Below are 72089 nucleotides of genomic sequence, written 5' to 3'. Positions count from 1 at the left end.
CATATGGGTTTAAACTTTGAAGGCAAAATTTCATTAAAAACAATAAATAGGAAAATAAAATTAGGAAAGGTTACAATATGGGTGTAAATGAATTTTAATGATCTCAATGATGAAGAATTCATGAATAAAAATATTAAATAACACAACATAATTTGAATGCACAACATTATTTGAAATCCTTTCAACTATAGCCATTACCAACACTATATAAAATTGGGCAAATGAATTTAGAAAGCCCCAAACAACTACTGCAAAAGGAATAAGCAATGTATATCCATGCAAGAGGGGAAAGAAATAAAAGGCCAAGTATAAAAGGAAAATTTAAGTGGGCATCTCATTTTGGCTACAATTTGCAAAAGCTTCAAGTGAGGGTGACAATTTATGAACAATGTTCTGACATATAAGCCTATTGTCTTGATTAGTCGTAAGATCTTGAAAAAGAATTTGTATTTTGGATGTAGATTTGTTAAGATCAAGAAAAATTTTCCTCTTTTAGATGTAGAGTTGTTAGGTTCATTTATCAAATTAGAGATTTAACCTAATATGTATATTTTAAAAACATAATGAATAATTTTTGCTATAGTAATTTAATATTTCTAAGACTATTCATCTTGATATTTGTGACTTATAAAATTTTATTTATCACCTTTACCACACTTTTGAAAATTTACATTCAACATCTGTTATAATAATTTAATGTTTTACCAAAAAAATATTTTAAAAAATGTTTTATAAATTAAACAAAATAAAATGAAGACATCATTAAATGTTGAATGCTAATTTGAATCATAAATAATTTATGTATTAGCTACTTTAAATCTAGATATTCAATTGTATAGAACAAATTAGAATTACATCTTAAATATAATCTGATGGGATGCAACTAAGCTAAACATTTTTTTCTTTCAAATTGACATAATGATTACTTGAGAAAGTTCAAATCAGAACTTTAATTTGAAAAAAAAAATTAAAATAAAGAAACAATGGTGCTCTATGAAGGCTAACAGCTATCTAAGCAGTAAAGAATGTAGGTGTAATTAAAAAATTATCCACTTGCAATTTAAATTTATTTTAGCCACCTAATATTGGATGAATTCAATGCATTGTTATCTCCACCATATCATGTGAATGCCCTGCTAATTGAAGCCTTTGATTCCAGAATCACAACCAAAATAATCACATTTATTTATGAATAAAATAAACAAGAATTTCTAGATAGCTTGTCCATGCTTCACAAGTTGCTTCTCTACATGAAAAGAAATTACTTTCTAGCAATGATCTATGGGTAGATCAATATGTTGGGGAAATAAATTGATTTGCAATTCTCTAATATGCTAATGAGTTAATAATATTCATTTGCCTCCTCCATTTCTAAAACAAAGCACTATTTGGATCCTACAAAATATGGAGTGAGCCCTTATCTCTTTGATGGTGTCTTTGATGAGGCCCCTTTTTAGAAAACATAGACATTCAATATAACAATATTATTCTCTAAAATTCAATATTGCAATACTAGGCTTGTCTATTCTATTTATAAGAGAATCTATAATAAATGTACTGAAGACTTTTAATTATTAATGAATTTAGATTCCATGGATGGTTGTAGATGGCTATGCATGGTTATGGACAAATTTAGATAGCTGAAGTCAATTTTGTTACTTTTAGTTGCAGAGGTCCCCACCATGCATATTTAATTTATGCTAACACTGGCAAAGAAAAGAAATCGATAGAAGAGAAAAATATATATGCATTTTAATGAACTCATACCTAGTCTATTGATTAAAATACATAGTAAATGTTAGAGTTTCTAGTGGTTCCAAGCTCACCACAAACTTCTCATTGAACTAGTGTTTGGACCTTGGCTAGCAAAAAAACTCACACATGAAAGTGGTTTTAGGATATGTCAAACCTCTCAGCAAGTAGTTTTAGAATTACCCCAAACTAAGCACAGATTATTTAGAACCCAATAACATGGGGAAACCAACATCACTCTAGACTTCTCCCTTATTATACCTATATCAAAACTGATTACTAAATCTATACGAAGAGAAATTTATCTACCAAGATACATGGACACCTATCAGTTGTACTCACCAATTCTATATGAATCCTTTTCATATACATGACACATTAATATATTTTTAGAGTGTGGGGAATAAGCTACAATAAACCACTTATTAATGTCAATAGGCATTCTAAAATGGCAAAATGGGTTTAGGATGGTGTGAGTGTAATAATGTGACTTTTATTTTTCTCGGTTAAGTTTGACAACCATTTACACGTCAAAATTTTAGATTTTACTATACAATATACTTTTCAAGCCACATAAAATATTTGTTGAAATTATAATCTTTGGAGATAAATCATCAATTATTTTTAGAAATTAAATAAAAAGCTTAATTTAGTGCAAAGAATATAGAGATAATGGAAATATAAATAGTTATGGGTCTAGCAAATTAAAATTTAATAAATTTGTAGCAGATATCTATCACCATTTCTTTAGATAGATTTATTTAAGATATCTATAATCATTTAAAATTAAATATCAGTTCATTCATTGTGAGAAGATATAATGTCATTTTCCTTGATTCATTGAAAAAATATTCATACAAAAAATATATTAGTAATCTAATTATAGTAATATATATTATTGAATAATAGACATAATCATAACGATTTTCTAGAGTAAGTGATTGTTTATTTATTGAAAATTTGATACGAAACCCAACACAAATATTTGGCCTTCCTTTTATTACATTACATTTAAGTTAGCAATCCTACTTTTTGTATGTGCAATTATGGGTTGATAAAAGGTTTCATTTTCTAGAAATCAAAAAGTTTACATAAAACAAAATAAATATCATAATGGTAAATTGTAAATAATACAAAACATTTAAATTGAACACATCATTTAAATTGAGCATGTTGTGTGCACATTTAATTATAAGATAAGGTAAAAATGCATATCCTATAACCAACTACAAGTACCTTGCTTCCATCCGTAATTAAAACTGAAATATATATCACCTACTATGGTTTGTAATTGCAAATTATTATTAATATTTTCTATGCATTATCAGTAAAAAAAATCACCTTACTTTTCTTCTCACGTGGAATAAAAAATTAGGACAAAAAGAGACTAAACAAAACAAACAAAATTGAAATATATTTGGGTAAAAGCACAAAGCTATGTCACCCTTTTGTAAAGGAAAAGGCTAACAAAAGTATAGTTGTTCACATTGAATGACATAAAATTGGTACTATTACTTTGAATTTGAAAATGAAGTAAACTAATAAAATGTGAAGAAATGGATGAAGTTTAGGATTATAACTTTTATTAACCATATGGAATTAGAATTGAAATATTTTCCTAATTTTTATAGATAATTTTTTAGCTATTGAAAAATGTTTAAAATTAGGGGTCTAGTTCAACCACAAGACTATATTAAAAATAAAATTATTTACCTTTGATCTTAGACTATGTTGTAGATAACATATATAGCTAGAACAATCAAAAATAAAAATCATCTTTAGATCTATATTTCCTCTTTTATAATGATTTAAATTTCGTCTCCCACCACATTTTTCTAAACTAATCTATTCTAACGAAAACAAAAATTATACATACTAGAAGAGGACTCTCTCCTCTAGAACGTCATATAATTTTTAAATTTTTTTTTAAATGATTTAATATTTTTTTTTTCTCAAATTTGATAATTTTTTTAAGTGTTAAAATACATGGTTATAGAATATTTAATTATAATATAATATAACTAATTAAAACAATATAAAATATATATGAGAATAGTCTTGACTCTGAGCTCTACAAAATGGTGTTTACATGTTATTAAAAAAATCGTAAAAAATAGTATGGCTTATTGAAATGCCACTTTTCCAAAATAATTTATTTTTATTTAGTAATTGGATAAAAACTAGTATAAAACATGAATTTAATAGACATTTCCAATTGGAAAACTATCTCAGACCATATATAAATTAGTTAGAATGAATTTATCTATATCATATGTTTGAAAAAGAAAAAAAAATAGAAAACCTCAAATTTAGTTATTTTGATAAGTTGGCCTGAAAGATGATGCAGCTTTGTACTTTTACCTGTTATCATTATCTATTAAAATAAACTTTGAGCATACCAAAAGCATCATAAATGAAAATGAAAAACCACTAGGAGGGAATAAAGTCAGGCATAATATAATGAATACAAAAATGTATAAAAGTATCATGAATTAAAAAACAATAAGATGGTTAGAAACATCATGAATTAAGATATAATTAGGTGGTCATAAACATCTTTAAACAATTTTTAAAATTTCAACTGCCCTAATACTACAATCAATTGTTAAATGTAATAGTATGACTTAGCATGGACACCATTCTCTACAAATCAAAATGAGCTTCTAAATGAAGTGTTCATTATAGAAAAGTAAGTTTTTGGACTTCAGAGCAATCTAACAATTATGGTCAGACTATATGAAGTTTAGTTTTCTATCAAAAAAGCACAACGTATAGAATGCTATGGCTTTGTTGGATTGATTTATGGATTTTGCTTCACACATGAATCATCAAATTAGAAGAAAGAAGTATATGTGATAAAACAGAAAATAGATCCATTCAAAATATTTGCTGTCAATGGTATGATTTTTGTGTTCAAACTAAGAATTTACCAATCTCATTTTTAGAACAATTTACTAATCTCATTTTTAGGACAAGTAAGTTATCATAAGATTCCTAGGAGTGTTGAAGTACAAAAAAGTAACTTCAAATAAAGTTATAGAACAAGTTTGTTCAAATAATTTTCTGAACAAGTAAGTATTTAAACTTGTTAGGAGACTTTATTTGCTCTTGATTTTTCTTACTCTACTAATTATAAAAACATAAACAAACATTTTATATTTTCTTATCCATTCTTTGATGAAATTTGACCTTAATTTTAACAAACTTAAAATGCTTTTAGTAAAGAAATTATCTCTTAGACATTTAAATTAAAATAAATCCAAACAAAACATACAACCATGGAACATAATTATTTTTATTTATCACTTATTAAATAGAAAATAAATAAACTCTAGAGACATATTATAATTCTTTTTGAGTTTCAAAACAACAATACAAACATGGCTTGACATTAGGAATCCCTAAACATATTCCTTCAACAATATTTTTTTTAAAAAAAATGGAAAGATCCCCTCTTTCCTCTACTTTAACAACATATTAATACACATTTCACTCAAACAATGGAATCCTACCCTTTGAAGCTCTTGTAAGCTCTTGTAAGAAAGAGTAGTGTTTTGCAAAAAGTAACAGCTAGGCAAGTAGTAAATAATTATCCTCATGGAATTTATATTTTATTTCAATGAACTACGGGAGAGGCACCATTAGTTGCGAGAGCTAAGTTTATCAACACATAATCACAGAACAAAATGTCATAGGATTTTCATTTTTTTTTTAAATGTAAAATGACCACTTAACTAACTTTAACTAAGGTTTGAGGCTACCACTCATTAGTAATTTGTTGAAATAATCAATTTAATTCAAAGTGTCCTAAAAATGAGATTTTAGAGGTTTTGACCAAAACTTACTAATATAAATATTGATAAATGATTGTTTAAATGTCATTTCTTATGAAAATATATTCAAATACAAATGTAACTTATTAAATACTTAAAGAATCGCTAAAAAAAATTGATATCATTTCTTTTAGTTATTTTAAAATCTTATATAAAACAACAAGAAACCAATTATTGGTCATATTTAACAAAATTTATGTTCAAATGATAATATATTATAGCTTTAAATTAAATTAAAAAATAAACTATTCTTTTTAAACCTATTTAAATTCTAATCTATTTATTTCACTTCCATTTACAACTCACTAACTATGTTCTCCCAAATAATCACACAAAGTCTAATTTAATACATGTTACCCTCTAAATTTTACCCACCATTTAAACTAAAAGAATAATCAACAACCCTATAGTTGTACACTTTATGATCTATGATGATAAATTTGTTTCAATTCTACACAACTATCCCCTAAAAATGAATAATACAATATTGATTATGAAAATATAAACACGTGTTGATTAAATATACTCACATGACTACTCTCTCCTTTCTCTTTCCAGAACTCTCCCCTCAGCTTCGTGATGTTCATGCTAGGGTTTACATTTGTATGGTTGAGACACATAATCTCTTCTACTTTTGACATGAAGAAACTTTGGAGATTATAATATGCTAGCAAGCCTCTAGTAGCCATGGTTGGGAATCAAAACATAGACAAATCATTGTTGGGCATTATTGGAAATCTTCCTCATCTTCTCACTCTCATCCTCTACATCTTCTTCTTCTTTGAGGCCTTCATGGGTGAATCAAGGCTCGATGATGTTGAGATAATTGAGGGCTTCTTGAGCTCATCAAGGCATTGGAGGAGAGCCAACTACGTCTAATTTCTTGGCTCATGGCTTCCACCACTTCTAGGGCAAAATAATGATAATTTGGAGACAAGAAGATTCATGTTAATTTGCGCAGAATTCCTTGCCATAAATGTCACTACTTCAAGGATGGTCTGCTCATTAACCCCTTTCACACTTGCTTTGGTATTCCACATCATAATTGAGCTCTGATGTTTTTGGCCTAAAATGCTTGTTACTATGTGGATGCCACTTGCTTTGAAGAGCTTTCTTGCCTACAACCACCCTTGTGACCATCACCTAAAAGCTTACAACCCTAAATCAGAGCTTATATTTTTTAGGCATATTATATCTCCTAGTGTAAGTTTCCAAGTAAAGATTCACTATGAAAAATCAACTATTGTAGTCATTGATTATTAATCTCGTATCATAAACAATTATTAAACTGCTGAAAACAAATTCCCAACTAATATCGAAAAATAATACAACTGCAACTTCACTTATAAAATAAGGAAAGCAATGCGTAACACAATGAACACAATATTTTTGGACAAATTGTCCCTGGAAAAACCCCTAAGGGAAAACCAGTTCTACAGATGAGGAATTATATTAAACTTCAGCAAATCAAGAGATACAAAATTCCTTGCTTCTCATTGGCAGATCTCTGACAACCTCCTAATTTCTCCCGCTGATATTCCTCACTGCTATCCCCACGCCAACACTGCGCCCTTGCTAATAGTGGAAGAATGTTTGCTAACACTACAAATGTTTCTCCCAAAATTCTTACCCAAATGACCCAATGACCCCTTTTTATACTACTCCTATTGGTAAACCAACGACCAAGATTAAATCAAACCAACAACTGAGATTAAGAAAACTCGACATCCAATAATAGAATTGGTTGCAAGGTGTCCAAAAGGGAATCTCTAAAATTAGTAAATAATAACCATTTACTAATTCTTGGCAAGTGGACAAACAGCTGTCCAAACCATGCATAAATACTACTGCTATTCATAGATAAGGACAAACAATTGTCCAAGCTACCCATAAATACTACTGCTATTTTCGGGTCAAAAATAATAGTTGTCCAACTAACAGTAATTAACACTCCCTCTTAGCGAGAAAGTTGTTCTGCATGACACCCATCTTATCTCTGAAGAAGATAAATTTGGCCTTTCCCAAAGCCTTCGTCAGAATGTCTGCTACCTACTCATCTGTAGGTATGTATTGTAGTCAAACAACTCCCCTTTGTACACAATCTCTGATGAAGTGATATTTGATATCTATATGTTTAGACCTATCATGAAACACTAGATTCTTAGACAACTTGATGCAACTCTGATTGTCACAATGTATCATAGTAGTCTCAACCTTCTGACCAAACAAGGCTACTAGTAACTTTCGAAGCCATATAGCTTCACATGTCACCATGCTAGTTGCTATGTATTCTGCTTCTGCTGAACTTAGAGCCATAGACTTCTGCTTCCTGCTGAACCAAGATACAACTCCTGATCCCAAGCTGAAACAACACCCTAAAGTGCTCCTTTTGTCTATTGTACTTCCTGCCCAATCTACATCAGTATAGCCTATCAACCTAATACCTTCACCTCGAACATATCTGATCCCATACTTGACTGTACCATGCAAGTAACGTAGCACATGCTTAGCCATTATCCAATGCATTCTCTTTGGTTCAACCATGAACTGACTAAGAGAGTTTACTGCAAATGGTATATTTGGTCTAGTGTTGACCAAATACATAAGCGAACCAATCAACTTTCTATATAAAGTGGGATCTACATCTTTCTCCTTAGTTGTATCTACCTTCCTCCAATTCGTGATCATGGGTGTAGACATGGCTTTGCAATCCTCCATCCCGATTTTTTTCAAGATTTTAATGCAATATTTTCCTTGACCAAGGAAAATCTCCCCATCTGTCTGCCACACTTCCATGCCTAGAAAGTAGTGCATAAGTCCTAAATCCTTCATCTCAAACTCTTCTGCAAGGTTCCTCTTGCAATCCACTATGAGCCCTAGTGAACCTGTAAGAAATAGATCATCCACATAAAGAACAAGAATGAGAATCTTACCCCCAACCATCATGTAGTAGAGGTTAGCATCTGCTTCACTCTTCATAAAGCCCATTTTTTGTAAGTATGTATCAATGAGCTCATACCACGCTCTAGGAGCCTGCTTTAGTCTGTATAATGCTTTCTTCAATCTGCACATGTGGGTCTCTTTATTGTGTGCTACAAATCCTTCTGGTTGTTCTATGTATACCTCCTCCTTCAACTCACCATTGAGAATGTTGTCTTGACATCCATTTGATGCATTTTCCATCCCATCTGTGCTGCAAGTGAGATTATAGCTCGTATAGAAGTATACCTGGGAACTGGAGAAAATGTCTCCTCGTAGTCTATTCCCTCCTTCTGAGAGAACCCCTTTGCCACAAACCTAGCCTTGTATTTTTTGATGCTACCATCTGCACCGTGCTTTATCTTATAGATCCAGCGTGATCCAACTATAGCCCTATCTATTGGTCTAGGTACTACCTCCCACACATCATTTTGCATTATTGAAGAATATTCCTCAACCATAGCATCTTGCCATACCTGATGTTTTGCAGCTTCCTGATAGCTAGAAGACTCACTATCTACCAACTGACTAACTAATGCCACATAGTCATTGAACTTGGTTGGTTGTCTTCGCTATCTAGTACTCTTCCTAGGAGCTCCCACAAACTCTTGAGTATCCCTTTGTGTATCTAGAACCAGATGGTTCCTACTGCCAATTGTAGAGGATGAAATGTCAACCTCTAATTCTTCTAGATGCATTTCGTGTTGCACCTATTGCTCCATACTCTATGAATCTTCACTAACTAAGTCTATACTCGTACTGGTAACTGTACTTTAGCTTGGCTGCTCACTCTGATCATCTGTTGGCAAATCTCTAGATCTCTTGAATGCCTTGTCCTCCATGAACTTGACATCCCGTCTGACAATAATTCTTTTAGTTTCGAGAATGAAAATCTTGTATGCCTTTGAGGTCTCACTGTACCCAACAAAGTACACCCTCTTTGTAGTCTGATCTAACTTTGTACGTGTATCTCCAAGAATATGACAATATGCCAAACTCCTGAATATCCTAAGGTGACTAACATCTAGCTTCTTCGCTGTGAAAGCCTCCTCTGGTGTCATCTTCCCTAGCACCTTGTGTGGAACTCTATTCTAAATGTAGACTGTTGTATTACATGCCTCTACCCATAAGTAACGGGGCATGTCCTGGTCATGTAGCATAGCTCTTGCTGCCTCCGATATAGAATGGTTCTTCGTCTCATCAACTCCATTCTGCTTTGGATTGTAAGGAACAATCGATTCTCTCTTGATTCCGTCTCTGGTGCAGAACTCCTAGAAGACATTTCCTTTGTACTCGCCTCCATTGTCTGACCAAAGAATCTTTATCTTTTTTCCTGTCGAGTTCTCCACAAGAGCCTTAAACTCTTGGAATCGACTAAAAACCTCATCCTTAGTCTTCAAGAAGTATATCCAGGTCTTTCTAGAGAAATCATCAATAAAAGTAACATAGTACTCATATCCTTTGAGAGATTTAATCGACATTGGTCCACAAACATCTGAATGTACTAGATCAAGAACACCCTTAGATCTCATGTCACTCCTTGGAAAAGATGCTTTCGCAAACTTCCCCAACACACATCCCTTACATACATCATCATGCTCTATGCTCACCTCTGGAACACCTGTCACGATCTCACGAAGCAATCTAAGTGCTCCATGATGAATATGGCCCATCCTCCTATGCCATAGCTCTCCAAGATCTCTAGGATTATTGTTGCTCATAAGTGCCTTAGGAGTATCAAAATGCAATCTATAAAGGCAACCACTCCTAACTCCAATAGTTATGGGTGATTTCCAATCCTTGTGCTTAATCAACACATGTGTCCCTCTAAAGAGTATATTATACCTCCTATCCTGAAGAACAGATACAGAAATCAAATTCATACCTAAGCCTGGCACATATAACACATCGTGAAGTGGAATTATCTTTCCATTCTCCCTCTAAAACTAAACAGTCCCTTTCCCAACAGGGTTGAGTTTGGACAAGTTTCCCATAGAAATATGGATGTTGGTGTCCTCCTCCTTGTAACTGGAGAAGTACTCTCTAACTCCTGTCATATGAAATGATGCCCCACTATCTATATACCAAACACACTATGAGGTTGAGCTAACTATACAAGCTATGAGTGCAAACTCATCCTCCATTCTACTAGAGAGTTCTTCTACACTTGCTGGAGCTACCACCTACTTCTTACCCTTCTTCCTCTCTGCGCAATCACTGACATAGTGGCCAAACTCGTGACATCCAAAGCACTTGACCTTAGAAAGGTCCTTCTTCTTCTTTTCACTTTGTGAATTTGATCCTTTGCTAGATCCCTTCTTTGCTTTCCCTTTACCCGCCAGGGCAACGTTCTCTTGTTCCACCTCATTTTTCTGACTCTTGTTGGCCCCATTGACAATACTTAGTCTAAACTCCTCCGAAGTGAAATTAGTCCATAGTCGATCCCAACTCGGTAAAGTATCTCGTCCACTAACAACTTGGAAAAAGACACTCCATTGTTTAGTAAACCCATTTAGGGCTATTCTGACTACCTCATCATCACTAGGGCTATCTCCAACAGCTGCTAACTCATCCTTGATAAGTCTGAGCCTGGTGAGGTAACTTGTGACGTCTTCTCCCTGATTCATCTGGGTATTCTTTAGCTTCTTTCTGAGAATCAACTTCCTGTTGGTGGTAGCATTCTAGTATAGATTTAGAATTGCGTCCCACATCTTCTTTGCAATATCTAGCTCTGAGATATGTGGAACAATATGATCCTTGACACCATCAAGGATAATCCTCCTCGCTTTGGCATCGTCCTTCCTATATGCTGCAAGCTATGTTGCATCTATTGGTATAGGTACACCACTGGTAGCATAATCCTTGATACCATTCTCTTCCAACAATAAAGAAATTCTGGCCTTTTAGACACTAAAATTTGAGGTACCATCCAATCTATCTTGATCTCTTAAACCAGCTGAAACCATCTCAAGGGTTTAGAGCAATAATAAATCTAAAGGGATCAAAATTTCTTTCCTAGGGAAAAACTCTTCTACCCTTAACAATGCTCTGATACCATGTGAAAAATCTACTATTGCAGTCACTAATTATTAATCTCCTATCATAAACGATTATTAAACTGCTAAAAAAAATTCCCAACTAATATCGAAAAATAACACAACTGCAACTTCACTTATAAAATACAAAAAGAAATGCACAACATAATGAACACAATATTTTCGGACAAATTGTCCATGGAAAAACCCCTAAGGGAAAACCAGTTCTACAGATGAGGAATTATATTAAACTTCAGCAAATCAAGAGATACAAAATTCCTTGCCTCTCACTGGCAAAACTCTGACAACCTCCTAATTTCTCATGCTGATATTCCTCACTGCTATCCCCACGGTAACACTGCGCCCTTGCTAACACTGCAAGACTGTTTGCTAACACTGCAAACATTTCTCCCAAACTTCTTATCCAAATGACCCAATGATCCCTTTTTATACTACTCCTGTTGGTAAACCAACGACCGAGATTAAATCAAACCAACGGCTGAGATTAAGACAACTGGACAACCAATAATAGAATTGGTTGCAAGGTGTCCAAAAGGGAATCTCTAAAATTAGTAAATAATAACCATTTACTAATTCTTGGCAAGTGGACAAACAGCTGTCCAAACCACCCATAAATACTACTGCTATTCATAGATAAGGATGAACAACTGTCCAAGCTACCCATAAATACTACTGCTATTTCTGGGTTAGAAATAATAGCTATCCAACTAACAATAATTAACATTCACTACTTTTGGAAGATTTTCTACTGCCAAATTGCAATTTCGATATCCATTTCTGGTAGGCAGATTTTAACATTTAAGTTGTGAGGTTTAGGTTCATAAAATTTTGTCTATTTGTGTGTATTTCTCTCTGTATGTCTTCTATACCCTTGCTAGGTATGTTTCATTTAAAAGTGATCTTATGATTTTTCGTTTCTCAAAGAGCACAAATTACATAAATTGTTGTGGTGATATATTTTGTAAATTGATGATGCTTGCTTGGTAGACATCAATATAGTAGTAGTTTGATTAATATAGGCAATAGTTAGTTTGTATTTTGCAACATAAAAAAATAATAGCAATCATTGAGAATATTAATGCAATGAGTTTTTTTTTTGGTGTAGACAGAGATAATATTCATGTCACAATAAATTTCCTGTTTTGTTTATTGTCTCAAATACACAACTTTGAAACTTAATGGTGTGTATATATCATTCATTTTGGATGCCATTTAGGGATGTTCTCATATTCTCCAAAAGAGGGTAAGTAGTAGCATTTTTCAATACAAGATTTTGGTGGAAAAATATTATTTTTTAGGGAATTAAATGAGAATCTATGGTACAATTTTTATATAGGCTCATGGATTGGCTGTCAATGCCGATTTCCACAAATGGAAAGGATAGTTAGACATATTTGAGAGCTTGAGACAACTATGTGAACTTTGACAATTGCTCCTCATGGGAAATGTGTAGTTCAAGAGGAAGATTTCTCATCAAATTTTCTCAACCCCATGTTAAACACCTAGATGCATAGAATGCTCTCATTGTAAAGCGATATGCATGAATTTGTAATTGATGTAATTTTGATTCTTCTTCATTTTTAGAAACAAATTCATTTTTCCTACCATGGGGAGATTCACAAAAAGATTGAGTGTCATCAAAATGACTTTCATTGAGACTATGTTTTATATTCTTATTATTAGATGTAAAGACATAATTTAACTCATTGGCACTACTATTACTAGTTATAGTTATAGATCATTAGATGCTTTCAGCTTCTTCAGCCACTCGATTTATTCTGACTTTGTTTAGGGATATGCATATAAGGTCCTGACTAACAAGTTTTTTTTTTGAAGAGAATGGATCTACCTCTTGGTACATAAACTTCTTGGTTGCACTATTCCTTTTATGATAAATAGATTTAGTCCTCAAAAAATCTTCTCTATGGGAAAATTTCATTTGACTATTTGCCTTTCATTTTAGATTATTTGTTAGAAGTTTATTGGGGGTGAAATCAGCCTCAACTTCTTCATGTTCATTGTATCCAGGATTTGCTTCCACATTTAGTTCTAGAAATTGATTTATGAAATGTAGCTTCTTTTGTACTTGAAATCTTATTTTTAGTAAATTGTCTCCATCTCCCTTAACATTATGCAGTGATGCTTAATTATCTCTAGAGTGTCGTGGTGCTATGAGTTCCAAAAAATATTCAACTACTAACTTCTATTTGGTGGAAAGATGTTTTAGATATGTGGATAAATACATTTTATTTTTAGGTTATTTGTTAGAGCTCTCTTTATAGTAATAGTGAACAAGATCTAGCAATAGTGAACAAGAAGAAAAAATGAAGAGAAGATCAAGGGGTTTTATGGGTATTTGAAAAGATTCTCCTTCATTTTTCATTTGTTTTGGTTGGGTTAGAAGACAAACATGTTTGGCTGAAATAGATGTGTATATTCACTAGTGAGTATTAGATGTTTGTCATGGAAGCATGAATTTTCTTGCAACATGTATTTGTATATTATGTTTTAATTTCCTTGCAGTATGAATTTGAATGGATGGAAAGTGAAGATAGTTCAGGGTCAATGTTGAACTCATGGCGGTAAGAGTTCCATTAAGTTTCAAAGGTGTGTATTCACATCATATTTGTACAAGAATTAATTTTTCTAATTCATGCATCTACATACTACAAATGGTGACTCTTCTGTATTATCAAAAGATTTTTTTAGTATTTTAAATGTATTTTCATATTATGCTTTAATTTGCTTGCAGTATGAATTTGAATGGATGGAAACTAAACATAGTTTGGGGTCAATGCTAAACTCATGGCGGTAAGAGTTCCATTAAGTTTCAAAGGTGCATATTCGCACCATATTTGTACAAGAATTAAGTTTTCCCATTTGTGCATCTAGGTACTAAAAATTGTGACTTTTCAACATTATCAAAAGATGTGTTTAGTATTTTAAATGTATTTTCATATTATGCATTAATTTCCTTGTAGTATGAATTTGAATGGATGGAAAGTGAAGATAGTTTAGGGTCAATGCTAAACTCATGGTAGTAAGAGTTCCATTAATTTTCAAAGGTGTGTATTCACACCATATTTATACAAGAATGAAGTTTTCCCATTTGTGCATTTAGGTACTACAAACTTTGACTCTTCAACATTATCAAAAGATCTATTTAGTATTTTAAATGTATTTGCATATTATGGTTTGATTTCCTTGCAGTATGAATTTGGATGGATGGAAAGTGGAGATAGTTTGGGGTCAATGTTGAACATATGGTGGTAAGAGTTCCATTAAGTTTTAAAGGTGTGTATTCACACCATATTTGTACAAGAATTAAGTTTTCCCATTTGTACATTTAGTTACTACAAACTATGACTCTTCAGCATTATCAAAAGATGTGTTTAGCATTTTAAAGGTATATATTGACACCATATCTATGAAGGAATACAGTTTTCTAATTTGTGCAATTCTCCTTTATTTCTAGTCTCTATAGAATCTTTAGTATATTCTTTTATTCTTCCTTGTTTTGTCCAAAAATTTTTCCCATATATTCAACAAACTTTGAGGTTAAAAAAACATATATCAAATGCTAAAAATGCCATCATATGTGTTTTCATGCACTCCTTCTTCAAGCAATTTTTCAACTTTTACTATTACTATGTAACAATTGAAATGGTATGAAGGTACCTTATTGTTGTTTCATCATATTTGGTATTGACTCTTTGGTTATTTGTTGACAAAAAAAATTGATGCAATTCAATTATTTATGTTGGCTTGTTATGTCATGTATCATGATGCAATTCAATTATTTTCTCTTCATCATTGAGAAGGTTTATTGCTATGATACGGATAGAAGATATTGAGTTTCCATAAGTGGATCCAACTATGACAATTCACTCCACTCTAGTTTTTATTTCACTTGCAAAGATTCTTCATTCAGTGAGAGATAAATTGTATGGACATTTTTGGTGTTATTTTTGTTTCAAACCAAAGCAAGTAAAATTGAGCATTCTCTAAAATTTTCAGTTTGAAATGAGAGGTAGCCTTAATAGAAAACTAATCATTGAGTGTATAATAATTCATTTTCAAAGTCTTTGTTAATACATTCATCTACTGTCATGTGCTATTGCAAAAGTTTTACTTCACTTTACTTGTGCTTGCATCTCCAATCTTGTTAATATGCACAATTAAATAATTTGATAGTATCATACTTCACCATTGGTCCATGTTAAATTTCAAATCTAAATATCATTTGTATCTTTGATTTGTGAATGTTTTGCATTTTTTTGTGTATAGGAAATGAAAGTGAGTTGCACAAATGGAGGATGAAGTTGCTATTGATTTTAGGTGAGGTTACTTTACACCTCACTAAGGCAATGATCCATTCCTTCCCATTATTGAATTTATATTTTGTTTATTTATTTATAAGTTTAATTGTTGTAATTAAATTTAGATCAATGATCCTTTCTTCCCGTTATTGAATTTATATTCTGTTTATTGTTTTCTAAGTTTAATTCTACAATTAAATTTAGGTAAAATATTTGCATAATGCATGAATATATAGAAGCATTCATATATCCGTATAGTTGCATCTATTTTCATTAATGTATATACTAAACTACAATTCTAGACCAATTACTCTATTTATTAAATTTTAGGCAAACAAAAATAGTCACATTTAATTTTTTTAATAAATATAGTCAATATAATTTGTTAATGCATATTTATGCCCAAACATATGGATGCATATATATGTATGTATATACATTTGAGTGCATTCATCATTATATTTATATAATATAATTCTAATAAAGCATCATCATATATGAAGTTCTCCAAAACACTTCACAATGACTGGTAAATCCTATTAGATCGATTAGACATTTTTTCTCAAGTAACATCATAGTTCCAACACATTTGCACTAACAAAATTTACACATCATAATTCATAATTTGGTTTTAGATTACATCAAGCTATGAAGTTAGCCAAAATACTTCATAACATATATATGACATATGTATATCCAATTTCAAGGATCCTGTATATGGTGTGATCAATCATGTACCTAACTTCCATCTAAAAATTAAAAAAAATTTACATCATAAGTTATAATTTGGTCTCAAGTTACATCAATCTATGAATTTAACCAAAACACTTCATAGCATATAGTATATCCAAGTCTCAAGTTACATCAATTTATGAAGTTAGACAAAATACTTCATAACATATGATATATCTAGCATGTGTATGGTTTGATCAATCATGTACCTAACTTACATCCAAATGACAAAATTTTCGCAATGTAAGTTGTCATCTGGTCTCAAACTACATGAATATATGTAGTTAACCAAAATACTACATAGCATATGGTATATCTAGTCTCGAGTAGTTCAATATATGAATTTAACCAAAATACTTCACAGCATATGAAATTTCCAGTCTCAAGTAGCTTGCATATGGTGTGATCCATCATGTACGTAACTTCCATCCCAAAAAATCTGGTTTCAAGGAACTTTTACTCCAAAAATATGATTTGATGATTCATGTACCTATAAAAAATCCTAAAACAAATCAATTTCAATGAACTTTTAGTCCAAAAATATGGTTTGATGAATCATGCACCTACCAAAAATCCCCCCCTGAAAAATAATATTTTCAAGGAACTTATACCTCCTAAAGTAGTATTTTGCATACAATCATATTAGCTTTTATGCAAAAATAAACCATCCATTGGTATGGTTGTAATATTAGAACTTAAGCCTCCATTAGATATGCTTGTATTGTTTGAACTAGATCCTCCTTTTCCTTGCTCCATGGAAGGTGTTATGGGAAGTTATAGTTGGCTTGTAGAAATCTAATTATTGTTTTGACAATTGGCAATAGATAAATAAGAAGGAATGTAAATGTTCATTATATCTCTCAAAATTGAATCTTCTAAAAGAGGATTTAAGGGTTTGCTTAAAGGCCTCTATCTTACCAACTCCTTTTTTACTTTCTCAATTTTCCTCATTCTTTTCACTTGTCCCTTTTTTTTGTTCTTTCTCTTTCCTCTATATCATTCAAATTTGTTCTTTATTTTGCTTCTTCATTGTATTTTCTAGTTTCTTTTGTTCTTTCAACTCTCTTTGGATAGCTCTATTTGCTATTCTCTCATCTACTTGTTCCTTTTTTTGGCCTTCAATTTTTTTACAAGCTCTTTCTTTTTGGCTTCCTTTTCAATGTAAATTTGCATGAACTCATCTCCTATGAGTATTTGGGACTGTCGATTGAGCCTAATTGCACCACCACTCTCATGAGAATATTTTTCATTCATCCTTGCATTTGGTAACTTTAGGAAAGATGATAATATTGGCATCTGGTTACCTTCTAGTTGGTTAGTTTTATTTCTAATGTTTTCACTCATTATGTCATCATTGCCATAATTCTCTCTTGATTGATTATCTTCATCCTCTACACCCAACTCTATTGTTGCATAGTAATGAATTAATGTGTTTGGAGGAGATGGAGGAGGGGACGATATTAACAATCCTACATCCTCATTATCTAAGTCCAAGTTAACACAAAGGTTTCTAGCACCTTTTTATGATGTAATAAGGTATACTCACTTTAGTAGGATTACTTAGTTCTAATGTATCTTGCATAGTATGCACTATATGATGTCCATCTTTAGTAGAAGAAAATATATGCTATGCTTGTTCAATAGTTAAGGAATCATGATGTCCTTGTTCAACAATAGTAGAATCTTGTTGTAGTTGCATTTCAATTGTAGCATTTCTCTTTGAATTCATTCTAATATTTCTTAAATATCAGAGTCACTAACTCCTACAAATCTTAGAATACTTTCAAGGGTAATTGCTTCATCTTCATTCTCAACACTCGTCTAAAATGCTTTGATAGGATTCATGTTATTCATAGGTGATGTTTGGTTTAATGGCCAAATACCAGCTCTCTTGAATCTAGCCTTGATATTTTCTAGAGTGAGGGCTTTTTTGAATGCTTTGATGCATAGGGTATCTAATTCAGACTTATTTATTTCTAATCCATGGTGCTTTACCACCCATTGTGATCTCTCTCTTTTGAGATAGTTCTTAAAAGGAGAAAAAAAACTTACATCCAAAGGTTGGAGCTTGTGGCTTGTGTGACTAGACAATGTAAGAAGATCAATTCCTAGTGGAAAGTGCCACATGGCTCCCATGACGATCAATATAGGAACTATTCCTCAATTGGCTCCACTAGGTAAAAATTTGGCAAAGTGATGTAGCCAATTAAGGAATAGTTCCTTCGTCATCCATGCATGGGGTTGAGTAGCCATACAAGCCCCTAGTTCACACCCTATAATATAATTTTTTATTTTCCTTTGACCTTTAAAGAGTTAGAATCTTGGAACACTTTGCTCAGAAATATTAACACAACATAATATGGTGATCGATTCTCTACTTTTTGACAATACATAATGCACACTCCTTGAGCCCATTTTGGCTATTACCTTCATCCCATAGGTTTTCCAAGTTGAAACCCTCTTTCACCATAGTTCCAAATTTGGTGGAGCTATATTGTCTATCTTTGTAAACTTTTTCCAAGTTTTCATAAAATGTTGTTGCTATGGATGGTCTAAGCATGGTAGCTTTGTCTTTATCTATACCTTTTGCACTTCTTAATGCCAACTCAAGATGCCTTCTTTTAAACCCTCTCCACCATCACTTACTAGAAAAACCATTGTTGAAGGGGTTTGGCCTAGTCCCACAAATGTGAGCAACATGTTCTTTCAATTGTGATATTTCAAGACCATACCCATCTCTGTCATTTCTTAACACCATTGCACTATCTCCATTTCTTCTTCACTTGATAATATAGTGGGTGGACCTCTTGTTGTTGTATTTGTGATACCTTGAAACCAATATGACAAGGTTGTAAAAGGAATACTCCATTTCTCAGCAGTAGCTCGGATGGAATACTCATAATCTTGAATGTCTTTGATTACATTGTCCATGTTTGATTTTGACCAATTTTTTCTTAGTGGTGCATTTTTAGGTGTTCTAGACATAGGTGGTGTACTAGAAACTATTTGACATCCAAAATATCTATTGGATTTGGATTTGGTATTTTAAGATGATATGGTATGTCATTTCTCTCTCTAGTATTGCTTTCATTTTCTAGATTGCATTGAAGCATAACCCCTCTTTTGTGCATTAGTAGTAGCCTCATTCTTTGAACTTCATTCTTCTTAGAAGCTCTCATGGTGAAATATATGTAGTTTGTGTGACATTTATGTTAGATAACTACTTTCTTTCAATAGATTATTGCAATCTATTTTGACAAATATTGCAAATGGTGTTAACAAAAGAGGGAATTTCCCTGTGTAATGATATAATGAAAAAAAAATTGATTGACAAGTGTGAATACTTTTGTCAATATTTTTTTTGGCTAACTATTCTTTTTACAAATCAACGTTAAATAGACTACATTTCTATGTAACAAAAAACAAATTTAAAAGATTGTATTTCTACTCTTAAATAAATGCAAAAAGAGAGGTGTCTCAAGATATCTAAATATGAGCCTTATGCCTTAAAATCCATATGTCTCTATCTATTTACCACAAGTTGGTCAATATAGATTTATATAGTTTCAATTTGAACTTCCTTGTTTTCAAAATAGATTTATATAGTTTCCTTGTTTTCAATATAGAATTCCTTATTTTCCATGTTTGGAATGGTGTATTATAGATTAATACAGTTTTAGATTTTTTCATCAGTATGTTATTTTTGAATATCCTTTTTTTTCCACGTTTACAATGATGTATTTGTATCTTTTTTATTGATATTCTTGTAAGAAAGAATTTAGACTTATATTAATTAAGATTTTTAATTGTAAAATCTTAAAACATAGATTAATGTAGTTCTTCTAAGATTCAAACAAAGGCAAGGTAAATATTTTGAAAAAGCGTTTAAACATAGATTTATAAAATTTTAGATACAAATTCTTTCATCCAAACAACAAATATCTAGATTTAAACATATCAAATAGAAATGAAAATAAATAAAAAATTATGCACCTAATGGTTATCTTGTGGTTGTCTAATTAATGGGAAGTTGATGAGAGAAGCAACAATTATGGTTGATTCCAAATACAATATGAGTAGTTATAGTACAACCAAAAATTATAGTTGATTCCAAATACAATCTAAGTAGTAAAAAATTCATTCTATAGTGAAAAGTTGTTCTTTCATCAAAAATTAAATAGAAAGATTCAAACAAAGGAAATATAAATGGAAATGAATCAAAATTTATGCACTTGAATATGCTTAGTCTGGTTAATGAGAGGAATTGCAGTTATGGTTGATTCTAGATAAAATTTAAGCAATGAAAAAAGAGACAACTCTTTTCATTTTATAGATTATGTTAACACTTAATTTAACCATGATTAAATTTCAATTTCAATTTCAATTCATCAACCTTTTTTAATAGCTAAATTTGATAGGATGGTTTTTATTGCCATGGATTGTGCTTTCTTGCCCCTAAGTTTAATTGGATAAATTTTGTTGCCATGATTTGACTGTTGGAGTAGGATAAATTAAATTTTTTGTAATTTATTGGCTTATTTATGGTGAGCCTTACAAGTTTTCTATTTTTGTAGGTGATATGTCAAATAAGCTAATAAATGCATTGACAAAGGAGCAAACTGAAATGAAAAGTTTAATTAGATTACTGATATTACATTTGATGGTGATCTTGTAGTTGTACAACACTACATATTATTTTAAAAAGAAGATTTTTTTATATCTATGAAGTACCTAATAAATGTACACTATTGAGTTATATTCAAAAAATGAAAATTTGTATAGATTTAAAAAGTGCCCAGTAGTTGTACACTTAGTGATGGTATTTACAGAATAAGCATTTTTAATTATTACAAATTGTAATATTTGTCAATCAAAATCAAATATTAATTGTAACAGATTGGATCATAAATTTATATATTTATTTCTAATTGTGAGATGCAATAGATCTATTTAATTTTCCAATGCACTTATTTATTTATGATAGATTCATTATTTTAAAACTCGGACACTTATTGTAGTCAACTTATTTCTATTAATCAGACAAAAATAAATTGCATAACATTCGATGATACATCTATAAATTTTATTTTTTATTTAAAGATTACAAACACTAGTGTACAATTATTAGTTCCATGTATCACATGTCTTGTAATATTTCTGTTAATAGATGAAATCTATGTAATCAATATTTAATATTAATTGGCTCTATTTATAGCATTAATATTAACAATTTCTATAACTACTATTGGACCCGCTCAACTATTGGTGCCGCTTCGAGAATATTTTGAATGGCCTATGAATTGAAGACTTACATTCTAAGCTCGCAACAATAATAAATGACTTATTTTGCAGAAAGAAGATCATTTTTTTGGCCATCCGTTATTGGCGGTACATTGTACTGGAGGAATAATTTGATCTTTACTTCTCTCAATAAATTCATTCAAAAGGCCCAATAGTTGAAGCGTTCTATTCCATACTCGGAATGAGTTATTGAGATGTGCAGCTTGTGCTAAAACTGCTGCTGGTTTAATGTAATTGTAACTGTAATAAACGCATATATTTTCCTGTGCATTTTTGCATTCTCTGATAAGTTGTTCAATCTCGGATTCAGTTGCACAGAATAGAACAGTTCTTGCATCTATTCAAATACACAATGCATAATGATCTCAAGCATTGGATTTTGCAGGTAAGTTTAGTTGGTGAAAATTGCATTAAAATTTCTCGAAAGGAAGACCATTGGAGATATCTAAGAGAATACTTTAGTGTTAGTATGAACGGGCTTCATAACCTTGTGTTTCATCGAATTTCCAAAACAATCTGCTGCTCCAACAGGCTTCATGACCCCTCTGGGAAACCAGGAACGTTTTAAGTGCTATGGCTTACAATTAGAACAAGGAGATTATACTTCAATACAAGATTAATTATATATTCATACTGTCAGGCCTGTGCTCACGAGTCTCAGATTATCTTGTTAGTTTTGTTAGCTTGGACAGCTGTTTGTCCATATGCTATTATTTAGTATCTAATTGTTTTTGCTAACAAATTGGTTAGAGCAAGGACAATTATTTATTAAATAATTGACTTATTTTAGAAGCAACTAGAAACCAATTTTGTTAGGGTTGGTAAGTTGTTTTATATCTCCACCGTCGATTGTAAATCAATCTTAGCCATTGGTTTACCAACGAGAGTAGTATAAAAGGGGGTCTAGGGGGCATTTGGAGTACAAGAAGTTTGGAGAAACGTTTGCAGTGTTAGCAAGGGCGCAGTGTTACCGCAGGAATAGCAGTTGGGAATATCAGCGGGATAAATTAGGAGGTTTTCAAAATTCTGCCAGTGAGAGGCAAAGAATTTTGTATCTCTTGATTTGTTGAAGTTTACTATAATTTCTCATCTGTAGAACTAGTTTTCTCTTAGGGGCTTTTCCAGGGACAATTTGTTTGAAAATATTGTGTTCATTGTGTTGCGCATTTCTTTCCATATTTTATAAGTGAAGTTGCAGTTGTGTTAATTTTTTATATTACCTGGAAATTTATTTTTAGCAGTTTAATAATCGTTTATGATAGGATATTAATAATCAGTGACTACAATAGTTAAATTTTTCACATGGTATCAGAGCATTGTTAAGGGTAGAAGAGTTTTGCCCTAGGAAAGAAATTTTGATCTCTTTAGATTTATTATTGCTTTAAACCCATGAGATGGCTTCAGCTGGTTTGACAGATCAGGATAGATTAGATGGTGCCTCAAATTTTGGTGTCTAGAAGGCCAAAATTTCTTTATTGTTGGAAGAGAATGGTATCAAGGATTATGCTACCAATGTTGTACCTGTACCAATGGATGCAACACAGCTTGCAGCATATAGGAAGGACGATGCCAAGGTGAGAAGGATAATCCTTGATGGTGTCAAAGATCATATTGTTTCATATATCTCGAAACTAGATACAACAAAGAAGATGTGGGACGCCATTCTGAATCTATACCAGAATGCTACCACCAACAAGAAGTTGATTCTTAGAGAGAAGCTAAAGAATACCTCTATGAATCAGGGAGAAGACGTCACAAGTTACCTCACCAGACTCAGACTTATCAAGGATGAGTTAGCAGTTGTTGGAGATAGCCCTAGTGACGACGAGCTAGTGAGAATAGCCCTAGATGGGTTTACTAAAAAATGGAGTGTCTTTGTTCAAGTTGTAAGTGGAAAAGATACTTTACCGAGTTGGGATCGACTATGGACTGATTTCACTCAGGAGGAGTTTAAACTAAGTCTTGTCAATGGGGCCAACAAGAGTCAAAAAAATGAGGTGGAACAAGAGAACATTGCCCTAGCAGGTAAAGGGAAAGCAAAGAAGGGATCTAGCAAAAGATCAAATTCACAAAGTGAAAAGAAGAGGAAGGACCTTTCTAAGGTCAAGTGCTTTGGATGTCACGAGTTTGGCCACTATGTCAGTGATTGCCCAGAGAGGAAGAAGGGTAAGAAGCAGGTGGCAGCTTCAGCAAGTGCGAAAAAACTCTCTAGTAGAATGGAAGATGAGTTTGCACTCATAGCTTGTATGGTTAGCTCAACCTCATAGTGTGTTTGGTATATAGATAGTGGGGCATCATTTCATATGATAGGAGTTAGAGAGTACTTCTCCAATTACAAGGAGGAGTACACCAACATCCAGATTTCTATAAGAAACTTGTCCAAACTCAACCCTGTTGGGAAAGGGACTATTCAGTTTCAGAGGGAGAATGGAAAGATAATTCCACTTCATGATGTGTTATATGTGCCAAGCTTAGGTATGAATTTGATTTTTGTATCTGTTCGTCAGGATAGGGGGTATAATGTACTCTTTAGAGGGACAAATGTTTTGATTAAGCACAAGGATTGGGAATCACTCATAACTATTGGAGTTAGGAGTGGTCGCCTTTATAGATTGCAGTTTGATACTCCTAAGGCACTTATGAGTAATAGTAATCTTAGAGATCTTGGAGAGCTATGGCATAGGAGGATGGGCCATATTCATCATGGAGCACTTAGATTGCTTCGTGAGACAATGACATGTGTTCTAGAGGTGAGCAAATAGCATGACGATGTATGTAACGGATGTGTGTTGGGGAAGTTTGCGAAAGCATCTTTTCCAAGGAGTGACACTAGATCTAAGGGTGTTCTTGATCTAGTACATTCAGATGTTTGTGGACCGAGGTCGAAAAAATCTCTCAGAGGATATGAGTACTATGTTACTTTTATTGATAATTTCTCTAGAAAGACCTGGATATACTTCTTGAAGACTAAAGATGAGGTTTTCAATCGATTCCAATAGTTCAAGGCTCTTGTGGAGAATTCGACAAGAAAGAAGATAAAGGTTCTTTGGTCAGACAATGGAGGCGAGTACAAAGGAAATGTCTTCCATGAGTTCTGTACCAGAGAAGGAATCAAGAGAGAATGAACTGGTCCTTACAATCCACAGCAGAATGGAGTTACTGAGAGGAAGAACTGTTCTATATCAGAGGTAGCAAGAGTTATGCTACATGACTAGGACATACCCTGTTACTTATGGGCAGAGGTGTGTAATATAGCAGTCTACATTCAGAATAGAGTTCCACACAAGGTGCTAGGGAAGATAACACTAGAGGAGGCTTTCACAAGAAAGAAGCCAGATGTTAGTCACTTCAGGATATTCGAGAGTTTGGCATATTGCCATATTCCTGGGGATACACGTACAAAGTTAGATTAGACTACAGAGAGGGGGTACTTTGTTGGGTACAGTGATACCTCAAAGGCATACATGATTTTAATTCCAGGGACTAAAAGAATTATTGTCAGACGGGATGTCAAGTTCATGGAGGACAAGGCATTCAGGAGATCCAAAGATTTGCTAGCAGATGATCAAAGTGAGCACCCAACAAAAGCTCCAAGACCAAGTCCAGAGCAACAAAGCTCAAGTACAGTTACTAGTACGAGTGTAGACTCAGTTAGAGAAGATTCATAGAGTATGAAGCAATAGGTGCAACAAAAAATGCATCTAGAAGACTTAAAGTTTGACATTTCATCCTCTACTATTGGCAGCAGGAACTATTAGATTTTAGATACACAAAGGGATACTCAAGAGTTTGTGGGAGGTCCTAGGAAGAGTACTAGATAGTGAAGACAACCAGCCAAGTTCAATGACTATGTGGCATTAGTTAGTCAGTTGGTAGATAGTGAGCCTTCTAGCTATCAAGAAGCTGGAAAACATCAGGTATGGCGAGATGCTATGTTGAGAAATATTCTTCAATAATGCAGAATGATGTGTGGAAGGTAGTACCTAGACCAACAGATAGGGTTGTAGTTGGATCACGCTGGATCTATAAGATAAAACACGGTGTAGATGGTAGCATCGAGAAATACAAGGCGAGGTTCGTAGCAAAGGGTTTCTCTCAGGAGGGAATAGACTATGAGGAGACATTTGCTCCTGTTGCCAGGTATACTTCTATGCGAGCTGTAATCTCACTTGCAGCACAGATGGGATGGAAAATCCATCAAATGGATGTCAAGACAACATTCCTCAATGGTGAGTTGAAGGAGGAGGTATACATAGAACAACCAGAAGGCTTCGTAGCACATAGCAAAGAGACCCACGTGTGCAGATTGAAGAAAGCATTATACGGACTCAAACAAGCTCCTAGAGCATGGTATGAGCGCATTGATACATACTTGCAGAAAATGGGCTTTGTGAAGAGTGAAGCAGATGCTAACCTCTACTACTTGATGGTTGGGGGTGAGATTCTCATTCTTGTTATTTATGTGGACAACCTATTTCTTATAGGTTCACTAGGGGTCATAGTGGATTGCAAGAGGAACCTTGCAGAAGAGTTCGAGATGAAGGATTTAGGACTTATGCACTAATTTCTAGGCATGGAAGTGTGGCAAACATATGGGGAGATTTTCCTTGGTCAAGGGAAATATTGCATTGAAATCTTGAAGAAATTCAGGATGGAGGATTGCAAAGCCATGTCTACACCCATGATCATGAATTGGAGGAAGGTAGAAACATCTAAGGAGAAGGATGTAGATCCCACTTTATATAGATAGTTGATTGGTTCACTTATGTATTTGGCCAACACTAGGCCAGATATAGCATTTGCAGTAAACTCTCTTAGTCAGTTCATGGTTGAACCAAAGAGAATGCATTGGATAATGGCTAAGCATGTGCTACGTTACTTGTGTGGTACAGTCGAGTATGGGATCAGATATGTTCGAGGTGAAGGTATCAGGTTGATAGGATTTATTGACACAGATTGGGCAGGAAGTACAATAGACAAAAGGAGCACTTCAGGGTGTTGCTTCAATTTGGGATCAGGAGTTGTATCTTTGTTCAGCAGGAAGCAAAAGCCAGTGGCTCTAAGTTTAGTAGAAGCAGAATACATAGCAGCTAGCATGGTGACATGTGAAGCTATATGGCTTTGAAAGTTGTTAGTAATTGTGTTTCGTCAAAAGGTTGAGACTACTGTGATACATTGTTATAATCAGAGTTGCATCAAGTTGTCTGAGAATCTAGTGTTTCATGATAGGTCTAAACATATAAATATCAGATATCACTTCATCAAAGATTGTGTACAAAGGGGAGATGTTCAGCTACAATACATACCTACAGAGGAGCAGGTAGCAGACATTCTGACTAAGGCATTGGGGAAGGTAAAATTTATCTTCTTTAGAGATAAGTTAGGTGTCCTGCAGAATAGCTTCCTTGCTAAGAGGGAGTGTTAGTTTTGTTAGCTTGGACAGCTGTTTGTCCATTTGCTATTATTTAGTATCTAATTTTTTTTTGCTAACAAATTGGTTAGAGCAAGGACAATTATTTATAAAATAATTGACTTCTTTTAGAAGCAACTAGAAACCAATTTTGTTAGGGTTGGTAAGTTGTTTTATATCTCCATTGTCGATTGTAAATCAATCTCGGCCGTTGGTTTACCAATGAGAGTAGTATAAAAGGGGGTCTAGCGGGCATTTGGAGTATGTGAAGTTTGGAGAAACGTTTGCAGTGTTAGCAAACAGTCTTGCAATGTTAGCAAGGGTGCAGTGTTAGCACGGGAATAGCAGTTGGGAATATCAGCGGGATAAATTAGGAGGTTGTCAGAATTCTACCAGTGAGAGGCAAGGAATTTTGTATCTCTTGATTTGCTGAAGTTTAATATAATTTCTCATCTGTAGAACTGATTTTCCCTTAGGGGCTTTTCCAGGGACAATTTGTCCGAAAATATTGTGTTCATTGTGTTGCGCATTTTTTTTCATATTTTATAAGTGAAGTTGCAGTTGTGTTATTTTTCAATATTAGCTGAGAATTTATTTTCAGCAGTTTAATAATCGTTTATAATAAGAGATTAATAATCAATGACTGCAATAGTTAAATTTTCCACATATCTAAAGAAACATATCAACGAATTATAAATCAAGTTGTTTTGTATCAGCATTTTAGATTATATTGTATGATCTATTATCATAAAAGATCACCCACACCAAAACTTATACACAATATAATATAACATCAAATTTAAAGACAATTACGTATAGAAATTATACGTACCTTGCTGTATGGAGTCCAATCCCGCTTGTAGACCAGTTAGATCAGGAAGAGGAAGATTTGAAGGCAGATGTCTCGTCACAATCTTCTGACACAATATGTCCTTTGACATTTCCCCGGGCCAGTTATCAATACCCTCAAAAAAATCTATCTCAAACAAAAACCAATTATATAATCAAAGCAAGCAACGTCACCACGTAATTTCCCACAGGCCAATTATCAATACCCTCAAACAAATCTATCTCAAACAAAAACCAATTATATCATCAAAGCAAGCAACGTCACCACGTAATTTCCAAGGCAATCCGCACTGAAGATTTCTCCATGGATAGAGAAAACCAAGGGTATATTGCTACAAAGTATTTGGATGGTGGGGAACGCTCTCGCCTTTTCATGGAGATTCTGGTCATCTACTGCACAAACAATTTGTTATATAATTTTGTTAATCTTTTCTCATTATTCCTTTCTCAATCTTGTCTTTCGTGGAGGATTCTGGTCGGTGAACAGCATGAATCAGTTGATGCCGCATTTCATTAAAAAAAATGAATGGGTACAGTCAGCCATGGTCCATAGCTTTAATAATATTAATATTGTATATTATGAAAATTTGTAACTAATAACTTAGTGGGAAATAATTTTGTATATTTATTGTTCGTAATATTAAAAAATCATAGAGTTAATTGTATGTAGGGAAATAGTAATTTAGGTAGCCCCAGTGACTGCAATTCAGACTAGAAATTTTGAAGATGTTCTGAAAGAGTTATGAGGAGTTGGTGGTTTTTTATTTTGTGATTTTTGTGGGAATCTTAACCTTTAATATTTAGCAGCTATTTAGTTGAAAAACCTTTCAACAATAAAGGAATGTGAAGAAATGTAATGAATAATATTCTTGACGGTTTTAGTTTCTACAATTTTACACTTTATAGACTAGCATTTCATAGTCTACTACTTTATAAATAATTATTTTTTCAAGAATATTAGCATAGTAAACTCAAATACTATTTCATAAGCAATATATTATTATTCTATTGTTTCTTGTATCATTCTCTTTTTGTTTTGAAGTTTTCATTTTTCACTTATCTTATTTCCTTCCTTACAATTTTCTTATGTCGCTTTTTCTCAACCACAAACAATAATTAAATCCCCAAAACAAATAATTTTACGGTTACAACATTTTGTAATATTAAAATGTTGCACATACATTCTCATACATGTCTCTCAAAATCTTTCGTCGGTTACATAACTATAACAATGTATCACCCTTAAAGAAAATTCAAGTATAAGAGTACCCAATGTAATTCAATAAATATTAAATCTATTATCCTATGGTGACATCAAGTTAAATCAAAATATCTACAAGTAAATTTGTAAGAGCATGTAACATCCTTGACACTAGAGATAGAAAGCCTACAAAATAATAGGTAGAATCTTAATAATAACAAATTTTATTCTATTTCGCTACCCTTAATCTTAATCACAAACCTTAAAGATGTCCCTAGATCGAGTTATGTATATGTTGACACCATTACAATATTATTATCATTATACTTTCTTCAACATGTAGGTCAGATGGAGATAATTCTCACATACCTACATTATAGAGGTTTTATCCATTTGAGTAGTGTTTGGTGAAACATACATTATACCCATCTCAAATAATCACACAAAGAGTTGCATTATACTCCATCATGTCAGCCAAATGGGAATGTACCCATCTATGATACTAATACTAGAAGTTTGTGCTCTTCCCTTCATAAGAAAATTTATTTGTATTTCTATTCATTATTTTAATAAATAAATTATCATCTACAAATTATCCTTTCTTTGAAATATCAATTATTAAATAAATAGATGAACTATCATCTACACCAAATAAGAGTTCACCATATATATAAATAAATAAATATTTTTTTTTTTAAAAATATTAGATATTATTCTATTAAGATATATAAGTAAAATTTTATTTAATATTATATAATGTTCTATTAAGATATATAAATAAAAATTTATTTAATGTTAGATAATTATCTATTAAAATGAAATAAAATAACAAAGAAATGAAAGAATGCATATATATATAACATATAATTACCTTTATATTACCTTTTTATGTATTTCACCTTGACTTCTCTTAAATATTTTATGTTGTTCTAATTCTTAGAAATCGTTTACTTTTACTCCTCATAGAGATTTTCTTTTAAGTTTCATTTCTCTCTTGACTTATTACCTAGATTAAATATTTCATTGTTTATAGGCTCAGTCATCAAAAGTCACGTAGTACATTTAAGTGTTTTCTTTTTTTTTTTAATTTTTTTTTTTTGAGTGGCCACTTTGATTAATGATAAATCTTAGTATTTATTATTTTTTTTTTTGAGTGACCACTTCCATCAATAATAGATTTTAGTGAATTTTTTTATGTTGATATTTATTTATAGAATAATGGTATGTGTGTTTATGATATATTTAACAAGTGTCACATGGTGGCTTAGTACTTGTGTTAAGTATTATAATAGAAATAATTATTTAAGTATGTAGTTAATTATAGTTTTGATTATTCATATAAATTTACTTTTAACATAGTTAATAAATATATTTTAAGAAACAAAATAGTTATGAAGTAGTTTAAAAATATATAAATTATTATAATTTGCAGTTAGTTTCAATTGTGATTAATAAATTATGATTAAGGTAGAATTTGATTTTTATAGTTGAAATAAAAGTGTGATGATTATATTGATGCCAACAGTTGTAGAATAGTTGTAATTTTAAGAGTCATTATGTTTTTGTTTTTAAATTAGTTGTACAATAAAACATTTTTCTTAATTGATTATTTGTTTATTATATAAAATTTGGATCTATAAAATTGGATCTAATTATTTTTAATCTTGAATTATTTTTTTTAACTATGTAAAATAAAAGATTTATGAGTGTAGGTTTTGATTAATTTAGATTATAAGAAATAAAGAACCTATAAAAGAGGAGAAAAAAATTAGTAAAAAAATTATTGTACATCTTTGGAAAAAATCATGTATAAGACCTCAAATATTGTATCCAATCAATGTGTAGATAAATAATTTTGCAAATAAAAATAATAATCACCAGATAAGACTATCAATCTATGATAGAGGGCCACACCACCCTACCAACTCATAACCAAGAGTGCAACAATATGGAGACCAAAAAAAATGCTTCACAAGAAATTTTATTATACTTGAAGATCCTTACAACACCCACAAGATGATATGATTTCTTCCACATAAGAGAAATCCTAAATAAGAGTCTTCACACCTTCTAGCTTTTACTTCTCCAACTTCTGCTTAAGCTTCCACTCCTCAAGCTACTCCTTGAGCTTTCACCTTCTTCTCGAGCTTCTACTCCTCAAGCTTCCCCTTGAGCTTGATTAGAAATGCTCATATGCCTTGCTTAAATAGGCACTTACCACCCTATGCATGACTTATCCACAACCTTCTAGAATTCTTCCTACACAATATCCACAACCTTCTAAAACTTCCATAACCTTCTAGAATTACAACTAAGCACCACCATGTGGCCCAATTAGAAAATTACATTTCCTTTATGGATCACAACAAATATTAAATGCAAGATTTAAGAAACTTTCCACAAGCTTCTAAGATGCCACCTACACACCTCGATTAATGTAATGACAACTATTTTTTTTTTTTTCTATTTATGCCACCTATGTACCTCGAAAATAAAAATCCTCTTTTCCTTTCTTTTCTCCTTTTTATTTTTTTATTATTTCTCTTTTAATTTTCGTCACTTTTCTCTCTCCTCCAGATTTTTTTTTTTTTTTTAAAATTTTAAATTTTACATTCAACATGTCTCCCCTTTATTTTGGATGCAAGATGCTCCTACATCAGACTCCCCAGGTCTGAAAAGATGTTCTAATAGCTGGAAGAACATCTTTCGGGATTCAGCACATAAATCCCAAACTGGTTCTTCACATATATGTCCTCCAAATCTTCAACTTGCACACTCTTTCCCTTGTTTTTCTTCTTCTCCTTTACATCCACCACAGGTGTTCTATACATTTGCTTCCCATGCTGATTTTCAATCTTCTCAAAATTTGCCAACTCAACTCGACTGCCAACACTCAAGTTTCTCCTACCGAGCGCTTCATTCTGCAAAGGAATCAAAGAAAACTTCCTACCACCTTTCTCAATAGTAAACACATTCCTAACACAATCATGCATAGCCCTGCAATCATACTGCCAAGGTCTACCAAGTAACACATGACAACTGTTCATATCCACAATATCACACAATACTTGATCCTTATACTGCCCAATCTGAAAATCAACAAGACATTGTTCTCTCACTTCCAAAGCATGCTTACCTTGCAACCAGCCAATCCTATAAGGACAAGGATGTCTCAATCTCTTCAAACCAAGTTTTTGAACCATCTCCTCAGCAACAAGGTTATCAGTACTACCACTATCTATAATCACCTTGCAAACTTTCCCACCAGACTTACAGCAAGTTTTGAACAAACTAGTCCTCTGACAAGAATCCAATGTCTTCTTACCCATTAGTACTCGTCGAGCCAACAAACTTTCTCCTTCCTTGGGCTGATTTTCCTGGACTTCAACCTCATTCGCAATAGTAGCTGTCCTACCAATAGAACATTCAAAAGATCTATGCCCTTCTTGACCACACTTGAAACAATTACCTCGGAATACACCTCCACCTGTCCTTCTTCTTTGTTCAATAGGTTTTGGTTCACCTTCTGCTTTTGGTTTAGCTTGTACCGAACTATCTTGCTTCTCCTTCCCTCGAGAACTACCTTGATTCTTCCTCTTTAGCTTTTCCTCTGCTCTCAAAGCATACTAATAAGCATCCTCCACTGTGGAAATATTTAGCATACCAACCTCATCCTGAATATTGAATCTCAAACCATTAATATACCGTGCTACCTTCTCCTTTGACAATTCTCTATGCCCAGACTGAATAGTCAACTTGTAGAACTCCTCAATGTAATCCTTCACAGTCATATCCTTCTGTTTCAGATTCTGCAACCTCTTAAACAATTCAAGTTCATAATCAGTTGGAATGAACTTTGCCTTTAACTTAGTCACCATCAATTTCCATCTAGTGATCTTCATTTCACCTTCCTCTTCTCTGTCTCTTTGCAGTTCCTTCCACCAAAGAGCAGCATGTCCCTTCAACTTAGTTTGTGCCAACCTTACTCTCAATGGATCTTCAATACCCTCAAGCTCAAAGTAGTCCTCTAATTCACCAATCCAATCAATCAGGTCTTCAGGATTCAAAGTACCTGAAAAATTAGAAACCTCCATCTTATGCTTCAGCTTCAACTGAGATCCAGGTCGAGCAAACTGAGTAGTCCTAATTCCAATAGGTCTCTCCTCATGATCACTTCTATCCTCACTAGAAGCTTCAAAGTCTTCAGCAACTTCGTCATATCTGTCTTCAGTACCCACATGCTTAGGTACATCACCCAAAGCACTCACAATTTCAGCAATCATGTCACTCTTTATCAATGCAATCTCTGATTTGACCTCTGCTCTTATCTTCTCTAAGATTCTTTCTTCCATCGCTTCACTAAGGTCATCATTTTCCTTGGGGTCCAATCTTCTTGGAGGCATCTTCCAAAAATTTAGCAAACCCTAAACAAATCCACCAATCTAAAAGATCAATCAGCCACAAGATCAACCTTCTTTGCAAATCCTGGTGTAAACTGCCTCACGTTCGGCGATTTGTCCACACACTCAGGAACTCCCGCTCTGATACCACTTGATAGAGGGCCACACCACCCTACCAACTCATAACCAAGAGTGCAACAATATGGAGACCAAAAAAAATGCTTCACAAGAAATTTTATTATACTTGAAGATCCTTACAACACCCACAAGATGATATGATTTCTTCCACATAAGAGAAATCCTAAATAAGAGTCTTCACACCTTCTAGCTTTTACTTCTCCAACTTCTCCTTAAGCTTCCACTCCTCAAGCTACTCCTTGAGCTTTCACCTTCTTCTCGAGCTTCTACTCCTCAAGCTTCCCCTTGAGCTTGATTAGAAATGCTCATATGCCTTGCTTAAATAGGCACTTACCACCCTATGCATGACTTATCCACAACCTTCTAGAATTCTTCCTACACAATATCCACAACCTTCTAAAACTTCCATAACCTTCTAGAATTACAACTAAGCACCACCATGTGGCCGGATTAGAAAATTACATTTCTTTTATGGATCACAACAAATATTAAATGCAAGATTTAAGAAACTTTCCACAAGCTTCTAAGATGCCACCTACACACCTCGATTAATGTAATGACAACTATTTTTTTTTTTTTTTCTATTTATGCCACCTATGCACCTCGAAAATAAAAATCCTCTTTTCCTTTCTTTTCTCCTTTTTATTTTTTTATTATTTCTCTTTTAATTTTCGTCACTTTTCTCTCTCCTCCAGATTTTTTTTTTTTTTTTTTTTTTTTTTAAATTTTTTTTTTTGAAATTTTAAATTTTACATTCAACATGTCTCCCCTTTATTTTGGATGCAAGATGCTCCTGCATCAATCTATAAAGTGATACCATCCTTAGCCTACCCGCAAGTATTAATAATATAATTATTTGAAACTTTTTTGCTTATCAAATATTGAAAAATAACTATAGTTATGTTCATATGAAATAGTGATATTAATATTTTGAAACCATTATTATTATTTAATTGATCAATTTGATTAGTATTATTATTAATGATATTTACATATTTATTTATAAAATTCAACTATTAAAATTTATTAATGTATTTGATAAAAAATCAAATACATATATTTATATTTAGAATAATATATATTTTAAATGTATTTTTCTTAATCATAAGTCAATATAAGATTCTCACAGGACATTGAATTTTAATCTTAGATTCCAGTACTAAACATTTAGCACAGGACATTGAATTTTAATCTTAGATTCCAGTGCTAAACATTTAGCAAAGAAATATATGAGTTGAAAATCTCAAACTTAGAATTTTAGAATTTTATTAAGACAGTTACGTGGGTAAATGCGAAACCTAAAAGTTCAGACGCACTAAGGATATAGAGACGTATTTGAAAGGAGTTGGTGCTCGTTGTTTTATCTTTCTTTCCTTCTTCTTTTTGAGTAGCAGCGTGCTTCCCTGCATCATCAATTTGAGTACCAAGTTGCACCCTCAAAGCCGACACCATCATCCATTTGTCTTAAATGACAAGACTGCTACTAAAAAAGAAAATGATAAATTAGTCATCAAATGAACATTGGCAAGGTTTTTAAATTAAACGTGCACTACTGATACTTTGTATGACGTATTGGGAAGCATTCCTCTCTAGTGTGACCCTTGAACAGATTTTTTATCTATAAAAGGGAGAAAAACGATGACTGAATCATTCCAATCTCTAAAACTCCAATTACAAAAAATGGAAGCCCATCTCCACCTTTATGAGATGATGCTTTCTGCTGCAAAGCCCATGGTTCTCAAAGCTGTTGTCTTGCTCAACATCCCCCAAATCATAGCTACACACGGGAAACAAAATCCTCTCTCTGTGGATGAAATTGCTGAACACATTTCTGCTTTCACAGAGAATAATGTTCCACAGAAGGAATACTTGTTTAGGATTTTGAGATTGCTGGCTTCTTGTGGGATTTTCACTGAAGATGTGGATGACCAAACCAAGCAAATGAAATATTGCATGAACATTGTTTCTGAATCGCTAGTGAAGGATGAAAATAGGGATTCATGTGTGCCATTTCTGATGTTGGCAGCAGAGAAAGTGTACTTAGATACTCACCACCATTTTCATGACGCTGTCTTGGAAGGGCGTCATCCCTTCGTGAAAGTCTATGGCATGAGCCTCTGGGATTATGTGAGCTCAAATGTTGAAGTCAATGAACTTTTTAATGAGGGCATGGCTTGCCATACAAAAGATTGCTAGTTTTGGTAGCTTGGACAGCTGTTTATCCATATGCTATTATTTGGTATATAATTGTTTTCGCTAACAAATTGGTTAGAGTAAGGACAGTTATTTATTAAATAATTGACTTCTTTTAAAAGCAACTAGAAACACATTTTTTTAGGGTTGGTAAGTTGTTTTTTTCTTTTTTCTTTATGGAGGGTTCAGACCTGTGAGGCAACCCAACGAGGCATGAAGCCTGCGAGCTACCAACCAGCGAAGGCCACCATTAACTTTTAGGTACCTAATACGGTCCCACATGTGCCTGAATATTAAACACCTCTTCAGGTAAGAGCCAAGGACTGAGGAGCATACACACTGTCAAATTCGCCAGGGGCATGATCCCAGCCTCATCCCTTATGATGTCTATGGGCCTTGCACTCGGCAAGACTTGATCCCTGGTGGGCTCTTTGTGAGCCATTCAACTTCACCAATAGACCAAGGGCCCGTTGACAGGTAAGTTTTTTTATATCTCAGCCGTCAATTGTAAATTGATCTTGGCCATTGGCTTACCAACGAGAGTAGTATAAAAGGGAGTCTAGGAGGCATTTGGAGAATAAGAAGTTTGGAGAAACATTTGCAATGCTAGCAAATGAGTTTGTAAGTTTGCAGTGTTAGCAAGGGTGTAGTGTTAGCATGGGAATAGCAGTGGGAGAAATAATAACGTTGTTGGAGTTCTGCCAGTGAGAGGGAATGAATTTTGTATCTCTTGATTCGCTAAAGTTTAATACAATTCCTCATCTGTAGAACTAGTTTTCTGTTAGGGGAGTTTTTCCAGGGACAATTTGTCCAAAAATATTATGTTCATTGTGTATTTCTTTCCATACTTTGATTGGTGAAATTTCAGTTGTGTTATTTTTTGATATTAAGCTATGAATTTATTTTTGGTAGTTTAATAATCGTTTATGATAGGAGATTAATAATCAGTGATAGAAATAGTTAATTATTCACATGGTATCAGAGTATTGTTAACAGTAGAAGAATTTTTCCCTAGGAAAGAAATTTTGATCTCTTTAGATTTATTATTGCTTTAATCCCTTGAGATGGCTTTAGCTGGTTTGAGAGATCAGGATAGATTGGATGGTGCCTCAGATTTGGTGTTTGGAAGGCCATAATTTCTTTATTGTTGGAAGAGAATTGTATAAAGAATTATGCTACTAGTGATGTACCTATACCAACTGATGCAACACATCCTACAACATATAAGAAGGATGATACCAAGGCAAGGAGGATTATCCTTGATGGCATTAAAGATCATATTGTTCCATAGATTTCAAAGCTAAATAAGGAAAAGAAGATGTGGGATGCTATTATGAATTTGTACCTAAATGCTACCACCAACAGGCAGTTGATTCTTAGAGAGAAGCTAAAGAATACCTAGATGAATGAGGGAGAAGATGTCACAAGTTACCTCACTAGGCTTAGACTTGTCAACGACGAGTTAGCAGCTGTTAGAGATAGCCCTAGTGATGACGAGCTAATGAGAATAGCCCTAAATGGGTTTACTAGACAATGGAGTGTCTTTGTTCAAGTTGTTAGTGGACAAGATACTTTACCAAGTTGGGATCAACTATGAACTAATTTCACTCAGGAGGGGTTTAGACTAAGTCTTGTCAATGGGGTCAACAAGAGTCAGAACAATGAGGTGGAACAAGAGAATGTAGCCCTAGCGAGTAAAGGAAAAGCAAAGAAGGGATCTAGCAAAGGATCGAATTTACAAAGCGAGAAGAAGAAGAAGGACCTTTCTAAGGTCAAGTGCTTTGGATGTCATGAGTTTGGCCACTATATCAGTGATTGCCCAGAGAGGAAGAAGGGTAAGAAGGAGGTGGCAGCTTCAGCAAGTGTAAAAGAACTCTCTAGTAAAATGGAAGATGAATTTGCACTAATATCTTGTATGGTTACCTCATAGTGTGTTTGGTATATAGATAGTGGGGTGTCATTTCATATGACATGAGTTGGAGAGTACTTCTTTAGTTACAAGGAGGAGGACACCAACATCTAGATTTCTATGGGAAACTTGTCCAAACTCAACCTAGTTGGGAAAGGGACTATTTAGTTTTAGAGGCAGAACAGAAAGATAATTTCACTTCATGATGTGTTGTATGTGCTAGACTTAGGTATGAATTTGATTTATGTATATGTTCTTCAGGATAGAAGGTATAATTTATTCTTTAGAGGGACAAATGTGTTGATTAAGAACAAGGATTGAAAATCATCCATAACTATTGGAGTTAGGAGTGATTGCCTTTATAGATTGCAGTTTGATACTCCTAAGGCACTCATGAGCAGCACTAATCCTAGAGATCTTGGAGAGCTATGGCATAGGAGCATGTGCCATATTCATCATGGAGCAAATAGTTTTCTTTGTGAGATGGTGATAGGTGTTTTAGAGGTGAGTGCAAAGCATGATGATGTATGTAAGGGATGTGTGTTTGGGAAGTTCACGAAAGCATCTCTTTCAAGAAGTGACACTAGATCTGAGGGTGTTCTTGATCTAGTACATTCAGATGTTTGTGGATCGATGTCAACGAAATCTCTTAGAGGATATGAGTACTATGTTAATTTTATTGATCATTTCCTTAGAAAGACTTGGATATACTTATTCAAGACTAAGGATGAGGTTTTCAGTTAATTCCAAGAGTTCAAGGCTCTTGTGGAGAATTAGATAGGAAGGAAGATAAAGGTTTTTTGGTCAGAAAATGGAGGTGAGTATAAAGGAAAGTCTTCTAGGAGTTATGTACGAGAGAAAGAATCAAGAGAGAATGGACTATTCCTTACAATCCACATTAGAATGAAGTTGCTAAGAGGAAGAACCATTCTATATTGGAGTTAGCAAGAGCTATACTACATGACTGGGACATGCCCCGTTACTTATGGGAAGAGGCGTGTAATACAACAATCTACATCCAGAATAGAGTTTCACACAAGGTGCTAGGGAAGATGACACCAGAGGAGGCTTTCATAAGGAAGAAGCCACATGTTGGTAATAGAAGAGGAGAAGGCTAGAAGAAGACATGATTCTCAAAAAGATGAAGAAGCAATAGAGGATTTAGAGGTAGGGGTATCTTTGGAAGAGGAAAAGGTCCAAGTAGGCCAGAAGAAGCTTAATCTACTGATAAAAATCAAGGAAACTAGAATAAGGGCACATTTCAGAGGGGAGAATACAGAGGAAAAGGACCACCTAGAGGAAGGTTTGAGTCCCAAGGTAGAGGTAATTTAGTCTTCATTGGCAGATGCTATAATTGCAACTGAGTGGACCACACCATGGGTAGATGTCCTAAAAAAGGTTCTACCTCATCCATGGGAGAGAGGCAAACTTGAATAGTGCAGGAAGAAGACACTGAAAGTGTCACTTAACCAATCTCTAAGGTAGGGCCAGAGTTATATGAAGATAACCTCATGTTGAGGAGGACATTTTTGAATGTTCCTAATGTCGTAGAACCACCCCAAAGGAAGAGTTAGTTTAAAAGAACTTGCAGGTCACATGGGAAGATCTGTAATGTGATAGTAGACTCTGGTTCCACAAAGAACATAGTGTCAATAGAGATGGTGGACAAGATAAAACTTATGAGCATACCTCACAGTACACCATACAAGGTGTCATGGTTAAGCAAGGGACAATAGATAGTGGTGGATGAACAAGCTTTGGTGGAGTTTGAAATAGGGGAATAGAAAGACAAAGTAAGATGTGATATAATACCTATGGATTCCTATCACCTCCTATTAGTATGTCCATGGAAATTTGATTTCAAGGCTATTCATGATGGGGAAAAGAATAATTATATAATCACTAAGCAAGGCAAGAAATATCAAATTGATCATTTGGCAGATGTAATATCCCCTTTTGAGACATTGCTTATTTTTCCTCAAATTTATATTATAGACTTTATAAAATAAATTTCTTGTCCCTTTTCCCATGTTAATACTTCTCTTATATACAATATCAAGGGAAAATATGTGTCTTTTTATATATTATATACTCATAATATAAGGTTATTATTTTATATGATATTATTAATATTAATTTATCACACAAACTTCAATTTTTACATATTGAACAGTATGTAATAACTCATAAATTATATGCTTAATATATATATATATATATATATATATATATATATATATCTATATAATATCAATTACTATTTTATTATTGTATAGTAAAATAGTTGCTATATATTATATTATTATTATTTCAATATGTATATGCCTATTATATATAAAATATATTATAATTAAATTTATTATTATTCTCTCTCTCTCTCTCTCTCTCTCTCTCTCTCTCTCTCTATATATATATATATATATATATATATATATATATATTAGATTTAAATTTATCCAAAAGATTAATGTTATTTATCTTATTTATTATAAATAATATTTATATTATAAAATGGAAGATAATAATATTATTTTAATAATGTAGTATTGATAATTAATCCTTATTTCCTATTAAACCTTATTTTGAAATTGGGAACATTATAGTCCTCCCCTCTAAAATTTGCTTGTCCTCAAGCAATTGATTTGATCCTCATTAATTCATAGTCTAAATTCATTCTCTTTCCTGCATATGTGGTACACACTTGCAAAGTAAACATATACAAAGTAGAGACATTAATTCATGAAGATGCAATGCAAGCATGAGGTAGACAGATGAATGCATGAAGACAACAAGAAGACACAAAGCAAACACATTGATGCATGAAGACACGAGGTAGACACATAGTATACATGTTAAAATCTTGCTTAGAAATTGAAATATGAAAAGGTAAGGAAATGTTTTACCACTTTGATCATGAATTTCGTGCTCCTTTCCCTTGTCTCGAAATCAAAAGCTCTTGAAGATGCATATTTTAAACAATTTTTCTATAGCTAGTACTATAATATAGGGTGTATAATTCCATAGTGGATTGTAGATTTACTACTGCTCGAGTTTGGACATGCTCAATTTGGGGCTCCCTCATATTTTTGGTCCATATTGGGATTCTCTTGCCCCAATGTGACATATTTACTCCCCCTATACACACTCCCTACCCACTAGGAACATGTTTAATTCAATTATGGATGAAAGGTCTACTGCTACTCGAGTTTGGACACACTCAGCATGGGGCTCCCTCAAATCTTAAAATCCATATTGGGATTCTCTTGCCCCAATGCAACCGATTTACTCCTCCCCCTTTGCACACTCCCTATCCATTATGAATTTAAAGATTTTGAATAATGTTCAATCTAAAAGCCATAAATTAAAAAATAAAAATATATATATTTTTTTTTTTCCAATCCAATTTACTTATACTTTTGTCATTCAATTTAAACAAAACATTAGTTTAGATATGTCTCAAAATATATTATATTCATAAATATATAATTGTCTACAATCATGATGTACAATATCCCAATTTTGTTGTTTTAATCATTAATAGCATTATCCATTAATTATTGTACATCCAAAATAAAAATATGATTCAAACTTAATAAAATTAATATATTTGTTTCAAATAAATTACTAACACATAACATAATATAGAAAAAACAAAATTTAAAATAAAAAATCATTATATATATACTTACCTCACTAAATCATGGACATACCTTCCTTGTTAGTTGAATGTCTTTCATTAAGAGGGGCCATGGTTCTTTTCTCTTATTTGACTTCCTATCACCCTCTTTAATGTTACCTTATAAATGGTGGCAAAAGTGGTATCCTCATGGGGATCTGGGAGCCTCTTCCTATCATGCGATGCCACACCCATACATGGAATGACCATTATGAGGTGAGTAATTTAATGATTTATTTCCACCTTTGTTAGCCACCCATGTATTTATATAATATTACTAGCATAATAGGGTTTTAACCTCTTAAACCTTTTCATTTCTTTATTACTTCGAGCAAAGGCCTTATTGGTTCAAAGATTAGTAAGTGCTATTTGAAAGATATCTTCTGTCCCAGGTGGTGGTCTCCTCTCCCATACTTGCTATAGTGGAGGTCCACAATATCTTTCCTTTTATATTAATGGATCAAAATTCCCTTTTTAATATGTTTTTTTTAATATCTTCTCGGTTACAGCCTTTTCCTTGTCGCCTATCAATCAGTGATATTCAGGATGTGCGATTGAGTATTATTTTCCCTTTAATAACATAAGTTCTAATCTTTTCTTTTTTCAAACTCCATATGATGCTAGGTGGAACCAAAGGTGTCAGCTTATGAAAGTCATATCTGCCTTTTGATATATGTTACAACTGCAGCTTTTGTACATTTAATGGGTCAAGCCAATCCATGTTGGTATGCCCATTTTATTCAATGCTCTTTTTCTCTATTCATTTTCAGCTCCTTATTATATGTAAACCACTCATTGTATGTGCACTCTATGTGATCGTGTGATCATACTGCATGACATGGCCTATGGCCCAATCAGGTAGCTGAATTTCCTTTTGATCTTTGTGTGATCTTTATTGGCGTTATTCCACCTCTGACCGATGATCTTTGGTTATAAACCTCCAAATGATTGCTATATAACTGTCAATGTTGGATATGATGTAATACTAGTGCGGTTTGTTGACTGCTGTATGAGATTGGTATTTAAGATCTGCCTTTTTTGTCTGTAGATTCCTGCTTTGAGAGCTGCATATACCATATTCATATATATCTAATGTTATATTCCAGATATATGTTCTTCTAAGACTGATTATTCATATTCTTGTCTCCCCAAAATTTGCATTCTTCATATTTTCTAATCTTGGTCTGCACATTATTATCGCATAATGATACATGTCAATCCTTCACATCTATTTTTGCTCTTACTATGCTCTTCATCTGCTTTAAATTGAATGATAGTTTGTTGAGAGTCTTCCCTTTCAACCACCATTTTTTCAGATAAGTTTGTATTGCAAGCAAGATTTATAGAGAACGATTTACAAATTGTCCATTTCAATTAAATTTAGTGTGGATGAGTAATGAAAAATCATCTATTTTATAAACTTGCGATTTCATCTATTATCTGCGAAAGTGTAGATTGGTATTTTTTAGTGTATTGGTCTATTTTTGTTGTCACTTCTTGTATGCCCATCATTACAAGTTATTGTTTGATATATATATATATATATATTCTTCCAAATGGATGAGACAATTTCCATCTTATACCTCATGCTGCTCGTAATAGATCACGTCTGACCAACCAAGCCTTGTAGGATTCGAATGTAATTAACTTCATCAATCTTTACCGATATATCATTGTCTCAGATACAATTCAGATGGGCTTATACAATAGTTTCTTTGCATAACAATACGCTCCTTCATATGGACTATGTGCTCTCTATATAGACTAAGAACTGCAATAAATTTGTTCATCTTTTGTTTCAATTTTTGTAAGCATTTGTATGAATTGACAATTCTTTTCTTTTTCTCAAATCTATGGAAATAATTACTATTTTGTGATTCTCCATTACTCACATGTCTTTGGTTTGAAAAGAAGCTTTCATAACTCTTCATTTTCTTGTGTATTTCATAGGGTGGCAAGATCATGCTCTGATACCAATTGTAATGTCCCCATGCAGGACATTGCTTATTTTTCTTCAAATTTTACATATTAAAGAGTATGTAATAACTCATAAATTATATACTTAATATATATATAATATCAATTACTATTTTATTATTGTATAGTAAAATAGTTGTTATATATTATGTTATTATTAATTCAATATGTATATGCCTATTATATATAAAATATATTATAATTAAACTTAATATATATATATATATATATATATATGATTTAAATATATTCAAAAGATTAATATTATTTCTCTTATTTATTATAAATAATATTATATTATAAAATAGAAGATAATAATATTATTTTAATAATGTAGTATTGATTATTAATCATTATTTTCTATTAAAACCTATTCTGAAATTGGGAACATCACAGTAGAATCTAGTGACGCGAATCATGTGGGATCTAGTGTGATTCTCTTAAGTAAAAAAGGAGATCCTTAATGTCATGAAGAAGAAGAAAGAAGTTTGTTGTGCAATGATAGTAAAGCCTAGAGAAGAGGCTAAGGAGAAGGTCAAGATGCCTCAAGAAGTGCAATAATTGTTGGAAAAGTATCATGAGGTAGGAGATAATGGACTACTAAATGTCTTACCACCTATAAGGGATGTGAGTCATCAGATAGACCTAATACAAGGATCCAATCTAATTAATAAGGCAATTTATAAGATGAAGATGACTCCTAGTCAAAATGCAAAAATTGCCAAACAAATACAAGATTTGCTAGAGAAAGACCTTATAAGAAAGAGCTTAAGTCCTTGTGCTATTCCCACTATACTTGCACCTAAGAAGGATAGAAAATGGACAATGTGTATTGACTCTAGGGATATCAACAAGATAACAATCATACATATATTCTCTATGCCCTAGATTGAGGATTTGTTGGATAATTTGGGAGGTTCTTGCAACATCTCTAAGGTGGATTTGAACTCAAGTTATCATCAAATACGAGTTAGGCCTGGTGATGAATGGAAGACATCCTTCAAGACAAATGAAGGGTTGTATGAGTGGATTTTAATTTATTTTTGGCTTGAACAATGCCCCTAACACATTCATGAGACTCATGAATGAAGTGCTATTAGATTTCATAGGTAGTTTTGTAATTATTTATCTACTTGATATTTTGATTTTTAGCAAGTCTAAGGAGGAGGACATGAAGCACTTGGAGATGGTCTTGAGGAGGATATACCAAGAAAGGTTGATGATTAACCAGGATGAATATGATTTTTTTAAAATTGAACTAGTCTAGATCTTGGATTTGTTGTTTCTAATGGATCTTTAAAGATGAATACTAATAAGGTCAAGACTATATTGGAATGGCCACCACCTAGACCCATAGGATATGTAAGGAGTTTCCATGGACTATCATCTTATTATACAAAATTTGTGAGGAATTTCAATCATTAGTGTGGAACAATCTCAAACACAATTTAAGGGAGAATTAAGTGTTAGTTCACGTGGAAAAAGGCAATAGGTAAGAGTCTTGACATGCCAAAGAAAAAGATAGAGGAACTACCTACTCTTAGGTAATTTCAATCATTTATTTGTGGTGGAGTATGATGAAAACAAACTAGAAATTGGGGTAGTATTCAGTCAAGAGGGACATCCTATAGCATTCTTCTTAGAGAAGCTGAATGAAGTCAAGAAAATGTACTACACCTATGATTTGGAGTTATAAGCCATGGTCCAAGAATTTTTAAAAAGTGGAGATATTATCTCTTACCAAAGGAATTTGTAGTCTACATAGACAATCATGCTATTATCTTCTTGAATGAACAAGAAAAGTTGAACCAAAGACACTTAAAATGGGTAAAGTATCTACAAGCATATACATTTGACATAAAACACAAGAAATGAATGAGAAAAAAAATAGATGTACTAAGTAGGAGAGTATTAGCTATTCAGGAAATATAGTTGCAAAGTGTGGGAATGAATGACCTTAAAGACCTCTATAAGGAAGACAAAGACTTCAAAGAGGTATATGAAATATGTGAGAAGTTCAAACATGGCTTTAAGGTGGTATTTACTAATTACATGTTGCAAGAAGGACTATTGTTCAAGGGACACTTGTTACGTATACCCTAAATCTCCATGAGGGAGAATATAATCAAGGAGAAACACCAAGGCAGTTTGGGAGGTCACTTTTGAGTGACAAGACACTTGAGCAGGTGAGTAGGCACTACTATTGGCCTAAATTATATATAGAAATGAGGAAATGTGTTGAGCACTGTCAAGTATGCCAAAGAGCCAAGGGACATAGTAGTAATACTTATTTGTATCGGCCCCTATCCATACCATAGAGAACTTGGGAGTGCCTAAGCATGGATTTTATTTTGGAACTACCTAAAACACCAAGGGGACATGATAGTGTGTTTGTAGTGGTGGACAGATCCAACAAGATGGCACACTTTATTCCTTGAAAGAAAATTAATGATGTTTCACACATTGCAGGACTTTTCTTCAGAGATATAGTGAGTGATAGGGATAGTAAATTTGTGGGCCCCTTTTGGAGAACCCTTTAGAAAATGTTGGGGAAAAATTTTTCTTTCTCTTCAGCCTATTATCCCTAGTTAGATGGCTGAATTGAGGTGGTGAATAGGTCCATAGATAACCTATTATAGTTTGGTAAAACTTTTCCTACATCCACACTCGTAGCAAAGAATAACTATATTATTGAAATATTTGATATAATACACTACATGACTACACAAGTCAAATTTATAGAAAGTTCATCAAATACGAAGAGACAATAAGGAGAAGAAACAATTGTGGTCATTGGGCTTCATATCTTGACATATGACAACAATAGATAACATATTAAATATGAAATCCTCTCATGACTAGTATTTCTTGATAGGTCAACAAGCTAAGGTTGAATTTTTTTCAATCAGAACGTCAACTTTTATAGCTTGAAATTTAAATTACTATGTAGCCATAGAAAATTGTGCTATCTAGAAGCTCAAAGATAAACAAATACTCATTTTTATAGGAGACAAGATTTATGAGTAAAATAAAAAAGTGATTTTATATCATTAGAAGGATCTTTCCTATTCACATATATGTAATGACAAAAGAAAATTGTATTTAAGAATTATAATAGAATTCTCTAATTAGTTAAAAATTTAATAGATTTAAGAAGAGGCCTGACTACAATATGAAAGCATCACCATTCTTGGGGTCACAAAGTTTGGTACTGCCTTGGAAGAGTAATCCCATGCACACAAAGGGATAATTAAGAAATGATGGGATTAAAGAAAAAGTTTGTAAAATGTGGATATCATTAACAATATGTTGACAATATGTCACCATGTCATTTCTTTACACCAATGGAAGTGGGAGAAGCTCACATGTAATAGTTGGGGAATACTCTATATTAGACTTATCCATTGGGAAAATAATTAACAATGGACCCAAATGTACCTAATTCCTTTAGAGGAAGGTTTAGTAAAGAGACTTTATCATAAAGGACAGGAAAACACAAAATCAATTTGGAAATGTTAGAAGTTATCATGATGTATAGTAAAGGTCCCACGACAACAGATATGAGCCATATTACAAAGAGTTTTTGAAGTCTTGACAGATGTCAACACAACCAAGAAACAATTTTCCCCACAGATTTTTCAAATGCCAACTATCCAACAAGATATGCAAGGATCTTTTAATTTGACATGCTATCTTTTCTATTTAGAATTATAAAGAATATAGTTATAAATAATATTAAACATTAAAGCCCATGAAGTGAAGGGGGGAGGGGAAAAAAAATAAAATCCTTCTCTAGGAATAAGTTAATAATAATTCTGAAAAGTGCAACCAGACCATGAGGGGTGAAAAAGACTATTTATAGGAAAAAGTTTCTCAATATTGAGGGTTCTTCTTTTTCTAAAGGAGGCAGACTGTGAGTTGCACATGAGTGGAAGTAGAATGTATAGGCAACGAGCAATTTTTTATGGTGATTAGAGATGTCCTTTTTAATTTATTTTTCTTCTCTTTATTTTGTGCAAGTATTTTGATTGTCAGTAGCACTCAGAAATTTTTTTTTTTTTGGGTTGAATTAGGGTTCTATCATTTCAAAGATTATGTGCTTCAGATTGTTCTCATTGTTGGTTTAGGTGTGAATTGAGACTAGGTAATGGAATCAAATTCTGCTACTGTATTCATTTATTGCAAGCATTGTTCCATTTTGTTTAATCTTTATGTTTCTTTTAGGGTGCATATATAGGTGGGAAGATTGTATGCTTCCATCGCTATATGCTGATTCTTTTCTTTCTATTTTAGTTTTAATAATTTTCCCCCTATTCAAGAATAGTGTAGGTAGCCTTCACTTTTAGGTTACAAGCATTCCTCAAATTCCATTCTTTGTATATCAAATTTGGGGAGCTATACCCAACAAAATTTAGAGGATGCTTGCATAATCCCATTGCAACGTGATCCAACTATTAGTTTTATTTTGTCTTCAAGTTTGGGGTTTCTTTGAGTCATTTTGCAAGCTTTTTATGTAAAAACAAATTTGTTTAGGAACAAATTTTTGATGACTCTACTGGGAACCAAAAATAAAGATTAGTGTCTAAATATTTGTTTCCTCAGTTTTTATGATTATCTCTATGTAGAGACCATGCCAAATATAAAATCCATGAGAAGGCCAAAGCCAAATCCTTCTCTCATGGAACTTTATTTGATGGATGATAAAGTATTGTGTGAGTTTGTAGATGGCTACAAAGAAAGGATCTCTTGGGCTATTAGGAGTAACATAAGCATGGAAGAGGATTCTACATCTTGACTTTTGTGGAAAGTTTCTATGTGAGATTTCACAAATTAATAAACTTACAAGAATGTGTAAAAAGGGCAATAAAACTGAAAGAAGAGTTGATGGTTGATGACAAAAAATGTGCAGTCATTACTATCTCTCACATCTACTTAGCCTTTGATGATCAAAACCACCCCCAAGAAGCTTTGGATAAAAAGGACATAAGTTTTCCTAAAACTTTATTGTCTTCTAATATAGAAAATTCTAGAAAGAATGATAGTTGTTTCATTTTGTAGAATTTTAATGGTGAAGAATTTTAGAACACTCAATCAGGAGCTGAAACTTTGTTCTATGTTGGAAGTGTAAATAAAGAGGGTTCTCAAGACATGAATATTCATGACCAACCCAATGAGGAATATTTTCATTTTTGGAATGAGTCTTTCAAATGGAAAACATCTCCTGATCAAGTTTTTCTGCATGTAGAAATTCTAAAATTAACTTTCATCTTGTATCAACCATAGTGCAAATGTTGAAAAATTATTTGCCTTTAGAAGAGGAAGAAATTTTGTCTAGATTTCTATCATCTCTTGAATCAAATGAATTCCTACAAAATGTTTCAGTTATAGAATCATCCATGATTTATAATCTCAATCAGTAGCAAAAAGAAGGTCAAGAAACAACTCATCAAGAAGAGTTGAATGTGTGAAAAGAACCTCATTTTGTGGAGAGATGATGAGTAAGCAATGATAACGAAGTAAATACTTGTGATTTTAAGACTTCATTTTCATTAGTTGAATTTTTTTATTCCATTTCAAACATGGAAGTTTATCCTACAAAGCTTGGCACTATGATTATTGAAAGAAGTTTTGGAAAGCCATTACACTTAAATGAGAATAATTCAGGTTGTAATGTGCATAAAGAAACTATGAATTCTTTTTTTTTTTTTTTCATGTCAAAGCAAGAATGTGGCTGATTTAAGTAGAGAATCAGTTAAAAAATTGCAATGGTGAGATTAATTGGAGTAGCATGAATTTATTATACACTCCTGTTGAATATCTTGAGGTTTTTGAAATTTGGGATAACCCTCTCTTCATTCCTTGTGATCTATGTGATAGTAATGAAGAAGAAGGAGATCATGTCAACAATTATAACACTATAAACATACATCAGAAAAGCAAGGAAGCTACAACCAATCCAAAACATGACAACTAGTTAGAAGCTCCTTCAACAAATAATCCATGGCTTCTTGAGGTAATTGAAGATGACATAGTGGGTGATGTTCAAATGATCAGTAAGGTGCAGAATGAAGACAACATATGCACAGTTGAGATAAATGATGCCTTAAGCTTGTTGCTTTCAATTTTGAAATACCAAGATCTTGATGTATTCTTTGTTAAGTCCAATGTTATTTATGATATGATAATTGGTGAACCGAAAATTAGAGTTTATGCATTTGATGAAAAGGTTGAGTTTGAGTCTTTCTTGTTTGATCTCAATCCAACTGAACAGAAGTGGTCTCAGCCCCAAATGTTGGAGACATTCTATTTTAAAAGTGTAGTTGTTGATGAACTTAAGAGAGACAGAATTTCAGTAGGCCTTTCTCTAGGACTTAGTTTAAATTCTTTTATGAAACTCTTCCCCAATGCCTACCTCGGCTATGGTTTACCTTGTTGTTCTCAAAGGAAAGATACAACTACTTGTGATATAAACTTCTTCACTCAAAATGATTATGAGATATTGTAGCCTAAAACTTGTGATGAGTCATGGTTGTTCAAATATGAATATCACTTCACCAAGTTCTTGCATAGGATTAATCAGAATTCTTAGCACTTGTATCCGACCAAGAAAAGATGGTATGGAGATTCGACATTCAAACTCAACTAGCTAACTCAAAATGGCTCTCATTGCTAGAAGCCCCTCTTTTCTTGTCATGTCTTTTGACTCTGCTACCCAATGGACTAGGAACTAGTCTTTTGACCAAAAATCTTGCATTCTTCATGTACTTTTCAGCACATACTCCCTAGTCAGAGCCAATGTAAGTTGCCCAATTTTTAAGCTTGGAAATCTAGCCTTCACAATGACCCTCCCTTGGAATCTCTATCTTCTCCTATGATTTATGTTGAAAATGTTGTGTGAAGGTATGTTGTGTAAGGCAAGTTTCAAATGAAGTTTCATTCACAATAAATCCAAATTCTCAGGCACATAAGTTAGAAACCCTCCTTTGTAACTTTGGAACCATATTGAACATGTTTCAAGTGGTTCAAGTGGTTAAAATGGTTAAAATGGTTAAAATGGTTCTCTTGCCCAATTGGTTAAATTAAGGAGTTCATGAGTGCAGTTCAAACTTAAGATGTAGACCCAAAGTTCATCTTCAATTTTCTCAAGTTAGAAGTTCAAGGGGCAGGTTTAAGAACACAAAGGGTTCATAAGTTCCTCAAGTTCAATTGATTCAAAAGTTTGAGGTTTGAAAGCTTAAAATGCATGGTTCAATTTCAAATTTCACCAGCTTAGTACAAAGGTTGACTCACTCCAAGTTTAAGTTCAATGTAAGCAAATCTAAAGTGCAGATTTAAAGCTTTTGGTTATGATCAATTAGATATTTCAAATGTGCACTTTGTGGCCCTAATCCTCAAAGTTAGGAAGTTTCAAATTGGTTTGATACATGTATGATTAAGGGTGAATACATCAATTGGGGAAATTAGCTTGCTTCTTTTCTAGACTGCATTATTAGGAATTCATTAACCACAAAGAGAAAAGGATCATAACAAATACCAATCATTTGATTTTCAGGAAAGTATGAGCTCAAATTGTCAGTAGTGGATAGAAAAATGCATTCATAGATGTGCACAATGAAATCAAATTTTTGGCACATACAAATGATGATTCCTTGTTTCCATGGGCCTCTATCAAATATAAATGTTTCAAAAGAGACCAATAGTAGATTGAGTTCATTGGCTAGTCACCTAGATTTGAAGATGTGATTGTTTTTCCTCTTAAAAACTAAGAAGAAGGTACATGCTTATGAAGATAAAACTAAGTGGTAATTGAAGCCAAAGTCTCACTCTTAAATCAACTTGTAATTATTTTTGAGCATTCTCCTTTCCTTACATGGGCATATACCCATTGAGCATCATAAAAGAAGCAAAGAACTAAATCAATTATATTCAATTCATTTTCAACATGAAGTGACAATGAAAGATTCCAAGTATAGGGCATCAATGGAAGTAGTTTGACCCTCATGAATGGCATAAAGGTTGGCATTGAAAAATCACATGAACTATTTGACATATTGCCTACTTGAGCATGGTATGCAAAGGCATTGTTTCAAGTCACAAAGTTTGTGAGCATAGTGTCAACACACTAATAAAACCAAAGTAAAAATCATGCAAATAAAATAATGTTCGAGTACCTCCAAATAGAGAACTTGAATCCCATAGATAGAAAATATTGAGCATTGGGGCTCATATTAAGAAAAGCATGGTTCATTAGATTGTGTGCAAGGTGTTTAGAGATGACATGTGAGTTGGAAAATAGGAATCCTAATGCCATTACCTTGATGAAACCCAAGTTTTGATTGAAGGATAAAGATCATGGACATGGAAACATAATTGATAAGCTCACAGGAACCTATAGTGAATATGGAGAAGCTTGATTCTATAAGGAATTAGGTCTATGATGTCATATCAGATATAAAAAATCACCTGTAGATTGCTTGATCAAATACCCAAGCTCCATTAGGACAACTAGGCACTCTCTTTGCATTTACATTAGAAGTTAAACTATCCCATCATTGAGTAAGAGAAAGCTACAATCACTCCTTCATCTTAAGAAGAGGCCCAATTGTAATATGAAAGCATCACCAATCTTCAGGTCACAAAGTTTGGTACTGCCTTGGAATAGTAATCCTACACACACAAAGAGATAGTTAAGATATGATGGGATTAGAGAAAAAGTTTGTAAAATTCAGAGATCATTAAATATTTGTTGACAATATGTTGCCATGTCATTTCTTTACACTAATGAAATTGGGAGAATCTCACATGTAATAGTTGGGGAATACTCCATATTGGACTTATCTGCAAGGAGAATAATCAACAACAAATCCAAATGTACTTGATTCCTTTAGAGGAAGGTTTAGTAAAGAGACTTAATCATAAAGGAGATAAAAACATAAAATCAATTTGGAAATGTTAGAAGTATCATGCTCTTTAGTAAAGCTCCTATGACAATAGATATGAGCCATATTACAAAGAGTTTTTGAAGTCTTGATAGATGTCAACACAACCAAGACATAGTTTTCCCAATAAATTTTTCAAATGCCAACTATCCAAGGAGATATGCATGGAGCTTTTAATTCAACATCCTATCTTTTATATTTATAATTATAAAGAATATAGTTATAAATAATATTAAACATGAAAGCCCAAAGTGAGCGGGGAGGCAAAAAAAAAAAAAAAAAAACCTTCTCTAGGAATCGGTTGAAAAAAATGAAAAATGCCATTACAATGTGAGGGGTGATAGAGACTATTTATTGAAAAAAGTTTCTCGATATTGATGGTTCTTCTTTTTCCAAAGGACGCAGACTATGAGTTGCTTGTGAGGGAAAGGTAGAATGTATAGGCAGGGGGCAATTTTTGATGGTGATCAAAGATGTCCTTTTTAATTTAGTTTTCTTTTGTAGTTTTCTGCAAGTTTTTTGATTGTTAGTAGTATTTAGAAATACTATTATTTTTGGATTGAATGAGGATTCTATCTCAAACATTATGTGCTTTAGATTGTTATCATTCTTTCTTTAGGTGTGAATCAAGATTGAGTAATGGAATTAAATTCTACTATTGTATTCATTTATTCCAGGGGTTGTTCCTTTTTGTTTAATCATTCTCTTTCTTTCAGGGTGCATGTATGGGTGGGAAGATTGTATGCTTCTATCACTATATGTTGAGTTTTTTCTTTCTTTTTCAGTTGTAATAATTTGCCCTCGATCTAAGAATAGTGCAGGTAACCTTCCCTTTCAAGTTAAAAGCATTCCTTAAATTCCATTCTTTGTATATCAAAATTGGGGAGTTGTACCCTGCAAAATTTAGAGGACACTTGCATTATTGCATTTCAATGCAATCCAACTATTAGTTCTATTTTCTCGTCAAGTTTGGGGCATCTTTGAGTCCTTTTGCGGGCTTTTTGTTTTAAGACAAATCTGTTTACCAACACACATTATTTAGAAATGAATAACATGGGGAAAACATCATCATTTTAGGCTTGTCCCTTTTTGTATCTACATCAAGACTGATTACTAAATCTATATAAAGAGAAATTTATCTACCAAGATACATGGGCACCTATATTTTGTATTCACCAATTTTATAAGAAATTATATATTTCAGATACATGACACATCAATATATCTTTAGAATGTAGAGATAAAGTTATAACACACCAATTATAATAAATCAGATATAATACTAGTTTTTCCATTTAACAAAGATCACTTATAATCAAATTTTTAATATATTTAAAGATAAAAGGCATTCTTAACTTTATCATTAAGATATCATACAATGATTTTCCTCAATTTAAACAACCAATGACATAATAATATTCTACCACCTCACCATGAATATACTCTTCAACTGGACTTCAAAACTGAATTTTAAAGAAATCTGATATAATTGATCGTATGAACTCTTTGAGAAAAGGATTACTTAGACAACTACCCATGTTGTGTATGGAGTACTCCAATGTCACTGGTAGCCCAGATGACAATTCAGTTCACACTAATGAAATCAGGAAGATAGAAGTTTTGAAGACAGATGTCTCGCCAGAGTCTTTTAACGATTTATGTCTTTTGTCGTTTCCCACAGTCCATATATTAACACCCTCCAATTCATCGTTGACCATTAATGTCAGAATAAGAAGTCTAATAACAAACTTTCTCGAGCAAAACCATCTATCTATATAATCAAAGCAAGCAAAGACAACACGTACTTCCCAATTGAGCAAGCAATCCACGTTGATAGAAAAACAAGTGGATGCAACTGCATATTAGCTGGATGGTGGTGAATGCTCTTGTCATTTTTCAGAGGTTCTGGTTATTTGCCACGGAATAAGTTTAATTCTCAATCTTGTCTTTTATGAAAGATTTTGGCCACTCAACATTCCTAGAAAAACTTAATGCGACATTTCACAACATAAATGATATTTGTTACAAGAATGAGTTTTATCTATCTAAGGTCTTATATCAAAACCTCTTAGCACCCAATAGACATTTCAAGGGGTCAGAAATTATATTTTAAAAATTAGATCAATTTAACTATTTAACACTTTTAATCTAGAAAAGGAACCCTACTAAATGATATTTAAAAAATACAATCTAAGATAATCATTATCAATCACAAGGTTAACTTTCATTTTATAACCATAGCTAAATGTGCTACTATGAAACTCAAGAAAGGAAAACCCCTAGTTTGTAAAAGTCATCCTCAAATTACTGATCAATATTTAAAGCACATAAGGAACACATTAAAAGAGACCCTAAAATTGTTAAGGTCAAATTATCTAGATTATCGATGGGGTAAAAGAAATAAAAAATTTGAACTTTCCCTCTTTTTTCATAGGTGTTAAATGAATAACAATGTTAATAGAATATTCTAAAACAAGTAGGCCAATAATATTATGAGAAATCCCACCCTAGGGTGCAATGGGTAGTGGAAGTCATGTTTAGTGGGTCATTTTATAAATTGTATAAAGTCATAAGACATTTAATGATATGCATATGTCTATTTACTTTGTATCATTTAGAGAAGTTATGGATTCAAACATGTCAAACCAGTAGAGATGCTTGATTGAACAACAGTGGATGCCCCAATTCCTGTTACAAGATTGTGTTAGATAGAACCCATGTAAGCATTTACTCTTGGACAATTATTCTTAGTCGTTCATGTAGGGGTAATGTTAGATAAACACTTTATGGCCCCAACCTCTACACAATATGTTGATTTCATAGGCTTTGTGGAACTCAATCAAATAGAAATCTTCTCCACACAATGGCATGCCCTTTCTACCACCTCAGCTTTATTTGAGTATCTTTCTTCTCTCTTCTTCCTTTCTTTGAAATTTAAAATAATAAACAAGTATTAAGTTTGAAACAACATAATTTTGCACAAGAATCATTTGAGTGCACCAACATGAGACCTTGGACTTACGATCATGCCCACAATATAGTACGTTGTTGTATTTGTTAGAAAATTCCAATAAGAATTTCTATCACGAACCAAGCCATACCCACATTGGAATTAAATTGAAATCGAGAAAACATCACTCCAATCACCATTAATTTTATGAAATGAACCAACTTTTCTTAAGAATTCTAGAATATTAGCTATATTTTTTGAGAGAATATGTGCCTCAAATTTTCTAGTATGAAATATACCCATCTCAAAACTTGGAACTATAATCATAGATTTTTTTGTTAGATTATATTTGCTTCAATAGTTATTACTATGCCCACCATTTTGACTTAGTGATTTGTTAGGAGACTTGATTTGCTCTTACTTTTTTCTTGCTCTACTAATTATAAAAATGTAAAAAATCAATTTATATTTTCTTTAGATCTATTGTTTGATGAACTTTAATCTTAAAGTAAAAAGAAAAAAACTAATATGCTTTTAGTATGTAATTATTGCTTAGATATTTAGGTCTGTTTGGCTGCGGGAATAAGAATATGGGAATAGGAATACATATTCTGGAATTGTTATTCTAGAATAAAAAATAAGAATACATATTCCTATTCTTGTTTGGTTCAGTCAAAACTCAATGGGAAATTCATGTACCCAAAATTTTATGTTTTCTAAAAAAATAAAACTAGAATAGAAATACGTATTTCAATTCCACCTATTTAGGTGGAGTTGAAAATGCTCATTTTTTGACAAAAATTAGAATACGTATTCCTATTCACAATCCCGATTTGGTGTACCCAAACAAAGAATTAAAACTTTTAAGAATTTACATATGCCTATTCCACTCATATTCCCTGAGAATTTAATTTAAAATAAATCCAAACAAAACATACATCCAGAAGTATTTTGATTTATCACTTATTAAATGGAAAATAAGTGAATTCTTGAGACATGTTATAATTCTTTTTGACTTTCGAAACAACAATACGAACATGGCTTGACGTTCGGAATCCTTGAACATATTCCTCCAACAATATTTAACAAATTAAAAAATGGAAAGATCCATTCTTTCTTCCACTCTGACCAACCATATCAATAAAAATTTCACTCCAGCAATGGAAGCCCATCTTTCGGAGTTATTGTATTCTGTGAATCAATTTTTAATTAATACCACAAGCACGATGTCATCAGCCTTTCAAAATCAAGAAAGAATATTGCTCTACGAAGAGTAACAGCTAGTTAGGCAAGCAATAAATAATTAGCTTCCTGTAATTTATATTTTATTTCAACCAACTATACTGAGAATTATTTGATGCATAGTTACCTCTAGAGAATCATATGAATGGCCTATAGATTGAAGCCTTACATTCTAAGGTCACAACAGTAATAAATGACTTGTTTTGGACAAAAATGGTCATTCTTTTTCCATCTGTTGTTGGCAGTTCATTTGAAGATTAATGTTGCTGTTCGGTAAAACTAAAATAAGCATGCAGCTTCAGCATTGATTGACTCCACTTCAAACTCCAGCTCCACCGCTTCATGTCCGCCATTTCACAAATGATTTCTAGTTTACTTTAGTTCAAGAGTAGTGTTTAAGCAAGATGCGTGCTTTCCATATGGCATGCATTAGATTATAATTTTTTTGATGGATAGTTTACTTTCTTGGGATAATAGTGTTCAGCAGTTTGAACTGCAGTAGTTTATTATTTTTTAATAAATCATGCTATTCTTGCATATGTTATGCTGCACGCATGAGTTAGTTTGGTTTGGTTTTGTTTTAGTTTTCTTAGGAATTACAGCTGAAGTCTACTATGATTGTAGACTATTAAATAAGCTTCCATTTTGTAAGGATTGTTTTACCTGTGAATAAAATTTGTGTTCTCTCCTAAAAACAGAGCACCCCTATTTTTTGAGTATTATTTTTATTGTGTTGCTGCTGTTCTTCAATCCTACATTTAGTATCAGAGCAGAAGGTGTTTGGAAGACAGCAGCATGGCAAACAATTTGCAAATCCCAGAGTTTGATGGAGTTGATTACCAATATTGGTCAATCAAGATGAAGACTTTTTTGATTGGGAAATATTTTTGGGAGATTGTTGAATTCGGATATGAAGAGCCTGCAGATTGGAATACTCTCCAACCTAATGATAGAAGATTAAAGAAAGAAGTTGAGAAGAAAAATGCAATGCCATTGTTTCACATTTAGATGGCTCTTGATAAGAGCTTGTTTCCTCGAATTGCTGATGCACAGACAACAAAAGAGGCCTGGAAGATTCTAAAAGATGCTTACCATGGCAATGGACATATCAAGGTTGTGAAGCTACAATCTTTGAAAAGAGAATATGAGAACTTGAAGATGAAGGAGACAGAGAGTGTGGGAGATTTCTATGTGAGAGTGAAAGATGTGATTCATAAAATGGCCACTTTGGGTGAATCTATTGCTCAAGAGAAAATAATACAAAAGGTATTGAGATCTCTGACCCCAAGATGGAATATTGTAGTAATTGTCATAGAAGAAAGCAAAAATTTAGTTACCCTGGAGTATGATGAATTGGTTCGATCTCTTATATCACATGAGGATAGAATAAGGGACACATCTACTGGTGTTAATGAGAAGGCTTTTGCTTCTCAATTGTAAATTTCAAAGAATGATGGTGCTAGCAGCAGTAGTAACAACAACAAAGGCTTGGGAAGGGGCCAAAATCAGAATTTTTCAAGAGGATCTAGAGGAAGAGGAGGTGCTCCAGGAGGAAGAGGTAGAGGCAGATTTGATAAAAGGAACATCCAATGCTATCATTGCAATAAGTATGGACATTTTGAGAGAGAGTGTAGACTGAAATCAGGTAACAATAATGCAAATTATGCCCAACAAGATGAGGATCCTTCTTCGGGTAATTTATTTTTGTGTTATGGGAAAGGTGAAAGTAATGTGAATGATGTTTGGTATTTAGATTCTGGATGCTCTAACCGTATGTCTGGTAGCATAGAAATGTTTTCAAAGCTTGATGATAGTTACAGATCTAATATTACCCTTGGTAATAACAATACTGTGGATGTTGCGGCCAAAGCAGCCATGGATGTTCAGACAAAGGAAGGTACCAAAAGTGTTCAAGATATTTATTATACTCCCAAGTTGAAGCATAATTTATTGAGTGTTGGGCAGCTATGTGAGAAGAAGTATAGAGCAGTATTTGAGAACATGGAATGTACTATCTATGATAAAAATAAAAAAAATAAAGTGATTACAGTTGTTCCTATGACAAAGAATAGGATGTTTCCTTTGAAGTTTGGTCAAAATGATAATCAGCTTGTCAATATGGCTTATGAGGATAAAAGTTGGTTGTGGCATCTCAGGTATCTCCATTTGAATTTAAATAGTTTGAAGAATCTAACATCAAATGCATTAGTTCTTGGATTGCCTAAGGTTGAAGAGGATAAACAGATTTGTGAAGGGTGTGCAAAAGGGAAATATTCACGGGAATCATTTCCAAAAGGCAATGTATGGAGGGCCCAATACCCACTTTAGCTTATTCATTTAGATATTTGTGGTCCAATGCAAACACAAAGCTTGGATAAGTCATCATATTTCATTACTTTTATAGATGATTACTCACGCATGTGTTGGGTATATTTTTTGAAGACTAAGGATGAAGCCTTTGATACATTCAAGAGGTTTAAAGCTCGTGTAGAGAATGAGAAAGGGAACAAAATTAGATGTTTGAGAACAAATCGAGGAGGAGAATTTTGTACAAACAATTTTCAAAAATTTTGTGAGATGAATGGCATCAAAAGACAACTCACAACTGCATACACACCTCAATAGAATGGAGTGGCTGAAAGGAAGAATCATACTATGGTAGAAATGGCAAGGAGCATGGTACAAGCCAAGGTTTGAACAATTCTTATTGGGCTAATTCAGTTGCTACAGCCGTATATATTCTCAACAGGAGTCCTACAAGTTCCCTACACAAGATGACTCCATATGAAGCATGGTATGAAAAAAAACCTAACTTAAATCATTTAAAAGTTTTAGGTTGTTTGGCTTATGTTCGCATCTCTGATTAGAATAGGCAAAAGCTAGATGTTAAAAGTGAATCATGTATTTTTGTGGGCTATAGTGAGGAAAGCAAAACTTATAGATTATTCAATCTTATTTCTAATAAGATTGTTGTTTCAAGAGATGTAATTTTTGATGAAGGGGGAGTTTATGGTCATCAAAAACATGTTGGAAAGCCAAAATCAGTTTTAAATGATGATGATATTGCTAATAATGATAATGAGCAGCCAGCTAATGGTTCTATTTCAAGATCACCAAGCCCACCAAGAAACCCCTCACCAATCTCAAGAGCAAGTCCATCCTCAAGTCCTCCAAGGAAGGTAAGAAGATTGAGTGATATCTATGAGAGGTGTCAAAATCAAGCACATGAAGAAGATCCAATAGGTGAGACAATAAATTTTGCATTACTTGCTAGTTGATTTTGAGCCATCATGTTTTGAAGATGCATGTGCTAATGAGGTTTGGATTCCATTGATAGGAATGAAACATGGGAGCTTGTAGATCTTCCACATAAGAAGAAGAAGATTGGCACAAAATGGGTCTATAAGACCAAGTATAATAGTGATGGGAGTGTTGAAAGACACAAGGCAAGATTGGTAGCTAAAGGTTTCACTCAAAGGTATGGCATTGATTATGAAGAAACTTTTGCACCAGTAGCAAGACAAGAAACTATTAGGATGTTAATCTCTCTTGCAGCTCAAAAAAAATAGAGTATTCATCACATGGATGTGAAAAGTGCCTTCTTGAATGGGTACTTAGAAGAAGAGGTATATGTGGGACAGCTACAAAATTTTGAGATTCAAGGCAAAGAAGATTATGTCTACAAGTTGAAGAAGGCTTTGTATGGCCTCAAGAAAGCACCATGTGCATGGTATGCAAGAATAGATGGATATTTTCAGCAAAATGGCTTTCAAAGAAGTAAGAGTGAACCTACCCTTTACTACAAACAAGAAGGTAATGAAATTCTCATTGTGAGTTTGTATGTTGATGATTTGTTATATATGGGTAGTAGTTCAAAGATGAAAGATGAATTTAAAGTTGATATGATAAATGAGTTTGAGATGAAAGATTTAGGTCTCATGAAGTACTTTCTTCGCATGTAGGTTTATCAAGGTAAAAAATGAAATTTTTATTTGTCAAGAAAAATATGCAAAAGATATGTTGAAGAAATTTGATATGGTTGATTGTAAACCTCTTTCCACTCCAATTGCACATGAAGTTACATTATATAGAGATGATGGTGCTAAAATTGTTGATGAGACATTATACAGGAGCATTGTGGGGAGTTTGATGTTTTTAACTCACACAAGGCCTGATATTGCTTATTCAGTTTCATTAGTTTCAAGGTATATGAAAAATCCATCAGAGGAACATATGAAGGCAGCCAAGAGAATTTTGAAGTATGTGAAAATCACGGTAGATTTGGCATTAAGTATTCTTCTAATAAGTTTGAGCTTGTTGGCTTTAGTGATTCAGATTGGGGAGGTTGTTTGGATGACCGAAAATTTACATCTGGTAATTGTTTTTTCTTTGGGTTCTGGTTTAATCACATGGAGTTCAAAGAAGCAAAGTATGGTTGCTCTTTCGTCTACAGAAGTGGAGTATGTTGCCATTACTTCAGCTGGTACACAAGCTTTATGGCTTAGAAAGCTTCTTGAAGAAATTGGAGAGATACAAGTTCAGCCTACTGTGATATTTTGTGACAATATAAGTGCCATTAAATTGGCCAAGAATCCTGTTCATCACAGCAAGACCAAACACTTTGATCTGAAACAACATTTCATCAGAGATTTGGTACAAAATAAAGCAATTGAGTTGAAGTACATCAGCACAAAGGAGCAAATCCCAGACATCTTCACAAAGGCAGTGGCAAAAAATTAGTTTTTGGTACTCAGAGATCGAATTGTTAGTCCTCTTAGCATCAAGGGGGAGTATGAAGATTAATGTTGCTGTTCGGTAAAACTAAAATAAGCATGCAGCTTCAGCATTGATTGACTCCACTTCAAACTCCAGCTCCACCGCTTCATCTCCACCGTTTCACAAATGATTTCTAGTTTACTTTAGTTCAAGAGTAGTGTTTAAGCAAGATGCGTGCTTTCCATATGACATGCATTAGATTATAGTTTTTTGATGGATAGTTTACTTTCTTGGGATAATAGTGTTCAGCAGTTTGAACTACAGTAATTTATTATTTTGTAATAAATCATGCTATCCTTGCATATGTTATGCTGCATGCATGAGTTAGTTAGGTTTGGTTTTGTTTTAGTTTTCTTAGGAATTACAGCTGAAGTCTACTGTGATTGTAGACTATTAAATAAGCTTCCATTTTGTAAGGATTGTTTTAGCTGTGAATAAAATCTGTGTTGTCTCTCCTAAAAACAGAGCACCCCTGTTTTTTGAGTATTATTTAGGACCCCTGTTTTTTGAGTATTATTTTTTTTGTGTTGCTGCTGTTCTTAAATCCTACATCATTGTACTGGAGGAATAATTTGATTTATACTTCTCTCAATACATTCATTCGAAAGGCCCAATAGTTGAAGCGTTCTATTCCAAACTCTGAATGAGTTATTGAGATCTGCAGCTTGTGCTGAAACTGCTGCTGGTTTGCAATTTTAACTGTAGTAAACACCTATTTTCCCATCCATTTTTGTGTTTGCTAACAAGTTGTTCAGTCCCTGATTCTGTTGCACAGAATAGAACACTTCTTGCACCTATCCAAATATACAACGCACAATGATCTCAAGGGTTGGATTTCGTAGGTAAGTTTAGTTGAAGAAAATTACATTAAAATTTCTCAAAAAGATGATCTTTGGAGATATCTTTAATGTTAGTATGGTACCTTCATGTGCTTCATCGAATTTCCAAAATAATCTGCTGCTCCAACGGGCTTCATAACCCCTCTGGGAAAACGGGAACGTTTTAAGTAAATATACATTCTATGGCTTACAATTAGAACAAGGAAATCATACTTCAATACAAGAAAAAATATATATTCATACCGTCAGGCCTGTGCTCACGATTCCTGGATGAACAGCGATTACTCCTAGCTCTGCATTTGGTGGTATCTTTCTCGACAAAATGTCTAGGAACATCAACTGCAAGAAACATTTAAGATTGTCATATGGGTTCCTTGTAAATCATTTGAATTGTAATGGGTTCTTTGTTGATAGCGTCATTAAAGACTGACAATGACTTTCAAATACTAAATCTCTTGTATCGAAAGGTATGTTTTGTTCATATATGCAAAGCAAATTGCATTTATATTATTGACCAAAATGTTCTATCTGAGAAAGCTTGCTTGAAGCATAAGCCATTAAACTGCTATAGCTTCTCAGTCTAAAATCTGCACTCAGATATTTGGAATCCATCACAGCGGCATGGTGAGCCTGTATTTGTTATTTAAAAACACAGGCTTGTAAAGCTAAATTTAGGAACAAGTAGATCATATATCTATTTTGTATAAATAAACAAATTTGAGCCTAATCACCATAGAGTTGACATTAATAATCCTTGAAGGGGCTCCTCTGAGTAGAAAAGGAAGCAGTAGGAGTGTAAGAAGTGCTGGTGCAAGATGATTTACTTGTATGTGCTCCTCAAATCCATCCTCCAACATTCTTTCTGGTTCTGATTATGAAAATGGGAAATTATTAGTCCTTACTTTCCATGATGAGCCGACTATATAACTTATGAACATTCATACAAGGAGAACAAACCTCCCAATCGAAGGATTCCTGCGTTGTTGATAAGAATATGAATTGGGCATCCAGTAGATTCCCAAGTGGCAACAAAAGCTTTTACTGAAGCTAAGGACAGCAGATCCAACTCCATTATCCGTTTTATGTGCATTTTGTCATATCAGTACAATATTCACCTAGCTCAGAAAGGGAAAAATAATATGTAATATACTTGTAAAGGCACAGTTTCCAGTACATTATAGACATGGGCTTCCCACAAGTCTCTTTCTTCCATTCTTGGGGCAAGCTCAAGAGCAGCTTTTGTATTACGGCATGCCATAAAAACATTGGCACCTGCTTTTGCAAGCTCTCTGAAACGAAACCAATAAATAAATCATTGTCATCACAACAAGTGCATTCAATATTTTATGGATTAAGATAATTGTTGTCTTCTGGTTAAATTATATGTATCGTTCCCATGATTAAAGAGGGTAATTGATGAGAGCCATGGAGTAAAATCTAATTCAGAAAGATAATGATCTACAAGAAACCTGTTATTATTATTGATTGTGTAGACTCCTTAAAATCGAGTCTCAGATTATCTAAGGAAACATATCAACAAATTATAAATCAAGTTGATTTGTATAAGCATTTTAGATTATATTGTATGATCTATTATCATAAAAGATCACCCACACCAATACTTATACACAATTTAATATATAAACATCAATTTTAAAACTTCTACCTGTAGAAATTATACGCACTTTGCTGTATGGAGTCCAATCCCGCTGGTAGCCCCAGTGACAATGGAGTTCAGACCAGTGAGATCAGGAAGAGCGAGATTTGAAGGCAGATGTCTCGTCACAATCTTCTGACAAAATATGTCCTTTGTCGTTTCCCACAGGCCGATTATCAATACCCTCCAATTCATCCTTGAAAATTAATGTCAGATACAAATCTATCTCAAACAAAACGGAATTATATAATCAAAGCAAGAAAAGTCAGCACGTAATTTCCAAGGCAATCCGCATTGAAGAATTCTCCACAGATAGAGAAAAACAAGGGTATATTGCTACAAAGTATTTGGATGGTGGGGAACGCTCTCACCTTTTCATGTAGATTCTGGTTATCTGCCGCACGAACAATTTGTTATATAATTTTGTTAATCTTTTCTCATTGTTCCGTTCTCAATCTTGTCTTTTGTGGAGGATTAGTTGATGCCGCATTTCATTAAAATAATAAAATGAATGGGTACTCGTTGGCCATAGGCCATCACCTCTTCATATTTTTTAATAAATATATTTCATGGTTTAAAAATAAATAAATTAAGCTTTAATAATCTTGTATATTATAAAAAGAGTTAATAATTTAGTGGTAAATAAGTTTGTCTATTTATTGTTCATAATATTTAAAAAATCATTGAGTTAATTGTATGTAGGCAAATAGTAATGTAAGTTAATCTAGTAGGATTTATTTATACATAAATGTAAAATAATTAAAATTTATAGAATTATTATAAATCTATACATAATATTTTTTAGCTATTAAAAAAAGTTAATATTAGGATTGACTCACAAAGAAAATTGGGTGAGATTCAACCATAAGTCATTACCAATGGATTAAGCTACACCCTTCTCTAATATCAAAAACCCCTAAACAAACATATTTCAATATCTAAAACTTCTACAGTAGAAAATTAATAGATTAACATAATTACATATTATCTTAGTCCAATTAAAATTTCTAAGCATAAATGAAGTCCAAAAAATATTAACCAAAACAGTCTCATGGGTACAACATTAAACAATAAACATTAAATTACCAAAAACAAAATACAAGGATCCAAGTGATAACTCTCCTTCTTATGCTTATTTGGATTCTCCTACAAAAGGTGTAGCTAGTAAGGAATCCATAGAGGGAGTGGGTAATGTCCATGTCCTTAACATCATTCACCTCCTCCTCACCAACCTGCGGAAGATTAGTTGCTGCAAAATGCATGAAACAAACCCAGATATTTGCCACCCTTTCAAACTTATCATAGAGATCATCTTTCTTCTTTATTAAGGCATCAATAGTCTCCTCCAACCTAGGATGATCCTCTTTCAAAGGAGAATGTTTTTTCAACTACTTCCCAAGGCATGGAATTATTCCCCTTCTTTTTTTCTCCTCCCATGGGGTCTTCTAATTGAGTCTCCATAGTTTTTCTAGTCCCTAGATTTTTAGCTTCAATATTCAAGTTCCTCATCAAGGATGTGATCATCTCTTGATCCCTAGTCTTATCCCCCTTCTTAGACTCAATGGTTTTTGCTTCAATTTTAAAAGTGTTTGACACACAAGATGACATAGGGCTTTCCTAACCACTAGTAGGGCTATCCCCACCTTTTTCTTCACTAGTTATCTCATCATCATCATTTTCCCTATAATTACTCATAGCAGCATTCGTTTTGGGTCGAGTCTAAATTTTCTTCTTAGTATTCTTTGTATAGTTTTAGTTAATCAATTGCTCTTGGTCAGAAAGGGTAGAGCGATTCTTCTTTCTTAGTCTTTTGAGTCCTAGGATTCTCTTCTTACCCATTCCTCCAACACTATCCACATCAAGAAACTCAATTTTTTCCATCTTAATCTTCTTCACAATGGAAGATGACCCCTTTTTTTCTAGGGACTAACCAGAAGGGGGTGAGGTTTGTGGAGCAACAAAGCTACCATTGGGGTTATTCTTTCTTAGATATAAATAAGAAGGACCATAAGCTAAGTATTTATCCCTTAGGATTTTAGTCCAACCTTGGACTCCTAAAGTTAACAATCCCAATTTAGAGAAAAGAGCTTTTTTTATACTTTTAAAATTTCTGATACCAAGGTGATGCATCAACTTTCAGGAGTAAACTTTTGAAATGGATATGGGTTTTAGCTGAAATTTTATAGGAAATTGTGTGAGGAGGAGTTATTTGGATTGTTAATCTAGCTTCACTCAATAGATGGCCATTCCAAAATTTCTTTAGGAGCCTGAAATTTTGTCTTGACCTCCAAAATTGAGTTTTTGAGTTTTTTTGAGTTTTTTAGAAAGTTATTTTTAAAATAAATCCAAAATCATACTCTTGATTTTGTAGATTACTTGGCAATTCATCTTGCCTTAGTTGGGGGATTTTCTTGGGAAAAATTGGGATTTGTAGGATAGATTTTGGAAATTACCAAAAAATGAAAAATTCTTTTTTTTAAAAAAAAAAATTTGCCAAATATGGTAATTTTTAGAACTATAATAAGTAGGCATTTTCTTTCATTGTAAGGTAGAATAGAGTTGGAAAAGTTGAATGAAGAAGCTGGTATTTTGAAAATCTATGTTGTGTTATTATTTTTTGAGTATTTTTTTGAAAGGGTTTTGGACTACATCACAAGGTCACCATTGCCCTTAGCTTTGCATACTTAATTCCAATTGACAAGAGCCATCTTTCTCTTTTCCTCAATTCCTAACCACAAAATTCCAAAATCATCATAATAAAACCATCTACCTAAAAGGCATCAACTCAACTCATTAGCCATATATGAAAAATTTGAAAAGGTCATCATAGCATTAATTGGTTTTCTTCTTGCATATGTAATAAAATTAATTTTAGAATATCACATTCTATTTTCCAAGTTTATTGGTTTATAACACCGTGCTCATATGTAGTTTCCTATCAACTAGTTGTTTACCCTCTTGGTACACATGTTGAATAGTAGCGTTGATAAGTCTATTCAACAAAAGTTGAGGATCTCTAATTATTTTCCTAGCATGCCAACTCATCATTTGAACCCCTTTAATAGCCTCAATGACAAAAAGAGAGTAACCCTAAATCATCAATTTTGGAATATCCAAGTTAACAGTTGTCTCAAAACCTAAACTCATTTCTTGAAATCTTACCACAGTTACCCACATATCCCTAATTCAATTGGCTTGATCATCCTATATGACATCCCTAGCAACTGTACTACCATTCCTCTCAAATCCATCAAAATTAAGTTTCCACCAAGTTGTGAGGGGTGACTTCTATTTCATTCCTTTCCTTTGAAGACTCTATGTTTTATCCATTTCTAAACTAAATGAGAAATATTCCAAACCACTTCCCAATTATTTTTGAGTTGTGAGAAAGGAAGAGGGGGAGACTTCCACTTCCACTTCCACTTGAGAGTACATTCCCTAGTAAAGCCATAGTTATGCAGTTGACAACCTCAGCTGGGAGAATTCTCTCTAAAAATAAGGTTACTATGTTATTTCCATATGTTCCAAAAAATAGAGGAGGAATAGATCTTAGCAAACCAAACAAGTATAAGAGTACTAGATTAACAAGTGAGGGATAGTTTCTTCCTCACAATTACATTGAAAATATTGGTGAACCAACTGAAACCCATGTCTATGTAGATTATGAGTTGTGAAGATACTATTATGCATTACTAACCACCAAAAAGGTTTAATCTTAGTGAGGAAGTGAAAATTCCAAATGCACCTCCATCTTTTAGAGGATCATCACAGGGTAAAAGTACAAAGTTGTGTCACCTTTCAAGATGACTTGTCACAATGGTTGAATTTGAATATTTCTATCCAAAAATCAAATTTTCTCAAACATATGATCTAGATAAATTCATTCTAGCTAGGGTATATATGGTCTCACACTTTTCCAATTGGAAATGTCTATGAAATGCTTGTTTTATACTAGTTTGTATCCTATTACTAAAGAAATAATATTATTTTAGAAAACTAACATTTCAATAACTCTTACTATTTTTTATGATATTTATAAAGTAAAATAAAAACACAATTTTATAGAGCTAAAAGTCAAGAATATTCCCATATAGAGTTTATAGTGTTTTAATTAGATATAGTATATTGTAAATAAAAAATTCTACAAGCACGTATTTTAACACTAAAAAAGATGTCAATTTTGAGAAAGAGAAAAATATTAAATCATATAAAAAATAAAAATAAAATTATATGACGTTCTAGAAGAGAGAGTCCTTTTTTAGATTCTATAATTTTTCTTCTGGTTAGAATAGACTTGTTTTCAAATTTGTGGTGGGAGCTGAAAACTATCGATTTGAGGTGTGTTGAAATTTGAATCACTATAGAAGAGAAAATATAGGTCCAAAGTCAATTTTTATTTTTGATTGGTTTGGCTAAATGTGTTATCTATAACATAGTTTGAGTTCAAATAGAAATAAGTTTATTTCCGTATAGTTTTGTGGTGCAAACTAAACCCCCAATTTTTGACATTTTTCAACAACTAAAAAATTATCTATAAAAATTAGCAAAATATATCATTTCTTATTCCAAAACATTATTAAAAAATTATAATCATAAACTTCAACAATTTTTACACATTTCATTAGCTTACATGACTTTCAAATTCTAAATAATAATAGTAGTTTTACGTCATTGAAGGTGAATAGTTAAACTTTTGTTAGTCTTTTCCTTTACAAAAGGGTGACACAGGTCTATGCATTTACCCTGCACACCAATAATGTTATAGTAGGCCAACCTCACACTAGAATCTCCCTAAGATTTTTTGTCCCAAATTAACTTATCCCTATCCGAGAAGTAAGGAATGTAAATTTCTCTTTGGAGTTTCTCTACCTCCTCGTGTAAAGCTTTATCTATTAAATTAACATTGCCAAGATTTAGGATTTTCCACTTGCCATTTTTAATATAATTACCCACTTGTGACTATAGTTAGCCACACTACAATCCTTCAAAGAAAAAAAAATTGGTACAAATAATAGGGGACTCACCAATCCGCCTATCTCCCTAGAATCTAACCATATTTCCATCCCCAATATTCCATCTCACCCATCCTCTTAAAGAGTTTCTACATTTAACAATGTTAGACAAGATTCTTGATCTAGTAGGGAAGTCAACATTATCCAAATATTCATTGAAATGTCTTCCACATAAATTTATTATCCTCATTATTCTTCACCAGCTAGCTAAGTTTTGAGATAGTCTCCACTCAATCTTAGTCATAAGAGCCTTATATAAGTCTCCTATTCTCCTTAGATTCAATCCCCCCTCAGATTTTGGCTTACAAACTATCTCCCAGTTGAAAAGACTCATCTTCATTTTTTCCTTATTACCCAACCATAAGATATTTCTTTGAATTTTTTTCCACGATGTCCTTGAAATGGCCTAAAATCTTAAACAAGGATTAAAAATTAGACAAAAATCTCTTGTAGAGAAGTAGTAATAAGTTGTAGTTTCACAGTATTGCTAAGAACCTTACATTTCCAACTCGCAAGTTTCTTTTGCATTCTTAGTACACATTTTATAAAGTTTTATTAAGATTTCAATTTTATTAAATTAATTAACTAGTTCTATAATATTTAATTATTTAAAAAATTTAAGGAGATATAATTTAATATCAAGTTTTGACAAAAACAAAATTGTGTCAAGACTTTGTACTTCATTTCTTTATTTAGATTTAACTTTAAAATTAAACTAACTTAATTTTATTATTATGTTACAATTTAGTTCAATGCTTATATAATTATTTAAATTTCTAGCTAACTTTTAAATTTTCAAATAAAAACTATCATATTAATAAACTATAAATTATTTAATAAGTAGGAGATATTTTTTACAACAAATCAAATTGTGATATTACTATGAGGAATCAAATTTGTAGCTTTTTATTCAAGCTTCTTGGCCTATGTTTCATGACAAGTAATTCAAAAAAGCCCATCTCTCATAACTACCTCATGAGAATGAATGGGATACTTAAATTCTCAATTAGCTATAGAGAATGAATGTTGAAATGGCCATCTATTGAGCTGAGCTTAGTTGGAAATCCAAGTAACATTACTAGAAAGTCACGTATTTTAAGACGATAGTTTAAGATAGAAAATTAATATTGTCTTTACCTTTATCTCCTCTTTTATTTATTTATTTATCTGATTAACTTTTATTTTAAATTTTGTCTCTATTTCAAGTGGGAAACTAAATTATTGTCATTGAAAGAAGATTTATGATAAAAATTTTGGAGTAGGAAATTAATTTCATCCCACATGGAAAGATTTATGATAAAAATATGGATGGATTCATTCATAAAAGGTCAGGGGATATAGTAGATGCAGAAGAATTGGCAAGTTCTATGGCATGCAAGAACCTTTATGGGATTTTGGTAAGGATTCTTGGTAGAAAAGGTTCTGCTTGCCACTATTTGTTTCTTTTTCATAGATGGATCTGGGGAATGGGAACGATAACATTTGGTTGGGGGAGAAAACATTAGGAGAGACATGTATTTCTAGAGAGGTCATTCAGGACAAGAAGTGTTGATTTCAAAGAAAGTTTGGTTGCCTATTTTGTCTCTTGATACACACATAGATTCTTTGGATAGAAAGGTCAAAGATCTCTATAAATATGCAATCTAGATTAAGGTTTGGGGAGAAACCCTTTATCCTTTTGAACATCACAAGTGGATTCATTGTAAGTGGTTTGGCACTCTACACTAGCAGGTTATTTCTTCCTCTATTATTTCAGTGTTTTTGTTTTAAATTCATTTTAATATAGAGAGTATTCTTTAAAGAAGCCTTTCATTTTGGTTGGGATGAGTCTATTATTTGCCTTTCTATGGAAGCCTTATTTTTAGTTGTTTTGTCCTGGCAACTTGTTCGTTTGTGCTTTCCAAGTTAACACTAGGGTCTCTAGATTTGTCTATTTTATATATGGTTTGGGGATCCTTTTCAATCATTTTAAAACTACATTTTCCTTTAGTTGATAATTTTTATCTTTACAATCTATATGCCTCGAAATCCTATCGTTGTTGCTCCAAGATCCGTAAAGTAGAAATTTATAGCTGGGGTTTGGTGCCAAGAAATATTACAAGATTTATGTGGGTTTTGTAGATCTAAGATTATTGAAGATGGGAATTTCTTTTGGTTTTAAAATTCTAAAGTCCTAATGCTAATGAAGATATTCTTGATACTAAGCTGCCTTCTGTTAGAATGAATAAATCAAATTTGGGCCCAAATTTATCTCAATGGTCTCAAGATTACTTCTAAACTTGTCTATGATCATATTGATGTTTGTCTAATATTGAAAACCAAGTTATCATAACTCTTAAAGATGCAATCCAAATTCACAGTGCCCGAGAGATCCAAAATCTGAGAGAATGTCTCTGTAATCAGAATTTTCATTGGGGAACTAGGTATGTTTTCTAGTCTCATTGGACTTTGTTTTGTCATTTTCTCATCCTTATAGTTTGGGCTTATTCTAATTTCTATTTTATATATACACAAATTTATCACCATGTCAAATTCAGGCAAGGAGATTTTTAGCAAGGACTTCTAATTGGAGGTGAATTCATTATCTTTTATTTTTTAAACTTTACTTGACTACATAGTGTAAATGTAATGTAGGTTTTATGAATGTTTTGACACAAGCACCTACTATTTATTTAGCATTAAAAATTCATGTAGTATAATATAAGGATAGAATTTTTTGTTTACAATTGCAGATATTTATTTGTCTTCCTAGCTCATCTTGTTTTTTAAAAGGACATGATCACCTACATAATTTTATTGGACAGTCTTTAATAAGTTTAAAATTAGAAGTTCTCATTGAGGCTCTATTTAAATGAATTTTCCCCATTTTGATAAAAAAAGGAAATTCTATTTAAAGTTATAATTTGATTTCATTTTATGTTCCTCAATTTGAGCATGATTTTTATTTCT

The 72089-nt window shown here is 32.8% G+C and overlaps 2 protein-coding genes across 2 annotated transcripts; one reads left to right on the top strand and one right to left on the bottom strand.

Annotated features, from left to right (window-relative positions):
* Nucleotides 1-35608: 35608 nt before the first annotated feature.
* Nucleotides 35609-36166, top strand: LOC149566465 (caffeic acid 3-O-methyltransferase 1-like). The gene has a single exon (XM_089816485.1). The coding sequence runs from the start codon at nt 35609-35611 to the stop codon at nt 36164-36166; it is 558 nt and encodes a 185-aa protein (XP_089672611.1).
* Nucleotides 36167-62280: 26114 nt separating this feature from the next.
* LOC149566464 (dehydrogenase/reductase SDR family member FEY-like) lies at nt 62281-64323 on the bottom strand. Its single transcript, XM_089816484.1, has 8 exons — nt 64157-64323; nt 63618-63760; nt 63429-63548; nt 63203-63339; nt 63004-63101; nt 62715-62814; nt 62555-62615; nt 62281-62426 (listed from the first exon to the last, which is right to left on the bottom strand). Exons 1-8 carry the CDS (start codon nt 64321-64323, stop codon nt 62281-62283), a joined length of 972 nt encoding a protein of 323 aa, XP_089672610.1.
* Nucleotides 64324-72089: the final 7766 nt, after the last annotated feature.

The sequence above is a fragment of the Cupressus sempervirens genome, chromosome 3, assembly GCF_028749045.1.
Source record: "Cupressus sempervirens isolate cs-2001-9-10 chromosome 3, ASM2874904v1, whole genome shotgun sequence".
Lineage (NCBI taxonomy): Eukaryota > Viridiplantae > Streptophyta > Pinopsida > Cupressales > Cupressaceae > Cupressus > Cupressus sempervirens.
Note: the sequence above shows the minus strand (reverse complement) of the source record. Positions and strands in the feature narration are given on the sequence as shown.

Bases quoted from the DNA above. Each gene is read 5' to 3' on its own strand.
- LOC149566465 (XM_089816485.1), top strand. From the start codon at position 35,609: ATGACTGAATCATTCCAATCTCTAAAACTCCAATTACAAAAAATGGAA.
- LOC149566464 (XM_089816484.1), bottom strand. From the start codon at position 64,323: ATGAATTGGAGGGTATTGATAATCGGCCTGTGGGAAACGACAAAGGAC. The intron at 63,340-63,428 runs GTTTGTTCTCCT...TTTCATAATCAG, and splicing joins AGGAATCCTTCGATTGGGAG to AACCAGAAAGAATGTTGGAG. The intron at 63,102-63,202 runs GTGATTAGGCTC...TAACAAATACAG, and splicing joins TTATTAATGTCAACTCTATG to GCTCACCATGCCGCTGTGAT.